Here is a 72,089-nt window from a genome sequence, read left to right as displayed (position 1 = left end):
TGCCTCCTCTCCTCTCTCCCCATGCCTCTTCTCCTCTCTCCCCATGCCTCCTCTCCTCTCTCTCCATGCCTCCTCTCCTCTCTCCCCATGCCTCCTCTCCTCTCTCTCCATGCCTCCTCTCCTCTCTCTCCACGCCTCCTCTCCTCTCTCTCCACGCCTCCTCTCCTCTCTCCCCACGCCTCCTCTCCTCTCTCTCCCCATGCCTCCTCTCCTCTCTCCCCATGCCTCCTCTCCTCTCTCTCCATGCCTCCTCTCCTCTCTCCCCATGCCTCCTCTCCTCTCTCTCCATGCCTCCTCTCCTCTCTCTCCATGCCTCCTCTCCTCTCTCTCCATGCCTCTTCTCTCAGTTCCTGGCACAGCTGAAGCTGATGGACTACAGTCTGCTGGTGGGTATCCATGACGTGGAACGGGCTGAGCAGGAGGAGGTGGAGAGCGAGGACAACGAGGGCGAGGAGGAGGGCGAGAGCGACGGAGGGGGCATCGGGACGCCCCCCGACAGTCCCAGCAACACCCTGGACAGCACCAAACCTCTGTCGCCCGGAGAGTTTGATCCCACCATCGACGTCTATGCTATCAAAAGCAACGACAGTGAGTGGCAAACAGCATGTCTCTTTCCCGATTTCTATGGCGGCAGAATGTAGGAACCCAGTCTCCATGAAAAGCAGCTGTATCACACACTTAATGAGCAAAGCTGACTAGTTTCAATTGAAGTTAAGTTTAAAATCTTTTTCATTTTTCATGAAAGTAAAAATGTTTTGGCAATGGCGTAATTCCAACAAATTTGTTGTTTGTGAAAAATACATTGTTTTGCACCAAAGTTTTAACTTGCATTATGAAAAGTAAAAAAAAAAAGACTTAGAGCTCCCCCTACTGGGGATCATACTCTCATCCAAGATGGCAGCCTTGAATGCTGATGTGAAATTCCTCTCACGTCACACACACACACACACACACACACACACACACACCCCAGATGGTGCTGGTGAAATACACTTTGTTAATGTTCATACCGTATGTTCATTGTTACTGTTCAGTTGTACTGTACTTGTGTCTACTCTTGTGTCACACACATAACCAATGTTGACTGCAGGTATTGTGCAGATAGAGATTTTCATGCACCATGCATTGGTTTAAACCTCCAGGCGCTCCCAGGAAGGAGGTTTACTTCATGGCCGTCATAGACATCCTGCAGCATTATGATGCCAAGAAGAAGGCTGCCCACGCTGCCAAGACGGTCAAACATGGGGTATGGCGCTGTGTGCAGGAGCTTTACAATGTGTTGGACTTCCTAAAGAACTCTGTGCAGTGTTGTAGTACTTGATTCCTGGACTCAGACTCTAGTCCCAATGGATTACTCGGGCTTGGACTCCAATTTGATGGTTGAGGATTTGAGACTCAAATTGGACTTGAGGTTTTGTGACTTGACTACAACACTGATCATGTTCCTAACATTAATAATAATTAACAAAATATAGATGTGATATAAGAAATTTGATGTGGTTCTATTAGAACCATATCAAACTGCTTATATTACAGTATATCCCTTAAAATGCCAAAATGTTACTCTGTGCAGTGAATAATTTGGCTCACCAAATTCACTACCACTCAAAGGTTTGGACACATGGATTGTTCTTTGCTTGTACTATTTTTCACATTTTAGAATAATAGTAAAGAGATCAAAACTATGGAATTATGCAGTGACCAAATCAAAATAATCCTATATTTTAGCTTCTTTGCCTTGATGGAAAAGCAAAGGCTTTGAAAAGAAATGTATACATAAGCGTCAACTTCACTATTTATATGTCTAAAAAATCTTGCATGTGTGTGCGTGCACGCGCACGTGTGCATGTGTTTCACCAGCTTTGATCCGTGGGTACCTCCTGTCTCCACTCTCCAGTCTTACTTCCTTGTATGTTAAAACCAGGGGGAGGGGCCTAGGCTAAATCGCGTCCACATCTCAGTGCACACATCCTGTGCTCAAACACACAGTCACTTATACAAGCGGCTGCACCACTTAAAAATAAATGTCAAGCATTTAAGCATAGGGCTTTAGATCAAAATGCCTTTAAGATCATGAAAAACATGGTACCGTACATTCAATCAGGTGTGTCCAAACGTAAGAAGTACATTACACACAAAAACATGCCATTGAAAAACCATGGTGACTGACATCCACGTGTGTGTGTGTGTGTGTGTGTGTGTGTGTGTGTTTGTGTGTTTGTGTGTGTGTGTGTCTCCCCCCCTGCAGGCCGGAGCGGAGATCTCCACGGTGAACCCGGAGCAGTACTCCAAGAGGTTTTACGATTTCATTACCACTATCCTGTCATAGCCCCCAGGAGTGACAGGGGCACACAGGGGAAGGGAGGGCAAGTTTGGGGAGTAGGGCGGAGACGAGAAGTGACAGAGAGCAATGGAGAAGCTGAGGCGATAAGGTGCTGTGATAGCTTTCTATCACTCTCTCCCTCACCCGTTCTCCTCATCTCTCCCCTCCTCTTTCTCTCTCTTTCCTTTCAGTGGGGTGCCACGCTCTGCAGCTATAAAACCATCATTCGTTTACATTTAACCTCTCTGTTGAGTTTTGTTTATTCTGGACCATAAGTATGTTGAAAGCAGGTGTCCAATTCATGAGTTTTTTTTATATATATATATATATATATACACACAGTATATATATATAATTTGTTAATTTTTGTCTGTATGGATGTTCATTTGGGAATATGGCTTTTTTTTATTGCCTCTAACACAACGTCCAGCACCCCGCATTGGTTTTGTAGTTGCTGTTTTGTTGTCGTTAATATCTTTGTTTTTGTCTTTCCCTTCTGATGTGAGGGGGAGGTGGGGGGAGGGTGTGGCGTGAGGTCAAGGGGAGTTCAGAGGTCAGATTAGGGCACAAAGTGAGGCCACTTCTCGCGGTAAGTAGAGACGGGGATTGAGCGGGACGCAAAAAAGGAAGTCTGTGTTGAGCCTCGTCTAATGCAATCGCTTCGTTTCAGGAAGTAGGCAGCAGTCTTCCAATAGGCCAACAGCCAGACCCCACCCAATTGCCATACATGTACTCAGCCAAATTATTCTTACCATTCGGGTTCCTCATGCATCAGTCACCCTTTGGAACCCCCCTTCCTAACAACGGTTGTTCCCCCTTCCCCCATTTAATAATGAGGCTTCTGGGTTATCTTCCTGCCACACACACTTAACTCAAACACACATCTTTCCTCAGCTAAGATAAGGTCATAAGTATCCAGTCAATCATAATGCTTGTCTCTGTAGTTCTAGTCGTGTCTCTGTTTGTGAGTGGGCTGCTTTATCCCCTTTGCTTTGTACAGTAGTAAACAAATGAATGAGGGAAGGACAGGTCACTCAGAAAGAGAAAAAGAGATTCAAGCAGTCAACTCAAAATGTGCTCTTGTAGTTCTTGTAGTCCGTCGGGTAAGTAGTCGTGGTTTCTGTTCCTTCGGCAGGGAACAACCCAGAAGTCTTGAGACCTTGTGGTGGCTCATGATCCTAACTCCTTGTTAATAATCTTCCCATAGGGTGTCACTTTGAAACATCAACAGCAGCCCTTAACTTTCTGTTGCCATCAGCACCTTATAACTAAAATCAAAAACGTTGCACTTTTTTTAAGTTGTTGTTAGAGGATAGGAGCTCTTGTTCTGTTACATGCGCTGCAACGAAGTACTGTTTAGAGCAAAAAGGAACGCAGCTCTCTTCGATATTTAATCTTGGAGGCCCGGTCCCAGATCCCTCCCCCCCCCTTCCTGCCCCATCCTTCACCTGTGGGTACTTCTTACAGATCTGAGGCAATCGGATGGGAAGAATTTTCTGCAATATTCGACAGGGGAAGTGGAAGAGTTCCGCTATAGGGCTTTTTACAAACCAACCTTTCCGGTCCTTCCAGAAGTGCGCCATAGCGTGCCGGCGGCGGGTTTTGGGACCGAGCCTGAGTGTTGCGTTAGCAATATTGTGACGGCGTCGGTGCGTTCAGGGCAGACAGACAGACAGACAGACAGACGACGGTTTACCTCCAGCATCGTACCAGCACACACCCAACGATGGCAAGCGGTGTGTGTGTGTCAGTGTTCCGGGAGGAAAAGACAGGAAGGGAGAGAGGAATAAAGTGGAGGGGGGTCGGGGAAGAGTTGCCGGAGATGTAAAGATACTTTAGTTGTTGTAAGCCATTAAGTCACACCAACAGCATCGGCCTCTTCTCTAACCTTGGCTGGGTCTGTTATTCATCGTTGTTTGTGTGTGGTGTTGTTCTCGATATTGTTGAATGGTGGTTTATCTGTGTTTTTTGAATTTGGCAGATTTATGAATTGACGCGGTAATATTCTCTCTTTTTTCTGTTTTTTTGTATATTTTGCACAAGAGGAAAGGAACCAAATGTTACGCATACGATCCCAATTAGTTGATGTGGTCTTAACAAGGGAAATGCAATATACCTGTATGTAAGTGAGAAGAATTTGTGCGTGTGATGTTGTGTATCAGTTCTGGATAACCAACTAAAACAAGTAACGTCGTCCTCCTTGACTATTCTAACCCATGCAAAAAGCTTCCATCACAATATGTTTGTTTAGATATCATAGATTATATTCACATTTATATTTTTACATTGCATTTTAATCATAAAATATAGTTGTATTTGAAAAATAATAATTTGCGCCACCCTTGGGAGTGAATGATGGTGCTGCTGTGGTAAATGAAGAATGATACTGCTTGAATTTGTACAATGCTTACTATAGATGTACTGTTAAAAATGAAAAAGTTTGAAAAAAAAAAAAAAGCATGTCGCAGGACTAAGTTTCCTTTCCCCTCCCTAGTCTGTGTTGTTGGATGTTCAGGTCCCCTCTCCCTGTATCCCTTCACTTAACCAGATTTGTGTGCTCTTCAGCATAATAGTCAGTCTCCACCATACTTTAAATAACTGTGTTTTCATTGTATACACTGTGCAAGAGGTGTGCCTTTATACTCCAAAATTATTTAATTTTGTATTTTGTAATCTTTTTTTAAAACAAAGGTTATTTTAATAATAGGGTGTTTACTTTGACATGTGTTTTTCCCGACTTTATTTTCAACCTCCCCAACTTCCTCCGCACCAAAACGTCTGTGTGTAGATTTGTTAATGTTATTCAGTCAAATTAATGAAACCATCTTGATGATTGTGCTTTTACACAACAACTAATGTAATTGGCTGTCTCAAATTTGAAAGTGTGGAGGTTTGGGTCACTGGGCAGGGATCAGATAGATGGTGGATCCGTTTAGATTCTGTAGATCCGAAATGAAATTCCTAACTGATCATGGATCAGTTTAGATTCTGTAATTCTGAACTGAAATTCATGAATCGGATCATTTGGTGTCTACAGACATCTCTAACCACCTCCTCAGAGTAGAGACGGCCTCTCTCCCGATGTTAACCCCTTGTTCGCTCCCCACGCTGGTCCTGCCTTGGTAGAGAATGTGTGTGGATGTGTCTCGTGGAGTGAGTGTACATCTGTGGCTGTTGTGATTGTGTTTTGTCGTGCTTGTCCTCACCGACTGACAGCTTCCATCTCGACCATCTTCATCATCACATACCAGCTAACCACAGAAGCGGTGTCAGATTTCAGGGATGTGATTTTTTGTGTGTGTGTTTGTCCGAGATTTCACATGCTTTCAGATATACGACTCACGTTCGAATCTGACACCGATTTCCTGTTCTCTTGCTTCCTCACACCTTTACTTCCACATCTCGCATCCCTGAGATTTACCTATCAGCCTTATCAGGGAACAAACGGATAGCTCACTCAGTGGTTAGATGCTATTTCTGTATGCTTTCACTAAATGGACTATTGTTTTTTTATTTTCATGTAACTCATACTGTACATAGGATATCTCGTTAAGAAAATGAGAGATGAGGGAACATAATCAACTTCTAGTCCGCTTTGCTCTGTTTGGCCCTGGAGGCCTCCTTAGTCAGAAATGAGCAAGCTCACATAGAACACAGAGCAGTGCATGCTGGGAGAGTGAGTTTTTTCTTTGTTTTGTTTTTCGAATTTTAACTCTGGATCCAGTATATCGAAGGCGATGGCGATGATGCCATGTCGTGGACTTTTAACAGATGCAAATTAAAGACAACAGCACACACACCCGCTCTGCTGGTGTACTCTGAAAATGAATGATTTGTCATTGCTGCCGTAACTTCACCCATGAATGAACCATACCCCCACCACACACACACACAACCCCACCCACCACCATTCAGACGCTCCACCCATCCCAGCCGCCACCATTAACTTGCCAAAAGCATCGTTCCAATCTGCATCCCATCGGCAGTCAAAACAACCCCAACACAAGCTTGAAGAATATTGTACGGTGTATAATGTGTATCTGTTTGAATTGAATTTGTTTATTTTTTTAACGTATATATTCTGGGAGGTGTGTGTATCACCCTTATATGTAAACGTGTGGAAAGTTCCAAGCTGTGGGAAACAAACAGCGCTGTGTACATGTGGTTCATCAAGTGTTAAGGAAATAGGAGTTTAGAAATACAAACAACTGGAGGCCGGGCAACATCTGCAGGGCTGAGGTGATTTCTCTGTCCCTCAAATTATTTTTGAAGACAAATCCAAGTTTATATATATATATATATGTATATATATATGTATATATATACATGGTATATATATTTGACAAAAATTTTGCCTATAAAACCCCCAACATGCACCGGGCAGAACCCCCTCTTAGTCCATGCAGTATGTGCCTTGGTCTCCATAAAGGCCCAGAGTACTTTTTAAACATTGTTAAACGCATTAATGTGAGTGTGTGTGTTTGTTGCTGTGTGAGGATGGTCGGTGGGAGGGAATCCCCTCTTGGTGGCAGAGGCCAAACTGATGTTGTATGATGTTTATTGTTCAAGACATGTTAATGACGATGATAATAATACACTCCATTCCATAAGCGTTCACTCATACCGATTAAAGCACTTGGTCTGCTAACTCGAAGTCTGTCTCATGTGTTTTATTCTTTGTTGCTGCTTATCCCATTTTCACCCATTATTTTGGTTATGTAGCCTATGTTGTTGGAGATGACATGTTGCATGAGCAGAGGTTGTTCATGCTAATCATCAGAAATGATTGACATGAATGCATTTTCTTTTTTTACTTGGGAAGAAGGAAGATTTTTTTTTAGTTCAGTTAGAAGTGTTGCTTAGTTTTATTGTCAATGTTTTTCCCATTCACATATGAACTTTTTGTGTGTTTAATACTGTCATATCTTTCGTTGATATTCGTCACTAAACCTCATGTCCAGTCAAGTCTCATCTCCAGTTCAATTAGTCCGCTGTAATTATGTCTGATATCAAAAAGCTACAAAGCCTTAACATGGTTGTTAAAGAAAATTAAAATTAAACTTGTGAATTTTCTAAGCGGTCAAAATTGCAGACACAAAACTCAATTTGATATGCATTTTGTCTTCCTTTTTCATGTTGGTATACTTTAGTTTATAGCCTCGTCATCCCCAGTCTCCATGGTGAGGGTGTAGCCTACCTATAACTGTTGCAGACAGCTGATTAAATAGCACCATATGGAAACTGCAGATTAGGGATGCACGATATATTGGCAATCATATCGGTATCGGCCGATGTTAGTCATTTTTTAACATATCGGTATCGGTCAGATGTTGCAATGTTAATATCGGTTATTATCAGCCAAATTCTTCACATTGATATGAAATAATGCAGTAAATCTATGATTTATGGGCTTTTCCAAAGGCTTTGCAAATAAAGAAATGCATAACTTTCAAATTCAGCGTTAACATGTGTTTTTCAGTAGCCTATGTAGGCCTACAAAATGTGATGATCATAAAAATGTGGTTTTATACAGATCATATCGACATTGGTAAATATCGGTTATCGGCCATAACAGCAATGTTAATAGGCTATCGGTTATCGGCATCGGCCAAAATTTTCATATCGGTGCATCCCTACTGCAGATGTTAAGATATTTCCATTAAATCAAAGAGCATGGATATTAATGTATCGCTAGCGAAATTATGGTAGTCCTAAAATATGCAATAGGCAATAGGATGCCATGCGACTCGAGATATATATATTTTAAACACACTATGGACCACTTAGAAGAATGGTCGCACTGTGGGAATTCGGATGCCTATAGGCTAGAACTACATTTTGTTTCCAAAGAAATGTCCCATCTCGTCACTCGGCTAGGCTATTACAGTAGCTATAGGACGAATCAGCATGACGTCACTTGCCACCCAGAAATGCGGAACCCCGCGGCAGTTAATAGTAGGCTATGAGTTGTGCCAAACAAACGTTAATATCTCAAAAACTATACATCACATCGCTTATATTTTCACATTCTGAGTGAGAGCAGAATTAGCTCAATAGTTTGATGTATAATAGTGTAGCGTTCCTGGTATTTATGGGATCAGAGGCTTCTTGCTGGTACAGGGTTCTTTATTCACAGTTAGTCATGCGTGATTTCTAACCCCACATAGGATAAGCAATAACCACGCCCTGTGGCGCCGGGATTGGCCAGGAGCATTGAAGCTTGGGACTAAAGCACCTGGGGTTTTTCATCTTTTAAAATAAAGATGTTTAAAAACTATTGCTTGTTACATTTTCAGTGCTGTACCTTTTCTCTGGGTAAGAATTGAGCTTGAAATTAACGATACATTATATTATATCATATGAGCTATGAACGTGAACACAACACCGTTTATATTATTGCATGTTTTTGTAGATTGTGTACATTGTGTAGATTACAATTATTATGCTTATTATTATTATTACAATGCTAAGGAAGGTAGGTGACCATAATTCATTTCAATGTCCGCTCTCAATATCGCTGTCTGTTCTCAAGTAGTTCTCAAGAGCTATTCATCGTGCGTTCCTTTATCGCAAAATAACTGGGATGTGGAGGCTAAATGACGTCACGTCCGTTTTGTTAGCGTTCCATTTGCAGAAAACTTGAGCTGGGAAGTTCACTGTTCATTGGTCAGATCCAGTCGCTAGCCAGGCTAGCCATTGTTGGCAATAACAATTGACAACATGGCATTTCGCGGCATTTTGCGCATACAAACACTGCAGCCTCATGTCCACACAGATAGAAGTTAGGCAGTGCTGTGTGTACAGCTGATTTAATTAGACACAAACAAAACAGAAGTGCTAAACAATATTACTACGATTATTACTACTGTTGTTGCGCGGCGCAGCCATCTTGGATTTTTGAGGTCGGGGCTGCTGAGGCTCCTACGAGTTTGGAATGGGAAATACCAGCTCATGACCTTTGAAGTCGTAAGATTACCAGTCCCCAGGTATAAAGGAATGCACGATCAGTTGGTTCATGAAATCGCTGGGCTGCGTGCCTCCAGTGTTGCTCCTGGCCAATCCCGGCGCCACAGGGCGTGGTTATTGCTTATCCTATGTGGGGTTAGAAATCACAACTCTTGCGTTTGCGTGTTGCTACGCCCATAGCTAGCTAGCTGCTTCTCCTTAGGCGGTATCCGGAGACGACCACACGCATGCTCTGTCTCCCCGGAAGTCTCCCACAAGCATAGTGTTCCCCCCCAGTAACACTCCCACACATCAGTTCCTATCTGCAATCGAGACACTTCTATTGCTCACCACATTATGTATAACTCTGGTTCGCTACAATAGCATGTCGTGTTAAAGCTGTGTGAACTGTCACAGTTTTTAAAATGTAAACAGAGTTAACTGGCAGACACTCACGCCTCGTGCCCCTTGGACTCCATAGGGTTCCATTGCCGTTGCCAAGCGGTTTGTTTACCAAAATGCTGCTCGGCTGATCCCCTCGTAGCCTATATGATAATATGGACTATGATCTCCACTCTGAGCTTCAAGGCAAACAACTAATAGCCAAAAACATTGCCAAGCATTTACCCCTTAGAAACACCATACACCCTGTATATGGGCTACACCCGTTTGCGTCTCCTTGTAGACTATGAATTTAGGAATGTAAAGTAGGCTATTCCGCAGATAAAAAGGTAGGCTAAGTAAAGTGGGTGCAGATGGCTTTATCCTACACAGCTGGGTAGAGCATCAAGGAGCTAAACCCGGACTGGACACTGCACTTCAACCACTGGCCCATCACGCTTTGGACACATCCTCAATTTCTACAGGACTCTGAGGACTGTCTGTAGCTAACCTCGCGTCACCAGGCTCTTCTCGGCGAGAAAGAGCCTGGCTCCCGCCCACAATTGATTTTGTCACCCTACTGGTTCCCGCCTAGAGCCCGCCCTAGACCGGATGGCAGCGTTTCTAGCTCGTCAACTTTCACGTTAACTTGACAATTTGACCCAAGTATCAGAATCCTCTTTCACCGTTTTGACCGGTGTGTCAGGCGGTGGTGGCGGAGATGCCATATTGCATAAATGTTTTGTTTTATGTAACGCTAGCTTTGTTTTGATCAGACTCTAGTTTAGGTAACATCACCGCGTCAAGCTAACGGCAACAAAGACGTTGTTAGGCGCATTGCCATCCGGTGTTAATTCTGGGTCCGGGGTTTACGCCCCCATGACAAAAAGCGGGGTGGAAGGTGCCCAGACTAGTCTGTAGCTGTGGCATGCTGCAGACAAGAGACGACCATAGGTTGAGGCCACGTCTCGTCATAGACGCTGGTTTAGCTGGCTCAAGGCTCCTACACACCGCCAACGAGTCTAAACGATAAACTCGCAGGTACTCGCATGTACTTGCAACTCGCCCTGCAGCTTGGTTGGCTGCTTTGCTGTCGGTTCCTACACACCGCCGACAAGCTTAAGCTTGTGGCATACTCTTCGCGCCCAGCCAAGCGCATAGGGCACACGGCAATTATAACGTCATCGCACGGGGCGTGTCGGGGGGCGTCCATGGAGATTTTGCTATCAGCGCGTTGGGTTTTGCTGCCTGTGCCTGTGAGATCTCCGTGGTAGGCTATCAGCGGATATCTGCTGTGATTGAGTCCTCACCGTCGTAAAGTTGCCTTTGAAGCATGGCGTTCGATTATAACGAACTAGTTGTGTGGCTTAGCCTTCCCAAATGTTGAGGGTCGTTTTTTATAATTTAATACATAGAAATGGGAAGTTACATTCAATTTCATTCAGACTGCCTGGAGCCTGGAGCTGCGCACTGAGTATGTTCTGTTTTGGCCCGCGCAGAGTGCGCGCGCCCTCCTCGGAGCCCCGCCTCCAGCGCGTGCGCAAAGAGTATGCCAGAAGCTTAAGCGATAAACTCGCATGTACTCGCACTCGCCCTGCAGCGTGGTTGGCTGCCTTGCTGTATTTCCGTCTTCAATTGGTCGATTTCGAAATGCCCCTCCTTCCCTCATTGCCATCTTGTCGCTCACCAGCTTGCAAAGCATGCTGGGATACCTGGCGTCAAGACATCGCAGGATGGCGATGGCGAGTTTTGGCCCCTCCTCGTCTTGCCGCCTGCAATTTCCTCCGCCAGGTAGGCCTATCCCAGCATGCTTTGCAAGCTGGTGAGCGACAAGATGGCAGCAAGGGAAGGAGGGGCATTTCAAAATCGACCAATTAAAGACGGAAATACAGCAAGGCAGCCAACCAAGCTGCAGGGCGAGTGCGAGTACGTGCGAGTTTATCGCTTAGACTCGTCGGCGGTGTGTAGGAGCCGTCAGCCTGGCTGGGGGCGTGGTCAGGGTGGGGTAAAAACCCCTGTTCTATCCATTCAGCAAAGTTAGAATTTAGCTGATAGCCCAGCCCAGGCAGACATGATTGGGGATTTAACCACCGCAGTAAACGCACATCTGAGCAGACGTCTTGTGTTCTGCTCTAGAACCCCCAAACCTGTAGTTTAGAGCCGCAGCACCGTCTTTTGGTGAGTCAGCCCATGAGATATGGGCGGTTTTACCCCACTCGCGCGCCAGCCGTTTCACATTTTGTGGGCGTTCCCAGACATGCGGACTGTCTCTATAGCAATGTTGCATGTACTTGCAACTCGCCCTGCAGCTTGGTTGGCTGCCTTGCTGTCGGTTCCTACACACCGCCGACAAGCTTAAGCTTGTGGCATACTCTTCGCGCCCAGCCAAGCGCATAGGGCACACGGCAATTATAACGTCATCGCACGGGGCGTGTCGGGGGGCGTCCATGGAGATTTTGCTATCAGCGCGTTGGGTTTTGCTGCCTGTGCCTGTGAGATCTCCGTGGTAGGCTATCAGCGGATATCTGCTGTGATTGAGTCCTCACCGTCGTAAAGTTGCCTTTGAAGCATGGCGTTCGATTATAACGAACTAGTTGTGTGGCTTAGCCTTCCCAAATGTTGAGGGTCGTTTTTTATAATTTAATACATAGAAATGGGAAGTTACATTCAATTTCATTCAGACTGCCTGGAGCCTGGAGCTGCGCACTGAGTATGTTCTGTTTTGGCCCGCGCAGAGTGCGCGCGCCCTCCTCGGAGCCCCGCCTCCAGCGCGTGCGCAAAGAGTATGCCAGAAGCTTAAGCGATAAACTCGCATGTACTCGCACTCGCCCTGCAGCGTGGTTGGCTGCCTTGCTGTATTTCCGTCTTCAATTGGTCGATTTCGAAATGCCCCTCCTTCCCTCATTGCCATCTTGTCGCTCACCAGCTTGCAAAGCATGCTGGGATACCTGGCGTCAAGACATCGCAGGATGGCGATGGCGAGTTTTGGCCCCTCCTCGTCTTGCCGCCTGCAATTTCCTCCGCCAGGTAGGCCTATCCCAGCATGCTTTGCAAGCTGGTGAGCGACAAGATGGCAGCAAGGGAAGGAGGGGCATTTCAAAATCGACCAATTAAAGACGGAAATACAGCAAGGCAGCCAACCAAGCTGCAGGGCGAGTGCGAGTACGTGCGAGTTTATCGCTTAGACTCGTCGGCGGTGTGTAGGAGCCGTCAGCCTGGCTGGGGGCGTGGTCAGGGTGGGGTAAAAACCCCTGTTCTATCCATTCAGCAAAGTTAGAATTTAGCTGATAGCCCAGCCCAGGCAGACATGATTGGGGATTTAACCACCGCAGTAAACGCACATCTGAGCAGACGTCTTGTGTTCTGCTCTAGAACCCCCAAACCTGTAGTTTAGAGCCGCAGCACCGTCTTTTGGTGAGTCAGCCCATGAGATATGGGCGGTTTTACCCCACTCGCGCGCCAGCCGTTTCACATTTTGTGGGCGTTCCCAGACATGCGGACTGTCTCTATAGCAAGTATCATTACACAATACACACTTGATGCTCACTTCTACACAGCTGATAGCCTACTGAGCTACGGGGAAAATGCAAATGCTATTATGCTTTGGGTTCTACTTTGATTGGTTTATAATTTATAGGCTACATCAAATATGCAGAAAGATTTTTTTATGAGTCTATTTTTACTAGGCTATAAAAGAAACAGTGATATTGCTCTTTTGGAACAAGACTGGAATATGTTTATATTTTTTCATTGTGACGACATGCTCCTGCGAAAATGAGAAATCTCAACTTGGACCTAAAGCTGTAAAACACGCATCAGAAAGTCCACATGGTGAAAAAATACCCATCTTAATGAGTCCATAACCTCAGTCTATGAGCCCAGTTTCCCCCCCAATGCACTTTCACGTAGGCTATTTCTTTTTCTTAAATAGCTTGTCAGTATCTTTTAAATTAGGCTTCAGATAACATTCTAATAAAGATTATTGAAAAAAATATTGAAAGGTGTGTGTGTGTATATAGCCTATATATAGGCCTACACACACACACACACACAAACTCGTAAAGAAATACTTGTAAAGATGAATATATTTGTTTTACAGTGAAGTGAGCAGTTCTGAGGCACTATCAGATCTATAGCCTATGTCGAAAAACATAGGCTACTGTGTATGTGAGACTGTATTGCCTAGCTACTGTAATGGGGGAAGTCAGGTGGTCCACATATGGTCAGAATATGTGATATTGTTAGGGGTGTGGGCAGGCACGGCTCCAGGATTTTTTTTCTAAGGGGGGGCTTGGGGGAGGCTAGACCAATATGTGGGGGTGCTAAGAAAATTGTGGATTTTCATGACTGAGCCTACTTTATAATGAGGTCTCCCCCGCCCCCCAAATAAAACCAGATATGGCACATTCAAAATAAATTTAGTTTTCAAATTAATTTGGCCAAAGAATAGGATATATATATATATATACTACGTATTATAAGTGACTATAGGCAATGACAAAAACTTTCACATGCAAAGGTTTAGGCTAGTGTCCTCTAGTAAGAGAGTGGCGTCAGCAGAGGACCAAAATGCGAGACTCAATGAACAGCCAGGAATGGGTCTCACGCTACTTTTGCAAAATTTGCATGCTAAAATAAAGCTGATAATGCACAAAGTACAACACAAACTGTCTATTTTGCTGCAACTCGACAGTGCTGCTTTTTTTACTCAAGAGTTCCACTTTCTACTTCCTGGAAAAAAACTGGTCCATTGGAGTGAATGGAGATGTCGGAACTCTTCTATTATACGGCTCTGGTTTAGGCATGAGGAGTGATTGGTTAGGTTTTGACATGCAGAGTGATGATTGGTTGGGTTTAGGCACGAGGAGTGATTATTGGTTAGGTTAATATCGGGGTAAGAAAAAGTCCATGATGGAAATAAGCGTTTGATTGATTTATTGACTGACTTCATTCATGGATATAGAGAGAAAAGATCCAAGGGATAGCATGAAAAAATGTAAACACTTATCTCCAACATGGTCCCTGATTGTTTATTGTGTTCTCTTGTGTTCTCAACCTCGATGATTTTTTGTATTCCTGCTGGGCAGTTGTATACATATCTTTTCATCAATTCTCAAATAAATTCAATCAGTCAAGAATGGCTGGTTATTAACTTTACACATTTGTTTATTTAAAAATAAAAAAGATACTAAAATGTTTGAGGGGGCTTAACTGGGATTTGGCAGATTTGTGAGGGGCTATAGCCCCCCCTTGCTCCGGTGTAGCGCTGTCCCTGGATGTGGGGGTGAGCATGTGTGTGGGGGGGTGTAAATCCAGCCAAAACACAGTCTGATGTGTGCTGCGGTGCGGGGCACAGCCATATTTTCCCCGTCAGTACAATGTGGAGAACAAGCAGAGAGCAACCCTGCAGACAATAAACAAAGACCCAGGTCGCCATGTGCAACACAGCTGCTGCTGCACCACTATGAACAGACAGCTGAGGCGAGGCGGGTCACCGGCCGCCAGGGGGCAGCCTAACCCCTGAAACCAGAGAGAGAGGGAGAACCAGCACATTATTGTGTTTATGTGTTGTTAATGTTTTATTACACTAATCACCATGGAAACCCACTGACATGCAAATACAGCACAGGATACAAGGTGAACATTGAAATAAACAGTAAATCACATTACTCAACACGTCAACAGTCCAAAAGTCACCAGTTGGCCTGTAACAGAGGATATAGGAGATATATAACTGAAGAGCTAATTAAGAATATTTTAAATTATGAATTTCTCTGGTCGAGTGATTCAGGAACCTACGATTAAAATACATGTACCTATAAAAAATCCATAGATAAAATACAATTTGAGATAAAGCATTTAGTAAATCTGCTACACAAATATAAGACTCAGTGATGATCCGTTTCAAATAGTCTCTCGTGTAACATACAGTTATGACGCTGGTATATTCAACTCACTCATTCCCCATACAAGCTGTAGCCTACTCATTTACCCATAACATGCATCTGACAATAAAACAGGGTGCAAAACCAAAGACAGTAGATACAAATACAATACAAAACAGATTTGTGATGAAACGGTTTAAATTGACTGGCGAGACATTGTTCAATGTTCATAGAGTTGTGGTTATAAGACACGTATGGTGGAGGGAGGATGTTGTCAGGCCGGCTGGTAGTTCTCCACCCGCTCCAGCAAAGCCTCGGAGTAGCCAGGAGAGTAGTACCTACAACAATATACATAATATTATTTTATTTTTCTTATTTATTGTTTTCTTCTTATTTCTTTTCTCTTTGGTTTGTTTATATTGTATGCTTTGTACGGATTATTATTAATATTGGTTGGGTTGGTTGGCTGGGTCCCACCCCTGACGACTTTCAGAGATATGAGAGGAAACCACAGCTAGCTGAACTTTTACTGACATGGGGAGTTGGTCTGAGTTCACACGGACCCAGTAGGAGGCGGCCGCTAGGCGCGAAGTGGGGTCCGGGGGGACACCTTACAAAACACATCTAGACTCTGTATGGTTCCTGTCTATCCAGTGTTTTCCCTAGAAAAAATTTCTGGCCTGGAGGGATTTCAAAATGTACCCCGACCGCAACGGTGGGGGCCCTCGCTGGCGACGCTAAACTTTTAGCTAACCTGTTCACATCTATGTTATGTTGGCAATGGCATCCCAAGTATCATCATACTATTATGGGATGCGATGCGAACAGTTGTATTATGGGATGTGCGTTTCCCAGGCAACGACACACGTTGACACGTTTTGGAACAGCGCTGCACACTGGCACAATGCTTCTCAAAGCAAAATGCTTATTATTTTTAGTGTCCTCTAGTAAGAGAGTGGCGTCAGCGGAGGACCAAAATGCGAGACTCGTTAGCCAATGAACAACCAGGAATGGGTCTCGCGCTACTTTTAAATGCTAAAATAAAGCTGATATTGTACAATTTGATTCAAGGGATGAAAAACCCTTTCAAAGTACAACACAAACTGTCTATTTTGCTGCAACTCGACAGTGCTGCTTTTTTTACTCAAGAGTTCCACTTTCTACTTCCTGGAAAAAAACTGGTCCATTGGAGTGAATGGAGATGTCGAAACTCTTCTATTATATGGCTCTGATTGTTTTGAATGATTTGGCATCTTCCATTACTGTCAACACTGTCAACACCAGTATTGTTGTATTGTAAGTCTATAAAAGGCAGAAAACGTGGAATAGTCTCCCCGTCTCCATAAGGGACAGCCCCACCCTTGCTACTTTTAAAGGTAGACTTAAACAATGGCTGAAGTCCAACCAGTCATGTGTCCACAGGTAATATGTTTTCTTTTCTTTTTTTTGTGTATTGCTACTATGTATTTTTATTTTTTGTAAGTGTAATTGCTGCTATGTATTTTAGAGTGTATTGCTGCTACTTATGTTTTACGTATTTTTGAGTGTACTGCTGCTACTTATGTTTTACGTATTGCTGCTACTTATGTTTTACGTTTTATGTATTCTATGTTTTATGTCTTTCGGGGACAACGGATGGAAATTAGCCTCGTGCTAAATCCGGCAATTTTTACACTCTTATTATGTTCCAGGTGATTGTATCTGCTTCATGGTTTTTGTGTTCATTGATTTTGCACTGTCCCATCCAAATAAATAAATAAATAAATAAATAAATAAATAAATAAATAAATAAATAAATAATATGCCATAAAGGTTTATTGAAAATTTGGGGAGAGCAGTAAAAAAAAAAAAAAAAAAAAAAATCTGGCCTGGCGGGCCCGCCAGGCCTGTAGAATGGTAGGGGAAACACTGCTATCTATTTCTCAGTTTGTGCTTTGGCATATGACAGGGTTCCTACACATTTTCCATTTCAAAATTCCATACTTTCCAGACGCAAATGTCCAGAATTCTCTGTCAGACCACATTTGACATCTGAGTACACAAGGGTGTCATGGCCCGAGTTGCTCCAGACTTCTTCCTTTGTGATTTTGCGTCCCTCCTGTGATGCACCGGACCTGCCTGTCTCTACAGCTGAAGCGCGGTGGGATTCTCTCTTTTTGACACAAGGGTGTCACTTTGTGTTGTAATGTAAATGAAACCTATGGTCCGCTAGATGTTTATTATGTAACTAATTTAAACGGTTTTAAAATCCAACTGTTAACATGTATGTTACATTCTGATGCCATGATAAAACACTTGCTTGTATTATCAATTTATTTTGTCAAAATTCAGAATTTTATGATTTAGACAAATTAATAGTCAGATAGTCACAATAGACAATAGTCTGGAAATAAATATTTTTTCCAGACTCTCTTTTCCTTCTTCTGTACTTTTCCAGACCTGGAAAACACTAAAATCTAATTCCATACTTGCGTAGAAACCCTGATCTGATTTGAATGTGTAAAGAGTGAGACGGTGGGAATTGAACCAGTGAACAACTACACACCACCGGTGTTGGGCAAGTTACTTTCAAAATGTAATATACTACATATTCGTGTTACTTTGATTTGAAAGTCATAATAAGTTACTTTACAATATTACTGTCTGTGTAGAGTAACTTATGCTACTTTTGCATTGCTTACGCCAAAATAACAGCAGTAGCAGAATGACATCGCCGCCCCAGAACCCTCCCGAAAAAGAATTTCAACCATCTTGAAGTCATGTGTAAACCATCCAAAATTCTAAATGGTATCGTTTTCTTTGCTATTGTCATCTATAGTGGTTATTTGCATAAAAACACACAACTTGATTAGGAAATGATTGTATCTTTATTTAAATATGTGCTTTGATAAAAAACAAATGTAACTCAATTTGTAACTAATTGTGTTACTTGACAAAGTAACTGGCATAATATTACTGAAATCCTATTGGTAATACGTTATATTACTGAGTTACTGCTAAAAGTAATATATTACATCTAATATGTTACTTTTATAATGAGTTACCCCCAACACTGCACATCACACAACTACAGAGCGATTTATATCACTGAGCCAGGGAGTCAGGGACTTTGTCTGATAATAAAAGCTTAATTGCAAACTTTTCTGAAACCATAGCCTGATGAACCAACAACCGCATGACATCCACATTTATCTGGGTGACCAACAGTCCACTTCTTCTGGCAGGGGACTGGGCGACATGTACCAAAAATCATATCTCTGTATTTTTAGGCAGAACAGCGATGCACAATAGAGAGCCAAAGTCACCACCTACTTCCTGTTTCAGCACACGCACCAGCGTAGAAAAAAAAGGGTGGTGGTCAATGGCGAAAGACAATAATTTTTTGATCACATTTTAATTGTGCCATGAAGTACACACATGATTTTGACTCAATTTAAAAGATAACTTTGTAAGTCAAGAAAGCCGTAGTTTGTCCTAAAACTGAAATGTAACGCTTAGTTACACAACATCATGGCCTGGCAGCCTGACGTCACTTATGCGACTGGTTGTGTGTAGTCTTTCTTATTTATAACTTATAGTGCAACAGTTTTACGACAAACTATGACTTTCTTGACCTGCAAAATTGTCTTTTAAATTGACAAACCTCATATGTGTACCTCATGCAGGGCCGCTGGAAGTCACTTTAAGCAGGGGGTGCTGGGAGGAAGGGAGATTTGCTCTGAATACACCAGTTAACATGACACAGAGTTAACATGATAGAAATATTATCAGCAAACGACTAATGACTAAACTAATTATTCTGATCTGAATGGCAATGATTATATCAAGAAACATTCACTCCTCTCTTTGCTGTATAGTGGGAGGTGCATTTTTGAGTAGGCTATAAAATAGCATGTCAAGTTCACGTTTCTTTATTGCCAGATTAAACAATTCGTATTGGTTGTTGGTTGGTTCAACACATGTGCGCGCATGCGAGCTTCTTCTTCTTCTCTAGCCTACAAGCATGTAACTTGAGTTGATTGTTATTGTTGATCATTCTATTTAAATAGGCTATATTTTCAGTATATCAATAATGCAATCATTTCCCGAAACATTCCCAAACAAGAAAGGAACATAGTGCACCGCAAAATATTTTTAATTACATTTGTAAAAAAAAAAAAAAAAAAAAAAAAATATCTCGCCACTAGGGGGTGCTGCAGCACCTGCACCACCCGTACTTCCCGCGGCCCTGACCTCATGGCACAATTCAAACGGGATCAAAAAAATGATTGTCTCTCGCCGTTCATATTTTTTCAGACGCTGGTGCGTGTAGGCCCCGTCCGGAAGGGGCGGAACTCTGGCTCTCTATATATAGTATTTTCTACGAAGTGGGCTAAATGTTGTAAGCCAACGCCACATGATGCTGGGTGATGTGGACAAAATCAAATGTCACAATATTTTTGACCAAATACCTCGATATCGATATCAATATTGCAACAATATTGTCAGGATGACATTGGTGCTTTCACAAAATATTTACAGAATGAGATTTTTTGATAAATAATCATCAGTTATGTGGATTTATTGACTAAGTGGGGAAAGGTAAATAATAGAACAGAACAGTGTGGTAAGCTCAGCCTTTAAAACCAGGAAAAAACAACACTTATGCCATATCAGGATATTACAATATCCAAAATCTAAGACCATATCTAGTCTCATATCACCATATCAATCTACAGTAATGTACTTTTTACTTCTCTCCATGTGTCCACCCTGGGACAGATAGGGACATTGAGAAAGAGACGGGTAGGTGAGGAAGACAGGGGTAGAGAGAGGAAGAGGTAGAGAGAGAGAGAGAGAGAGAGATTCTTCATATCTCAGTTGTAGGCTCTCCTTATTTTTGATTCATTAGTCTACTTGCTCTACTATATTAAAACAAAATAAACAAGTGCTGTTGTTGTTTTCTTCTTTTATTGTATTAATCTGCACTGGCCCATAATAGCTAGATGTGTATTATGTAAATGGTTTAAAATCCAACCGTTAACATGTATGCTAGAATCTGACTGTGCTACTACTATTGTTATTATCACAATTAACACCAAACCCAGACAAGTTTAATGCACAGCGTTTTATTATGATAATAATCATTTATTTATTTTAGATACTGCTGCATTATTGCATGATGAGATGTTGCTCACGGATGTCTGATTTGGTGCAGTATAGGGCAGCTGGGGCAGAGCTAGTCTCTTCAAACAGATTTGTTGGCTCCCGCAATTTTCAAATGCTTCCACCTACACATCTGTACTTCAAGTAGGGAAAACTTGGCCAAAGCGGAAAGGGAAACTCAGGGAAAATAATGAGCGATGATAGGGCGATGTGCTAAAAGGCGGGACATCCGCTCGTATTTCTCCAATCACCTGCATCGGTTCGAACTTCCTCCGGTCTGAAGCACCCCGTGCCCCTCCCCCTCCCCCCCCCCCCCAGATACCTGACTATCTCCTCTGGGTAGCAGTTGTTGATGGCATTGATGTACTCCTGCAGGACAGAGCCTGGCTCAGCCTGGATCTCCTGCACCTTCTTCAGCCCCCCGCTGGTCACAAACAGGCGGCGCGCCTTGCTGTCATGAGGCAGCACCTGCACCAGAGGAGGGAGAATCCTGTCAGGACCCTGGAAATATCTCACACTATGAGAGCATACATTTGATATTTATTCCCCTAAAACAGCCATTCCCAACCTGTGAGCCGCAAAGGTATTGCAAGTGGGCAAAAGATTATGATCTCCGCGGGGTGTATTATTATTAGAGAATCATGTATGAGAATGCATTTCTTCATTGTTGACTGATACCGTTATTCAATTTGTAATCAATTGTTCATTAATTAGCTTATTGCAGACAGCCCCTCACTTTTAGTTTCTGATTTCTGTGGTGCTGATGGAATTTTATTAAAATAGAAAGTGCACTAAGAACACATTATTTGGCCTCCGTACTGTTTACGGTCAGATGTGAGCCACAATTGATTTATTTTTGATTTTCAAGTGGACGATGAGTCGAAAAAGGTTGGGAACCACTGCTCTAAAACATCAGAGACTAGAATGGCAGAGTATAGACAAGACCAGTTTAGTTAAATTTCATTAAACATAATGTAAACATCCATTTACAGCCATAGCCTCATAATCACATTGCTCATTTCTGTGATGTTTTGCTACATCAAAGGGCTTTCTACTCTCGCGAACATCTCTCGTTATATTCTAACAGTTTGTTTGAAAGTAATTTAATAATTTTGTAGTTAAGGCCGAAGTGGCTGCGGCAAACCGTTTCATTTCCCTTCCTGATCTGCCCCGGCCCGCAGACAGACTAATCATCAAGACAACACTCGCCGATTCACTCGCCGTTCAAGCGAGACTACTCGGCGTTGGTCTCGTCTACTATTAGAGTTAAGATGTGAGGCATCGATATAAAATTTAGACTGTTTAATAACAATCGAAAATCTTGCTCGTAGCTGCTTTAACCGTGCAATAGTATCAGAAAGGCTAAGTAACAACATACGGCGGCGGCTACGGGTTCAAAATGAACACACACACACACACACACACAGCTGCCAACATTAGGCTCTGAAAAAGAGGACCATTTTGAAAAAAAAAAAATCCCTCGCCAAACTTTAGCCTAACTTTGGAGCGTGATTTAGCTACCTTCTTGACAAGCTAGCTAGCATTACATGGTTGGTACCAATCGAAGCCTTAGGTCTTCTAGTTTCATATGCTACTTAAAACCTCGTCCTGGCTTTAAAACTGAGCCCGCTACAGTCTTTGAAAGTAGATCTTCAAAATCGTTTTCCAAGATATTGTGATATTTCTAAGTCTACTCCTCACTCTCATGTGTATTATGTGAAAACTGTATATGTAAAAAAATATATAAAAAATATATAATAAATTGCATAAATTGCTGTGGCGGACCACCAGGCGGAGCCCCGCGGACAATCACAGTTTGGGAACCAATGTGCTACATCAATCTCTGATAGAGAGCAGTTGTTGGATGAAAATGTAGCTGGTTATGTCTTGATGTTTAATTGTCAGACCTTGCTGAACTGGCAGAGCACGTGTTTGAGGATGTTGCTCGGGGCGTCATACAGGAGCGGCTCCAGAGCAGGGAGGTAGGTGCACTTCTGTAGGATGCTCTTCAGAGCCTTCTTACTCTGGGAGAGCACACACACACACGCACGCACGCACGCACGCACACGCGCGCACACACACACACACACACACACACACACACACACACACACACACACACACACACACACACACAAATTAAACTCATTGGCTCTGCCCCATTCCATTTGTACTGGGAACTAGTTCAAAGGTCACCTGATCTTGGATTCCCCACCCCGATCAAAGACAATGAGATTCAAGCAAGACGACCCAACTTCAACTCACTTCCTGTCATTTTGTTACGTGGGTTTTGCCCATGGTTTCCACAGACACGCATAGACTTTCGGCAGGTCTGAGTCAGTGGTTGACCACGCCCATTTAGGAGACTTGCTGCTACCACTTGTTAGAATTGGCGGAACCCGCGGTGACCCATCTATAGTAATAAAATATCTATGCCCCGATCTCGCGGGAGCCTCACCAGCTCCAACCACAAAATCCAAGATGGTAGGTCTGCACTTCAAGAGTAGTGAAAGTTGTAGTAAATATTGTTTATTACCACTTCTGTCTTATTTGTGTCTTATTAAATCGTACACACAATACTGTGGACATGTTGCTACAGTGTTTGTATGTGCGAAATACAGTGAAATGCTGTTTCACTGTTTCACAGCCATTGTTATTGCTAACAATGGCTAGCCTGGCTAGAGCTATCCTGGCTGGTTTGCCGACTGTTTAAATGGAACGCGATCAACTTGGATCGGGAGTGATCCAAGTTCCTAGTTCCCAATACAAAAGGAATGCCCCAAAACAGCCAGTGGTGTTAGCCGTCCCATCATCTTACTTTGAGCTGCAGGTCCTCTGAGCTGCTGGGGTCCATGTAGAGCTGCAGCAGGCGGGGCAGCAGGTTGGCTGTGGCCACGGCGCGGGCGTGCTCCGGCGTGTGACGCCCGATCTGACCCACCGACCAGGCCGCTGCAGACCTGATGTGGCTCTCCCTCTCCTCAGACAGGCACAGGGCCAGCTGGGGCACCCCCTGCAGGACGGGAGGGCACACGGCACTGATCATATTATGACCTACATACCGGTACTCCTCACTGAAGGAGATTCATCGGTTTCAGTGGAGAGTTTAATTGTCATGTGTAGGGCCGGGCAATATATTGATATATCAATTTTGTGATATGAGACTAGATGTCGTCTTAGATTTTGGATATCATAATATCGTGATATGGCTTAAGTGTTGTCTTTTCCTAGTTTTAAAGGCAGCATTACAGTAAAGTGATGTAATTTTCTGAACTTACCTGTCTGTTGTAGCTGTTCTATTATTTACCAGAAATCTCATTGTCTGAATATTTTGTGAAAGGTATTTGTTCAAAAATATTGTGATCTTTGATTTCGTCCATAGTTAAAGTTGATGCCAGTGATGTCATTGTGCATGAATGCCATCTGACATCAGCTTTAACTCAAATCAACTCTCAATAACTGTCAGACTAAATGAGTGCCTCCAAAACGGTTTACAGTTTTAGGATGTGTGAGATCATGTAGGCTAACCTACAAAATAAATCAGCATTGTTTTTCTGTGAAGTTCTCCTTTAAAACGGAACATTTAACCCATAGAAAATACAGAGATAATATATTGTCTTTTCTTCTATCATCATTCATACTTAAAAATACAGAGATATGATTTTTGAGAATGAACACACACGCAGGAGTGCACGCAGGCACGCGCTCGCGCGCACACACACACACACACACACCTTGGAGACGATGACCGCCATGGCGAGGTTCTCGGTGTGAGCCGCCACGTACCCCAGCATCATGATGCCCGGCAACCGCAGGTTTCCATGGCAATCGCCCAGGTAATCCACCACTGCTGCCATGCCACCAGAGTTCACTATCAACTGGGCCAGCTGCACACACGCACACGCGCACGCACGCACGCACACACACACGCACACACACACACACACACACACACACACACACACACACACACAGGCTGATTACTGGCTCTCTGTGTGTGTCTAACTGTGTGAGTGTATGCTAGGCATGTGTATCTGACTGTGTGTGTGTGAGTGTGTGTGCGTGTTAGGCGTGTGTGTGTGTGTGTGTGTGTGTGTGTGTGTGTGTGTTAGGCATATGTGTGTGCCATGATGAGTCTATGTGTAGTTGTGTACCTCGGGTGTGTGTTTGACCACCTCCCTCAACAGCGTGGTGAGGTTCTTGCGGACATACTCGTCAGGCTCACGGAGGCAGGCCAACGCGGCCGGGAAGATCTCCGCCTCCACCACCATCTCTGCCAGCCCCACCGAGTGCTTACTGATCTGGGCCAGCGCCGACAGAACCTGCCTCTGGAGGGGGGAAGGGGGGGGGGGGGGGTCAAGATTTGCCAGTAGCTGTGTAAATGTTACTGTTTTTTCATTCAATAGCATTTAATAGAATTTGATGAGACTTTTGTCTCGGGATTGGCTGTAGACTGATTTGGTTGAGATACCTGCCTGTTGTTTTTACACTGATTAGCAAATTTAGCTTTTGCTAGACAAAAAGTCTCTATGAATGAGGACATGTCTAAGTTAAGCAGAATAAAGTATTATGGTGCAGAAAACTGCAAATATGTAAAGTCCCAATACGAGGATGAAGCCAGGCTTGTAGGATTAAAACAAAATCTGATTTGGACAGAAAATGGCCAAATAAGGGTCCCACCTTGAGCTTGGCATCTGGGTTGAGGATCATCTGAGCCAGGTGTGCGATGGCCCCGGTGTCCACAGCGGTCTGGGCCAGCTCCGGAGTGTGTTTGCAGATGTCGCTGAGGGCCGAGGCTGCAATGCGTTTGAGTGCCACCTCTGGCTCCTGTAGGCACAGCACCAACAGAGGAACCGCACCCGCATCCACCACGGCCTGGGACAGCTCTACAGAGGAGACATGCAATGGTAACTATGGTGATGGTAATGGTAATGCACGAGTGCACCCCACACAGCCCAGGCGCATAGGTCGTCCGCTTTAGCTCTTTCAAAATAAAACCCTTGTTCTAACGTTAACATTTTGAGTAATGCTTTACAGCCACAGTTTAACCATTATGTAATCTTTGCATGACCCCTCCCACCCTGGCCACAAACTCTTTAAGACACTCCCCCACGGCAAGAGACTGAGGTCTGCCAAGACCAGAACCACCCACCACAAGACCAGCTTCTTCCCAACCACCATCAGCCTCAACAACAAGGCCCGGAAACCCATTCCGCGAAGGACCTCACCAACAACCCCCCCCCCCCACACACAAACGCACTACCTCCTCCTAAACTCAACTGAACTCCCCTCATATCTAATTTAATGCCTGTCTAACTGGGACTGTAATTCATGTAAATTCCCTGCACATGTAATGCCTATTTAACTTAGCCTGTAAATTTCATGTACATTCAATGTAAACTCTTATTTAACTCCGACTGTAAATTCATGTAAATCCACTGCCTATTTAACATCTATTTAACTCAGTCTGTAAATCTCATGTAAATCCAACGTAAATTCATATTTATCATCCACAGAACACTTCACCACTCATGTACATATTGTATATATTTACTTGATTTGATTGCACTTGCAACTTTGTGATTGTCTTTAGTTATCTTCCTACTTCTTATCTCTGTATATTGATGTGAGACAAATTCCTCCTATGTAACTTGCATACTGGGGCAATAAAAGTGATTCTGATTCTGATTCTGATCTTAACATCAAAACGAGTATTTTGATACGTTTGCTGCTTCGTTTGTTGAAACACCTTTTTCTCCTCCAACGTGCATCAGTGAGGCTATTTACTTGTTTAAAAATTACATTAGTTTGACATTTTTAACCGGAAGTTTCCATTTTGTTTTGGCTGGCTTGACACTGCGGCTGGGCAGTGAGAGAAGAAGGGAGAAGGGAGGGGGAAGAGAGAGCCTGCAGCCGTGGAGAAAAATGCAGGTTGAGAGTGCGATCTAAAAGTTTAAAAGGCGATGCTGCTGCTGCTACCCCCTGCTGCTTTCCTGGGTAACAAAAACATGTGTAGTAGTGGGACTTTTGATGTAAAAAATATATTATAGTGTGTAGACAATGCTCTCAAACTGTGGTTCCATTGTGACTCACTTCTCTCTCACCCAAACGCACACACACACACACACACACACACACACACAGACCCACACCCACACAAACACACCCACCCACCCACCCACCCACACACACACCCACACAGAGTTGATCTTACGGGCGTTGTGCCGTGCGATGTTGCCCAGGGCCCAGGCAGCAGCCTCCTTCACCCCGGGGTCAAACTCCTCCAGGGACAGGACCAGAGCATCCACCCCCCCACAGGACACCACAGCCTGGGCCAGCTCAGGAGAGTGTTTAGCCACCGCCCGCAGCACCAATGCTGCTGCCTTCTTATAGAACCTCTGCACGCAGGCACACATGCGCACACAAACATACACACACACACACACACGCACACGTACGCACACACGTACGCACACACACACACACACATAGGTCACTTTTGGGGTATTTACATATAAAATGTATATTGTATATTATGTATATATGGACTTACATGCATTCCCTGGAGATTTACCCTAACCCTAACCATAACCCCTACTTGCCTGAACCTAACCCTAACCTTGTATTTCTGACAACCACTGATGCAAAAATCTGCTTTTTACCAACTGGGGACACAGCTTTTGTCCCCAATTGCATCCACCGTCTCTAATCGGGTGTCTGTCCCCAATTTTAACTTAAAGGAGAATTCCGAAGCAGAAGCATTATAGAGCTAGAACAGCCCGCGAAACGGCCTGGAACAGTGGCCGTAGGGGCACCTGATAATAAGCGTGTATGTACGTCAGGGCCAGGGGTGAAAGTGGTTTGAATTTCTTACAGGAACTATACTACCCCAACCTTCATCGTTTCATATTGTCCTCCTCCCGCCCCCAGCTTCATGCATCCCTGAACACACACATCCATTTTTTGAATGCCTGTATGGTGTAGAAATTAGAAACACTTGACAATATGTATAGTGAATTATTTAGGCCTGTTTAAACATTACAACAACAGACTCTCCTATGTGGACTATCATGTGTGATTTCAACTCTCCTTTTTGACCAAAATATTTACCACACACTGAACAATTAAATTGTTTCTCTCCTGTGTGAACTATTATGAATAACCGCGGTAGGCTACATTGTATGCTTTGGTGCGATGTAGGATTTTGTCTTTCAATAATAATATCCTCATTGCAGCCTTGCTGTAGTTGTTGGTGTTGCTGCGGTTATTTGACTTTCTGACCACCGCCTCAGTGTCAAGTCAAGTCAAGTCAAGTTTATTTATATAGCCCTAATTCACAAGCATGTCTCAGAGGGCTTCACAGAAAGTATGTCTAGCTAATTCTAGCTGACACAACAGTAACAAGAATATACAGAATAAAGATAACATTTGAACAATTGATAATATAGAAAAATAGAAATGAAGGAGGAGGAGGAGAGGAGAGAGAAGGAGAGATGAGAGGGTGCAGGGGAGGGAGAGCCAGGGTAGAGGTAGGGTCTAGCGTTGGGAGAGGGGGGAGGTGGGGAGGTGGGGAGAAAATAGAAAATGTGGAGGAGGCGAGAACAGAGAAGGAGAGATGAGAGGGTGCAGGGGAGGGAGAGCCAGGGTAGAGGTAGGGTCTAGGGTTGGGGGAGGGGAGGGAGTAGGATACGGGCCCGGATTAGGGCGAGGGTGGGGAGAAAATGGGAAATGTGGAGGAGGAGAGAACAGAGAAGGAGAGGTGGGAGGGTGCAGGGGAGGGAGAGCAGGGGGAATGTGAGAGGGAGGAGGTGGGGAGAAAATGGGAAATGTGGAGGAGAGAACAGAGAAGGAGAGGTGGGAGGGTGCAGGGGAGGGAGAGCCAGGGTAGAGGTAGGGTCTAGGGTTGGGGGAGGGGAGGGAGTAGGATACGGGCCCGGATTAGGGCGAGGGTGGAGAGAAAATGGGAAATGTGGAGGAGAAGAGAACAGAGAAGGAGAGGTGGGAGGGTGCAGGGGAGGGAGAGCAGGGGGAATGTGAGAGAGGGGAGAGTAGGAAGTGGCAGGGATTCGGGAAAATAGGGGAGAAGAGGAGAAGGAGCAGAGGAGGGGAGAAGGAGGAGAGAGCAGGAGAAGGGAGGGGGGGGCGGTGGGATGTGGGGGAGGAAAGAGCATGGAAAGAGAGGAGGTGGGGGGGGAGTGGGAAATGTGGGAGAGGGGAGAACAGGAAGGGGGAAGAAGGGAAGGAGCGGGGGAAGGGGGAAAGAGAAAGAGAGGGGGGGGAGAAGATCAGACAACCGACTACTCTAAACATTAACCAGAGCTAACTGGGACATGCACACAGACACACACATGCACACAGACACACATGCACACATGCACACAGACACACATGCACACAGACACACGCAAGCACACAGTCATGCACACAGACACACACAGACACACACATGCACACAGACACACACATGCACACAGACAGACATGCACACAGACACACATGCACAGACACACGCAAGCACACAGACATGCACACAGACACACACATGCACACAGACACACATGCACACAGACACACACATGCACACAGACACACATGCACACAGACACACATGCACACAGACACACATGCACACAGACACACGCAAGCACACAGTCATGCACACAGACACACACATGCACACAGACACACACATGCACAGACACACACATGCACACAGACACACATGCACACAGACACACGCAAGCACACAGACATGCACACAGACACACACATGCACACAGACACACACATGCACACAGACACACACATGCACACAGACACACACATGCACACACAGCCTAATCTGGCCTATCCTACTCTGCTCTAGTCTAATCTTTGCCTGAACACTCTAACAGGTCAGCCTTAGGCTGTAGCTAATCTATCGCCTACCTAAGCTGTTCTAAACCAACCGGCAGCCCTCGACCAGTGATGAAGAGCACCGATGCCCCCCGCCCCGGCCCCCGCCCACATAAGGCGTGGGAGGGAAGGCCAGGCCGGGACACAGCGGCGCCCCCTCACCCCCAGTGAACGCAAGAAAACCTTTCCACCATATGGTGGCAATCCACACATGGATCGCCACATGGATTGCCCCAGTGACTTGGCTGAGGAGGAACCTTGTGAGGTCGTTGTGCTATAGGGGCCCATTGCTGCGGCCCGGGCGGACCCAGCCCCCACGCGACCCGCTCCCCCAGCCCCCAGCCACCAGCATAGTGACTGAGAACAGGTCTGAGAGCAGGCCACGCAGGGGACGGGCCCACCCAGGCCACAGCAACGGACCCCCATCCGGGGACTCCCCTCCGAGACAGGCCGAGAGATGCCGGGCTAAACCATGCACAGAGTTTCCGATAATGAAACTCTGTGAATGGTTTATTATGGAAATAAAATTTACAAGAGAACAGAAAATTGAAAATGTAAAAAAGAGTCCAACAGAAGGGATATAAAAATGTAGTTTTTAAATTATCCTAAGATCAGGGAAGGGAGTTGAAAATCTAAAAAGTAGAGTCCAAAAAGAAATGCTTGTGCTTATGTGATGCTTATGAGGCCAGAATAACAGATGCTGCCCTTGGCCATTGGGAAGGCTAACCATTTACTTTTGGCTTTATTGATTGTGTATGATCAACTTTGTATCTATGATTTTATATTATTGCATGTTTTTGTAGATTGTTGGGACTTCACTGGCCTGGAACAAACTGCTGGACTGGGGCGAATGAATAGCTGTGCCAAAAAAAGAAGAAGCTAGGCCTATGTGCTGTAGCCTATTTTTTATATTTTTCATTTGCAAGTTCAACTGTCAGCTGAGCTCTGTTATTGAAGCTTTGGCTAAAGCCCTGAATTTTACAATGATGTTTTGAAATAAATATGTTTAAAAATCATTTGTGTGTTAAAAGCTTGTGCTACGTTTTCATTAGTGTTAATATATTACAGTAATTTATTTTCAATGTCCGCGCAAGAGCAATTTGGTTAGGCCTAGTAAAATCGCTGGGCTGGGCGCAGTGTTTGTGGTGTGGGAAATGTGTTAAAAGCTTGTATTACGTTTTCAATAGCGTTAATACACTAAGGAAGGTATGTGACCATCATTCATTTCAATGTCCGCTCTCAAGAGCAATTCAGTTGGTTCATGAAATCGCTGGGCTGTGTGCTGTGCAGTGTTTGTGGTGTGGGAGATTCCAGCTGTCAAAAGAGGACAAAAGACTTGCTCCTGGCCAATCCCGGCGCTTGACTGCTGCGTAGGCGGGCACAGGGCGTGGTTTTAGACAGCCGAGCAGCAGCCCAATCGGATTTTGATTGACAGCAGCTGCGTGTCTTCCAGGAACGCCGTTCAGGCACAGAATTTCTTAACGGAACTGAGTTCCGGACGGTTCCGGCCCACTTTCACCAGTGGTCAGGGCCCTTAGGTTTTGAAGTAGCCCCCCAGGCTGACTGCCAAGTTAGCCCAACATCCAGAAGCCTGGCCCTGGTGCCCCGCAGGGCGAGCGTCTCTCATTCCCTCTCTCTCTGTCTGTCTGTCTGCCTGCCTGCCTGTCTGTCTGACTGCCTGTCTGTCTGTCTGTCTGCCTGTCTGCCTGTCTGTCTGTCTGACTGTCTGTCTGTCTGTCTCTCTGTCTCTCTCTCTGTCTGTCTGTCTGGCTGTCTGTCTGTCTCTCTGCCTGTCTGTCTGTCTGCCTGCCTGTCTGTCTGTCTCTCTGTCTGTCTGTCTGTCTGTCTGTGCAGTGACTGACATTCTGTGAGGCCAGAGAGTAGACGAGCTGCGGCAGGATGTCTCCCTTCACCACAGCCTCGGCCAGGTCATCACTGTGGTCAGCCAGCCGGCCCAGAGCCAGAGCCGCTGTCTGCTGCACCGTGGGTACCACGTCCAACAGCAGGGGGCGCAGCAAGGACAACACACCTGAGATGAGAGCAGAGGAGAGCAGGAGGAAGAGGAGAGGAGGAGAGGAGGAGGGGAGAGGAGGGGAGGGGAGAGGAGAGGAGATGAGGAGGAGAGGAGGGGAGAGGAGGAGGAGAGATGAGAGGAGGGGAGGGGAAAGGAGACGAGGAGGGGAGAGGAGAAGGAGAGATGAGAGGAGGGGGGGGGAGGAGAGGAGATGATGAGATGAGATGAGATGAGATGAGATGAGATATACTTTATTGTCCCCGGAGGGAAATTTGTCTTGGGCATAAAAGTGCACATAGCCGCAACCCGGCGTTACAAACAACGTCAAAAACAGAGACAGACAGGGACGTTAACATTGCACAACTCCACAGTAGAGAGAACCTGTTCGGCATGATTCCACAAGCTCTCAAAACACTGAAATAGTGAAAGCCACAAAATCGTTCCCAGGGGCTGGCATAGTTCCAGTTTCTGCTGTAGTGTACATAACATATACACTATAAGGAGGATTCAATCAAAGTTACCCAAGGGAGCTGGAAGGTGGGTGCTGCAGCACCCCCTGGTGGCAAGAGATGGGATTTTCGAAATTGTTGGATTTGGCTGTCTTGTGTTGCAAACAGCAACAAAATGCATTAAAAAACGTTAGGGTTGTACTACAACCCGGGTTTTACGAGTGAGAAGGAGAGCTCTCACTCGAGTGCCATGTCCACTGCGTGCGCAGCCCACTGGAAGACTGTTATTTTTGCTCCAAAAATGACCTTTAATCTAAAACCGACCACCCACCAGTAGGTGGCGTGGTGCCCCCTGGGGCTGAGGCGGCCACCCGCGTGACTACGTCAAGCCCGCTCAGTCCAGGGATAGCCACTCATTCTTCCAGCCCGCTGAGAATCGACGCAACCAACGACGCATCGACGCAGCAAGGCTGGGTAAAGAGAGCTATCCTTCTCACTCGTAAAACCCGGGTTGTAGTACAACCCTAATGTTTTACTTCATTTCGAACTCGAGCTCTCACTCTAGTGCCAAATTCAACCGCCCTTGCTGCCAGGAGCACCCCACAGAGTGACTCGAGAGGCATCTGTGAACCACGGCCGCATGGCAAACGTTCATGCCCGACCGTATGACATTTAGAGCGGCAACGATACTACTTTCTTGCCACTGACAGTACCGCATGCGCAAACGCGAACCGGACATGTCAAGGCTGTAGTACCTAACAAACGTGTGATGAGAGGACCATGAGGCCGCAGCGCACATGTCCTCCACCGAAACACCACACAACAACGCGGAGGATGTCGCAACGCCTCGCGTAGAATGCGCCTTGATACCCTCCAGGGGTGCCTTACCCATGGCAGAGTATGCCAAAGCAATCGCCTCCACTATCCAGTGTGATAAGCGATCCTTGGAAAGGGGCCCACCCTGGGCCTTCTGCCCAAAGCAGACCAACAACTGGTTTGTAGTGGGTAACGAACGCGTCCTGGCCACATAGGCCGAGAGCGCCCTTACGGGGCACAGCATGTGCAAGCGCCTCTCCTCGCCCGAACTGAACGGCGGGGGACAGAATGCTGACAAGTCTATGACCATAGACCTAAAGCTGGCATTAATATTCTTAGGTTGATAAGCCGGGTTAGGTCACAACGTAACCCTGCGCCCATCATCCCCAAAAACCATACAGGCCTGCTGCACCGAGAGGGCAATCAGGTCACCAACTCTCTTTCCTGACGACAAGGCCAGCAGCAGCGCGGTCTTCAAAGACAGAAATCTCAGATCGGCGGAGTCCAAGGGCTCAAACAGATGACCCGTGAGCCCGTCCAGCACCGTAACCAAGTCCCATTTGGGAAAGACGCACCGCGACGGCGGGCGCAGCCTACGCGCTCCTTTCATAAAGCGCGAGACCAAAGGGCACGCCCCCACGGGGCTCCCTTCAATTCCCATGTGGCAAGCAGAAATCGCGGCTACGTACACCTTAAGCGACTGCGGGGACTGGCCCGCGTCAAGCAGGCTCTCAAGGAAACAGAGAACTGGTCGCACACTGCAGTTCACTGGATCCACGCCCTTATTCGTGCACCAACGCGAAAAGACCCACCACTTGTACGTGTACTGAGAGCAGGTCGAAGCAGCCCTAGCACTCTGAATAGTGCACACCACATTATTGGGCAAGCCCTGGGCTAGCAAATGGTCCCGTTCAGGAGCCAGACTGCTAGCTTCCACCTGCTTGAGGCGATGACACCTCCCCCTCCACCTGGGCCCAGGGCGGACCTTGCGCCAAGGAGACCAGGTCCGCAAACCATGTCTGCCTGGGCCAAAATGGGGCCACTAGAACGAGCCGGAGGCACTGTTCCCTCACCCTGTCCAACACCTGATGGACCAGGGGGACCGGGGGAAATGCATAGAGCCCCTCCCGTGGCCATGCGTGCGCTAGCGCGTCATGACCTAACGGGGGGCTGTCCTCCTGGATCGAGAACCACAGTGGACAGTGCATCGCGCCGCGATGCGAAGAGATCAACGCGGGCGCCGCCAAACCTGGCCTAAATCTGTTCCACCACCTGAGGGTGGAGGCACCACTCCGTATGACGGGGATTGTCTCGAGACAGCAGGTCGGCCCCGTAATTCAGCCGTCCCGGCAGATAAACCGCTGACACTGAAAGGAGACGGGGATACGCCCACAGGTGAATCTCCGCTGCTAACTGGTTCAGCGCCTCCGACCACACACCGCCCTGTTTGTTCAGGTGGCCGATCGCCGCCATATTGTCTGAGCGAATCAGAACATGGTGTCCATGTATGAGCCGCTGGAAGTGAAGTAGAGCCAGGCGAATCGCCTCCAGCACTAGCACGTTTATGTGGCGAAGCTCCTGAGCCTCCCACCGGCCGTTCGCCGAAAAATGCCCGCAAACCGCACCCAATCCCCAGAGGGAGGCGTCGATGCGAATCACCAACTTGAGCGGGACAGGGCCCAACCGAGTGCCTCTCGAGAGGTAATGGGGGTCCGCCCATATGGCCAGCACCTGTCGGGCCTGACCTGTCAGAGGAACCCCTGCGATGACGGTCCCTGGCCGGGTCCAGGCGAAGCCTGAGAAACCAGATTTGAAACGGGCGCATGTGTAGTCTCCCCAGTGGGAGCACATGCAGTGCTGGGGCCATCAGGCCCAACATGACTGTGCACTGATGCCCTGACACCGAGGGGCACAGACCTAGCGTCTTTGCTGTCCGCACCGTGCGAGCCTGTCGCTCTGGCGAAAGGCGGGCCCGCAAGGCCCGGGAGTCTAGCTCGAGCCCCAGGAAGGTCGCCGCCTGCGCTGGGACGAGGCAACTCTTCTGCCAGTTCACCAAAAACCCTAAGGTTTGCAGGTGATCAGTCACCACCTTGGTATGTTCCGTGGCATGGACCCTCGAGTCGGCCACTATGAGAGCGTCGTCGAGATAGAGGAAGATGCGGATCCCCCTCACGCGGAGGGGAGCCAAGGCTGTCTCCATGCACACCGTGAAGGTTCGCGGGCTCAAAGACATGCCGAATGGCAAGACACAGAACTCGTAAGCCTTCCCCAGGAAGGAGAACCTCAGGTATTTCCTGTGTCTCTGGACCACGTGGACATGGGAGAACGCATCTTTCAGATCCACCGAAGTAAAGAATCCCCTGGTCTCAACGCGTTGAACAGGCGGGGAAAAGAGAGCATTCGGAACGGGAACTTCCTCAGCGTCTTGTTGAGACGCCGAAGATCCAAATTTGGACGCATGGAGCCATCCTTCTTGGGCACGACAAAGTACCTGTGGTAGAAACCCAAGCGCACCTCTGCCTTGGGAACCGAGCGAATCGCCCCTTTGGCGAGGAGCGAAATAACCTCCTTGTGGAGTATGTCCATGGACTCCCGCTCCACGGCCGAATCGGGGATCCCGTCGAACGTGGGTGGGGGCCTGGCAAACTGTAGAGCGTATCCCTTCTGGGCCTGTTGGACAAAGATGGTCTCTTGTGGCCAAAAGGAGCGGAACCCGCCCCTCTGGTCAGGGGGGGGGGGGCAGGACGTGAGAGGCTATTCCCCCCCGCCGCATGGTCAGCTCCGTAGAAACTGTGCATGCTGGGGGAGAATTTCTTACGCAAGGCAAGCTCCGCCTACTGACGCGCCCCATGGGTGCGTTGTATCGAAATAACCCCCCCGCCGTGCGACTTTCGCAGGCTGGGGGGACTGCAACGGCAGTGCGGTCCCCAGGAGAGCTCCCGACCAGCAATGGGCCCACGGCGCCATTGATGGTGGGCTTGTCCTGGGAGCCTCTAGCCGAGGCCAGGCCATAGCCATGGACCAAGGCGAGCCTTGATGACGGGTATGAGACCCTGGGAGAGCTCCCGACCGAACTCGGGCCTTGGGCCAGAGTCCTGCGCGGGTCTGATTTTCAAGACCCGGTTCCGCCCGGCCCCGCGACGTGCAGTACCGACCCCGCTCCGCGAACCCGCACATATGATCAATCAGTACCGCAACCCACCCCGCCCCGCAGACATGAGACCCGCCCCCCGACCCGGAACCGCATATATATAATAACCGTTAATCTGCAGTGCAAACATTTTGTAGTGAACCAAACGAAACTGCCACCGTTTCACACGAGAGGCGAACAGCAGTCTTTCTGGCCGAGACTCGTCAGCTGATGTACGTTAATTAGCTTTTAGCAGCTGCTAGCTCACTAACCAGCTGGATAGCTCTGCTATCAGACACACAGACAGTTACAGCAAGCAAAGTGACTTACCAGCTATTTCCAATATGTCCGGTATAATCCATACTGCCTTTATGATTGCTGTTGGAGGAACGTAAATCCACGTTGGGATGAGACCTCTCCACTTTCACGCTATCCATCCATGACCTGTTGTTGCCTGTTGCTATGAAAACAGCCAGTGTGTATGTTTGACTGGAAGCTAACGTTAGCCTACTATATTATCTGTCCGACTCGTATTGTCTCCAATCAATCACCTTGACCGCAGCTGAGTTTTGAATGTTTTGTGCAGTCCATATAGCATCACACATTGCACAGTATGCGCATACTTGAAACGATGCCGGTTATGTAAACAAATTAGCGAAAACGTGCGTCAGAAACTTTTCTCCTGTTGGAGTCAGACCAGCTGCCAGACACCCCCCCTGCCAGACACACCTTCCCCCTGCCAGACACACCCCCTGCCTCCATCTGAGTGCAACAGAAAAACATACAAGGCTCATACGTTGTCGTTGTTCCACCCGCCGCCCGTCCGCATTTATTAATTTTTACCCGCCGCCCGACCCACCAATTTACAGAAGTGTATTTTTTACCCGCCCCCCGCGTTTTTTTGCGGGTACCCGGCGGGGCCCCGCGGAACCCCGACCCGGTGCAGGACTCTGCCTTGGGCACCGAGGACGGTGGGCTTGTCCCTAAAGCTACAAGCCGCAGGCTGGCACTGAGCCCAGCCTTGGTGAGCCAACCGGTGGGCTTGACCTGAGCGCTGCCAACTGAGGCCAGGCCGTGGCCATGGACCAAGGTGCGCTGGGCCCCCTGTCAGGCTCCTTGCGCTTGCAGGGGGCGCCCCAACAAAGGGGATGCGACCCACGGAGAGCCCCCACCCCCCCGGGCCCTGGGCACCAAGGGCGGTGGGCTTGTCCTTAGAGCTACAAGCCAAAGGCTGGCACTGAGCCCAGACCTTGGCGAGCTGAAACCCCTGCTGGACGTGTAGCGCCAGCAAGGGGCGGTACGTCTATTGTAGACCAAGGAGCCATGTTAGCGGCATGCGACGCGGCGGGCGAGATGCCTGCCACGCCTGAAGAGCACCCCTGTAGCACTGATGCAGGGGCTGGGGTGGCTCAGCCCAGGCAGTGCCCAGCTTAGCTGCGGCCCTGGGCATCACCCCACGAACTGCTCCCTTGAAGGGCTCGCTCGAGCCTCCGCAGTGACGGCGCTAGCATCGTCCCAAGCCTCCTCCCTATCGGGAACCTCCTCCTGGGCGGTCTCGACTAGGGGGTCGTACCCAGGGAATTTGCCCCGCTCTAACTCCAGACTGCTCTTCTAATTCGGACCGGGGCCCCTGGCCCTGTTCGCCCTGAGCAGCAGGGGCTTCACCCACGACAGGTCAGAGAGATTCAACGGACACATTTCTCTCGAGAGGCGTACCGCTGGGAGGAATGTCCTCCTCAAGGAGAGACGCAGGACGGCCATCTTGAAGATAGCCCAGCAGCTGCAAGACCGAGGGTTCAAAACGCCTGTGCAGCGTGCTCATGCCCAAGGCAGGACACGCACCTATCGTGCCGGTTCATACTCGGCCAATGTAGTTTTACACAAGGCCCATCCCCTCGCTGACTTTCCCTGCTCAGCAGCACAAGAGAAGCAGGAAGCTAATCACTAAAATAGCAAGCTCCCGCAGGCCGCACCCTGTTAGCGGGAGTACCGTTTTAAGCAAGCTAGCAAACTAGCCTGAAGCACAGCCTAGACAGTAAGCAACCCGGAGGCTAGCGAACGTGCGCGTGCAACGGTAACGTAAGCGGCAATAGCCCAGCCCAAAGGGAAGGCAACAATACCCACAACCTGTTAACCCGAGAGAACAAGCGTGAACAAGCCACTAGCTAAGCTAGCATAAGCACTGAGAGACAAGCGTGCGCTAACACAAGCCTGCGCACAAGCCAGTGCAGCGAGCCTCTACCCTGAGTAACACGGGGAAGCGAGCGTGACCGCAAGCTGAAAGCCAGCGGCCCGCGAAGCTAGTCAATCTCAGAAGAAACTCCTCAGAGGAAGTTACAATCTAGTAGATGCTATTTGCACGGCGGCAAAGCAACACTTAGCAGACAAGCAAGCTGGCTAAGATGGCGTAAGTACTGAGAGAAGCGGCTAACACACTCGTGTGGAGCGAGCTTACCTAGCTAGCGTATTCGCTCAGCTAATATCTCAGAGCACCCCCTCCGGGGACGACGCCAGTAATAGCTACACTACAAGCAGTATGTAGGTTCCAGCAACGCCTGTGCAGCGTGCTCATGCCCTAGGCAGTACACACATTCATTGTGCCGGTCGTAACCGGCCAGCGTAGCATCACAGCTAACACAGCACCTGGCTGTCCCCCCCTTTCTCTTGGCAGCCGCCTGGTTCATTGCGCGAGTTAAGCGAAGCTAACTCGCAGCAAGCACCCGCAGACTGTACCAGGAATTAGCGGGGGTTGTACCGTGTAAGCTAACTAGCAGTAAGCCTGCAACGGTAAAGGTAGCCGAAGTGCTACGCAACGTTAGATGCTAGCCGCACAGGTGCGAGCTAGCTATCTAGCTAATCTGGAGAGCACGGCTCTTTAGCTACTACTCTCACTTAACGTTACTCTGGCCGGAGTGAACGTGCGCGCTCTACACGGAGGTAGCCTGCACCTACTGTGCTAGCACACAAGATACTAACTGCACGGGTGCAAGCTAGCTATCTACAACAACACTGGGTGCGTTGCCCCGTCCGGGGACGCAGCCTGCTAATTAGCCTACTGTTCTGTGCTAAACAGTAATAATGCTATTCGCACGTATCCAAGCTAGCTTTCACACTTTGAGAGCGGACCTTGGTTAGCTCTCAAGCCTATCTACTATCGCTACCCCAGCCGGGGAAGACGAAGCACGCTACACAGCGGTAGCTTTTTATACAGGTGTTAACTGTAATCAAGACACTCTTAGCTTTTAGATGACTTGTTCCGACGCCGCTGGTGAAGAGAACAGGATCGGGTCCCCGAAGCCTGAAGAATCTCGTCCACGCAAGCCTCTCGAGGTGGGCAATATAAGACGGAACAAGCCTTTTTTCTTTAGCTTCTAAGAGCGCCAAGTTGAGCTAACACGGAGCTTCAGAATAACACGTCCTCAGTCGCGGCTGGAAGAACGGTGAGTGGCTATCCCTGGACTGAGCGGGAACGCGGGTGGCCGCCTCAGCCCCAGGGGGCACCACGCCACCTACTGGTGGGTGGTCGGTTTTAGATTAAAGGTCATTTTTGGAGCAAAAATAGCAGTCTTCCAGTGGGCTGCGTACGCAGCGGACATGGCACTAGAGTGAGAGCTCGAGTTCGAAACGAAGTAAAACAGTTTGTGCTTCCCAGCTATAATCTTATTTCATACGCTCTCTTCAAAAGTGTTTGATTTTCATCATAATCTGGTTTTCCACAATAATAATAATAAGTTCAGTGTTTATGCCTGTGTTGCTGTCTGTTGTAGTGTAACAACGTTTCGGTCGATCAGACCTTCATCAGGTGATGAAGGTCTGATCGACCGAAACGTTGTTACATTAAAGTTTGCCAATTACTGGATGGTGTGCGGGAATTCTTTATCTTCTGCTTATGGACCCTATCCTCCGACGCACCTATCCTTAAGACTGTGAGGGTGTGCATTGGCTCTTCTTTCAAGTCTGTTGTAGTGTAAAACGACTAAAGGGAGAGCAGGTGGTTACATGAAAGTGAGTGAGAAAAGGAGAAGATACTGAATAATGACATATAACAGTATAATCCTAATGTTAATTTAAAATTAAAGGAGGACTTACCCCCTAGATATGTATTAGAACAGTGATTTGAAAATACCTATGGAAAAAACCAAGAAATGACATATGCTCTTGTCTATACTATACTCTTTGGCTGTCCTCAGCTCAAGAATTTTTTCCGGAAATCGACGCCATTACAGTTTGCCCACCGCCTCGAAAATAATTTATTTGAGAGCTGCAATATCTTTATAAATATCAACAACTAGCCAACGCTGGTGGCCTGTATGGAACCAGCGTTGCTCAAAATGGTTGAAAGTTATATCAATTTGGTAATTCAGTGGCGAACTAGAAATTTAATTAGTTTTCTGCATGTGTGTGTATGTGGCGTCTATATCTATCGCTAAGAGCAAAGTGACGCGAGGCTCGTTACCGCAGCACACCGCACAATAGGACAAACCCCCCGCACTGGGGTAACACAATGCGAGATTTCTCCACGTCATTCCCTCGTCCAACTTGCCATGAAGTCCCTTTTTAATTTTAGTTTGGGGGCTTTTTGTGATTCTTGTTAAAAGTTGTGCAAAAGTTTTCCTCTCAGCGCAGTTGCAGGCTGCACCTCCTCCCTCCTCCCAGACCCTGGCTGGCGAAACAGGCTCCTGCATGGGACCAGGAGGATTCAGTCTGTCCAAACTCAATACCGATCTAATCTCTCAGTATGAGATGCAGGGAAATATATTTTAGTAGCCGATGTGTTTAGAGCAGCGTTGTCACGTCGTAGTATAGCGTTATATTTTACATGTGCGCTAAACTGCGATGAGATTTGTTTGCGGAAATATCAGACTGAACTTCTCATCCCATGCAAAAGCCCCCGCTTCAGCCATGAGGCAGAGCACTGCTGCTGCTGCGCGCGCCCCCGCTTGGGGCTCGTGCATGTGCATGAGAGCAGACTCTCTCCCGCCTGACTGGCCGCGAGAGAGTGCTTCCAACTCGGACTGATAATATAAACATCATCATTCGAGCTTATCCAGGTAAGATATTAATAAAGTAATGACACATTCAGCGGGAAACTAACTATAATTAAGACATGTGCCAACTTTGACGACGTTTGGTTCAGTATTTTAAGAGCAAACAAGATTTTTTTTTTTACTTCAGTTAAAGCCCTCTGGAGCCTGATACTAAGTGAGGTTTTTCCATCTTGCCTAGTTGTATAGGCTTTGGAGATTCACCAGATGCACGCGCTAAACCCACCCTGACGTCAGGATGTACCAAATATCCCATTCATTTGAGGGCACAAAAAAAAGCAGTGTTCCACCCTTAGAGGGCGCTTATGCCAGGTATGCTGCTGAAAAATGATACCAATGGTAAAATGGCAACAGTTTGGTGTCAAATGTGGAAATTTTGACCAGAATTCTTCACACATCACCCCCAAAGTCATATATATTGGTTAAAAGCTGAAAAAAAGTGTTTTGGAGGTAAGTTCTCCTTTAAATATTCCTCTAAATATGGCACCTGAGTCCCTTCCTTACAGCACCCCCTACCTAAAAGTACTTCCAGCGTCACCCCATTAAGGTAAAATAATAACCAAACGGGAAAAGCACTGCAGTAGCCTACAGCAAACACAATAAAATAGTAAAAACGAATGAGAATAGAAATATAAGAAAATAAAATCAATAAAATGAAAAAGAAAGAAAGAAAGAAAGAAAGAAAGAAAGAAAGAAAGAAAGAAAGAAAGAAAGAAAGTAGTTGAATGCTAGTAGTCCAAGTAATGTTAGCAGGTGTAGCCAGCCTAGCGAGTTAGTAGGCTGTTTCTTACCTGCACTTTGTAAGGTTTCGATGTTTTGTGGTCTGGTTGCCAGTTCAGCAACAGTTTGTACAAACTGCACCCTTGATTGCTGATACTGCTCGAAAGCTGAAGAACACAACAGACATGGATGGCAGCAGTTTAAATTAGGGCTAGGCTACTCTCTCAAATGTGGATAAAAACAGGCGTGGTCTGCCCAATTCTGCGGTGGGTTCCATGGTTCCACCGCCAATTGTCCAGGAATTCTGAATATATTACCTTGTAAAATCTGTCGTTGAGTCATGATCACAGACTGATCCAGAAGGTCTCGTTTTAAATAACTATTTTACAGCAGTGGAGTTGGTTTATCTAGCCCAGAAAAAGCATGTAGGCTACAGCCGCGATGCATGCAGCTAGGTCAGATAGTGGTGTTGCTGTTTGCTGCCCTGGCAACACACAGGAAGTGTCGCTCCTGTCTTGCCTGCCAAAGATCGTGTAGTGGAGAGATGACTCTCCGCTGCTTTCTCTTCCCGGTTGACTTATCCCGTGTCCTTTCGGCTGCTGACGCTTGTGTTTACCGGTGATAGGTTGAGAGTGAGATGCTCCTCCGCATCCTCTGCCTACTGGTTGAAAACATTAGCGTCGTAAAAACATTGATTTTCAGTTGAATTATGGTGCCGCACTGAAACAGTCACTATTACTTCTCGATTTGAGTTAGGCCTAGGCTATTCAACAACAATTTAAACCTGAAAGTAGCCACGTTGAAATAATTTATTGTTACCCAGGTTGAGTCCAATAGAGAATGTGTCCAAGAGAGAGAGAGAGAGAGAGAGAGAGAGAGAGAGAGAGAAGTTAGTGAGAGAGAGAGAGAGAGAGAGAGAGAGAGAGAGAGAGAGTGTGTGTGTGTGTGTGTGTGTGTGTGTGTGTGTGTGTGTGTGTGTGTGTGTGTGTGTGTGTGTGTGTGTGTGTGTGTGTGTGTGTGTGCGTGTGTGTGTGTGTGTGTGTGTGTGTGTGTTTTGGCCGTTTGAAGACCGATTTAGAGGAATATCTCATTTTAAATTAGCATTAGGATTAGACTCTGATGTCATTATTCAGTTTTAACCATCAAAAATTGTTCCTTTTCTCATTCGAGTAAATATTGTACATTTATTTTGAGATTTGTGTTAATTATTTGTGCTGTTATGGTTATTATTAGCTTAGTCACTCACTTCTACACTAGCTTCTACACTGCTCTCACATTTCTTGAAAAATAGCTCAATCTTGCTTCACTCAAAATGTTTTTCACATAAAAAGACTATCAATGCTAATTATTTTAGAGAACTGCATCTTGACCTGGAGACATCAAATGGAATGCATGCAGTGTTTTGCTAACTACAGTATAACCTGTGATAGTGGTGGTAAAAACTTACTCAGCTTACTGCCATAACAGGCCTACATGACATGTAAACATGATTGAGGGATGGCTAACATTACAATGCTATCTTTGGCTGCCTGGCACAAGTAGCCAACTAACTTGCGATGCAAACTATGCCTATTTTATTTTTATTTTTTATTTAACCTTTATTTATACAAGGGACGCTCTCATTTTCAAGGGAGCCCTGTTACAATAAGAACAATTACAGTAGTTACATGTTAACAAACAACAGGTAAATCAAAACAGGATGGTAAAAAGTAGCCTACATCAACCAAAACAAGAGCATGCATTTTGCAGGGTATAAGGAGTACTCTAAAAGATATATAGCCTAGAATAGATCTATATAACATCATTAGATTTTCACATGTTTGAAAGGGGGATTGATGCTCTACTACTAATGACTGCCATGCCATGCATTTATATATATATATATATATATATATATATATATATATATATATATATATATATATATATATATATATATATATTCTTTCCCAAAAATTTGAATATCATGGAAAAGTTTTATTTTTCCATAATTCCTTTCAAAAAGTGAACCTTTCATAGATTATAGATTCATTACACACAAAGTGAAATATTTCTAGCCTTTATTTGTTTCATTTTTCATAATTTTGGCCTGCAGCTCCAGAAAACTCCCAATACAGTATTTCAAGAAATTAGAATAGTGTGAAGAAAATCAGCAGTTATGACTGACTTCAGCCTTGTCTACACTAGGCCATCATCAGTCAGTCCACTCCCTCTGAATCTCCGCCAAATTTTTGAATCGTCTTTGCTTGACAATCCGCTGAAGCCCACGGTTATCCATGTTATTTCCATGATATTCTAAATTTTTGGAAAGGATTCATGTGTGTGTGTGTGTGTGTGTGTGTGTGTGTGTGTGTGTGTGTGTGTGTGTGTGTGTGTGTGTGTGTGTGTGTGTGTGTGTGTGTGTGTGTGTGTGTTTCAAAGGGCATGACGCCTCTGTGCGTGTTGAATTAGCCGTATCTGACATGTGAAAAATGATAGTATGACCAAACAACCTATTTCAGATTTAACAAATTTTAATTTTATTTTACAACCCAGAACATGTGCTATTTTAGTGGTTGGTGGATTCAAAATGTATTCTGATTGATAGATATTCTTAATGATAGCCTATAGTTGGTTCCTGCTAAAGCAGCTGACAGAGAAACAGCTATAGGCCTAATTTCCCCACAATTAGCAAGCTGATGACGGTCGGTCTATGAATAGTCTGTCATTAGAACTGGCGTCTTTAAAATCTATTTTATTATAGGCCATCATTATGTTATAACTTATTCTGTGCATCAGTTTCTGTCTGTAACACTGCTGTGTACACGAATATATTACTTCGGGATTAAATACTACTTTTGTAAAATTCAAGGAGCTCCCTTCTCAATTTTGTGCATCAGTAAAAAAAATGATTGGGGGGATTGAATGTAGCCTATATCACTAATTTTGTTGCGTTTTTGTTGCATTTCTTTGTTTCATTTTAATAAGATATAAATAAAGTTAGATATTAACCTAGTTAATTACGTACTTCTATTGGTTTCTGCTTTGACCTTTTTAGGCTAGCCTATAAATCAACTAAAACTTGGAACAGCTCAGGTCCTACCATATTAATCATTATTAAAATATCCTGCACAATGTTTCAATTAAAATACCACCTTAACTTGATAATCATAAAATCACTAATCAGGTAGATTATTTTTTAATTATCTTATTCGAAATTTTATTTAATTAGACAACTAGCCTTTATCAAACAAAAAATATATCTATCTAAATTTAGCATAATGAGCTCATCTAAATGAGTGGTGTAAGCACGATATCGACTATTTTTTATACGTTTTTATTTTCATATTAGACTGAATATTTAAAGAAAAAATATTGGCAATTATACATTAAGTGATAAGTTTGTCGAAATATACTTATTTGTGACCCCCCCCGCCTTTATTTTAATGTATATTGTTTTATTTTACACTATTTCTTCTATTTATATGTGTAACGTGCCCCCCCCCCCTTTTTGTGTGTGTTTTACTGTCTATTTGTGTCTTAAATGTGTCTGACACCATACTGCACATAAGATAGTGCAAGATATGGCTGTCATACATTATAGTCACGTGTATGTATACTTTTTTACTCTTATTGAGTGACTATCTATAGCCTTCCCCTCTGACACTGGGTCTATTGTCTTATGTTTACTTGTTTGTACATACAAAAATTCAATAAAATACATTTGAAAAACATATACTTATATTTAGGCATTGTATTCTATAGGCCTATGGGCTAACCTGCTTATTTATTCATTTTAATAAGCATTGATTTAACCAAATTACATTTATGTTCCCAGGATGGAAACAATAGCCAATTTGGTTAACTTAGGCTAAATATAGGCTACTCTAAGAAGTTAAAGGCCTACAATGAGAAAAAGAAACTGGAGGAAAAGCAGGCTCAAAGCCAAATTCAACTAAAATAAGCAGGTGCTAATGGATGAAATATTTACCCTACATTTTGGGAATAAAAAAAATAAAATGCCACAATGCATTATATAGGCTAGACAGACTCTTATATGGCTAGACATTTCATAAATTAATTTTCCATTTAATATTTTGCAGTTCGTTGCAATAAGTGATAGGCTAAATGTAAAAAAAAAAAACGATTTTTTTTTTTATATAACTGACATTTCTGATAAAATGTCGCCTATTCATCTCAGTATTAGCATGACCGGAGTTACATCTACTGATCCAACAGACATATGGTTGTTTCTGCCTCTCTGCATTCATTATCTGGTCATTCAAATTCCCTTTTCGCTCATTTAATAATCAATTCATGCAAAACACCAGACGGGCTGCGAGCTCTTTCAACAAACACTAACAAAAACAAACAAATTCATGTCTTTTAGTAAGTGTAAAATGTTTTATTTAGATGTTTTTATACTGTGCAACAGTAACAATACAATAAGTTGTCCATACAATCGAGCGATACAAATACGGAAAACACGGGAGACATCGAAACATCTGTCATTGAGCATGAAATGGAGCTGAGAGCCCATGTCATTCCCTCGGAGTAAAGGGGCAGAGAATAACATCGCTGATTAAATATGCATTTTGTTGCTATTTACATGCGGAGCTTCTAAAACTGCTTATGTATGTGGAGTTGGGAGGCTAAGCAATCAGACTCCACTGCAGCTATAAGAGATTGTTTTTTCGTTAAACGCAAAGTAAAGTGGATTTCTTCTCCACAGACTAGCACGAGTCTAGTCTATCTATATGAAGCCCACAGCCCCGCAAACACTTCCTTACCCCCAGATATAGGCTTCTCATTTAATTTCTCTGGAACATTTAAAAAAAACTGTTCAACTGACATTTAGGCTGGAACACAGCACCCAATCATTTTTCCCCTTAAAAGAAAAAAACAGTGTTTTCATGAACATGCATGTTTTAACTGACATGTTTTAAAGAGGCTAGTCCAACACACTTAAAATAGTCATGAGAAACACATTGATTTGGAAGAGACAAAAAAATCAGTAAAACGAAAGAAAAATATAAAAAGACTATCTTCAGTCACATCTGTAAAATAAAACTGTAGCTCTGCGGGATAAATGTCTGCCCTTCTCCTTTTTATTAAACACACTCGCCTCTCCAAATAGCAATCCCCTGCCACCCAACTTCCTTCTTTTCCTCTTTTTTGAAATGTTTCATCCGACTCCACTATACATTAAAACTTACATATCCCATAATATTTATAACAACAAAGGAAAAGAGAGAAAGAGAGAGAGGGATAGATAGAGAGAGAGAGAAGAGAGAGAGAACATTGTCTACAACAATGGAACTACGTTGGCATGGAAACGGTATTAGCTGAGCGGGGCTGGCGTTGGTGTGTGCGGCGCAGCGCATCATCCGGAGGAGGTGGCTGAGCCGTTCAGAGAGAGCTTCCGGGGCTTGGCGCCGCCACTGGCCAGGGGGAAGGTCCGGCTCTGGGCCGGGGCCGGGGCAGGGGCAGGGGCAGGGGCGCTGGCCAGGGGCCCGCTCAGGCTGCTGGGGCCGTGCTGGGGGTTAGGGTGGGGGCTCTGCGCCGGGGTGCCCGGGCTGGGCAGCGAGGAGGATGTGGCTTTGTCGCTGGCCGAGTCGCTCTCCGGGCCGGACTTGCCAGTGCTTTGTCCCCCCTGCTGCTGCCCCAGGCCAATCTTCATCTTCTTACAGCTGTTGGGGCGCACCCGGTACTTCAGAGGCAGAGGGCCATTCTGTGGAGAGTTATAGAACATGTTTTTTGTTTGTTTGTTTGTTTGTTTGTTGCATGTTTTTAGCTGGGGGAAACCCCAGGGGAGCACGGGGAGAACATGCAAACTCCAGAAAGGCTCTTTGATGAGATAGCCCACCTGGGCAGTAGGCACTGAGGACATGGGAAGGGGGACACTACCTCAGCGCCGGCGACAGCGCTACCACTGTGCCACCATGCCATGTTTTTAAACATAATTTTGGTAACACTTTCTATGAAGGTCATGTCTATACTATAATGCATTATGAGCACATTCATAAGACATTATAAAAAGGCTCTCCCAAATCAAACAATCTGATTGCTTCACAGCTGTGGTATATTTAGCATATAACACAGTAAATATACCACAGTTAGAGCCACTCACTGCCCTGGACACTGTGTGAAGCAAATTGGTGCAAAAATTTGGTGAGTTGGCCATTGGGGTCATTTATGGGAGAGTTTAGCTGTTTGGACCTGAGCCAGAGGGGCTCAGGTTCAAACAGTGATTTAAATATAGTAATAATAATAGTAGTAGTAATAATAATAATAATAATAATAATTTTCATATTTCCATACTTGGTAACCATTGTATAAAAGCAATAGCTCACTTCAGACCATGATATATGCTTATTATACCACACCTAAGGGTGTTTTCGCCCGATGCCATAGGTGTGGTAATAAGCATATACCACGGCCTCATGATCTATTGCTTAATTATAATGCATTATAAGGCTTTATAAGACTCTATAAACTTATAGAACTTGTAGAATATGTATAATCATGCAGGGCAACTTATAACAAGGTTTATAAAGTATTATAAGTGGTTGACTTAATGTATTATATTGTTTCCCAAAGACTGGGTTGGGACCAACAGGTGGGTTGCAGGAGATTTTATTTGGGTCATCAAATAAATTAGCTGAATTTCTTCCACAGTCTTTTATTTAAAATGTGTATATTGTTTTACTGGGAGGAAGTAAAAACAATGAGACAGCCTGTTAACTCTGCCTAAATGCATTTATTTAGTCTCTTAAAAGTATTTGACATGTATGTTTTCAATTACATGTGCATAAAACAAAGTTATGATTTCACAAATGTATATATCTCTGAAATGGCTGGTTTACCAGTTCAAGGTAATAAGGTGATGCGAAAATTGCAGTAAAAATGATCAGGAATGTTCATTTATTCACAAATTTGCTCTTATTGTGATTTAGAGATAAGGTCCATCGTGAATTGGGTCACAATGGTTTGTCATTTTTAAAAAGTGGGTCACCGGAAAAAGTTTGGGAACCATTAAGTTAAGTTAAGTTAAAGGTCCTTACACATCAAGAGCGATGCGAATATACGGCACGAAATTGCGATGCGAGTTTTGACCCACCTGTCAATCACAGCCACAGATGTGTACACGTCGGAAGCGAATTTCTGAAAAATCGACCGTGGTTCGAAAAAATAAACACCGCAATAACGCTCCGCGAAACTTCGCCGTTGGTATGCACGGTTGCATTGACTGATATAGGTTCGGAAAATATTGTTGACGTGCGAATTAATCGCACACAAAAAACGTGCTCGGTGTGTAAGGACCTTAAGTTATCCTTTATTTATCCCCATGGGGAAATTCATCCTCTGCATTTGACCCATCCTCTACTAGGAACCTTCCTAGAACTAGGAGCAGTGGGCAGCCGCAGTGGGCAGCCGCAGTGCAGCGCCCGGGGACCAACTCCAGTTCTTTTGCCAGTACCATGGTCAGGGGTAATGACAGGAGTATTAACCCTAACATACATGTCTTTTGGTGGTGGGAGGAAACCGGAGCACCCGGAGAAAACCCACATGAACACGGGGAGAACATGCAAACTACACACAGAAAGGACCTGGGACGGACCGGGGTTCGAACCCGGGACCTTCTTGCTGTGAGGCAACAGCACTAACCACTGTGCCACCGTGTCATCCGCATTAAACATCAATAATATGCTTGCATGACTTTGTGAGCTTTAAATAAAGTGACTGCACTATAAGGTCATTAGGAATTGTATAGTGTAACAGTATGAGGGCTTATGAGCAGTATTTGCTCGCTACAAGAAAAAAAGATTCTTCATTGAAACACTGTTGTCACTTTGGCATGGAGGTATAAAGCACTATGAATGGTCGCCCACTGCGCGGCCTTGCCTGCAGGTCGGCTGCCGCGTGGCCTCGCCTGCTCTATTGGCATGTGCAGCGCACAATTCATCATCACTGATGATGTCATAGACATTGTGACATCACTGAGGTCATAGACGATGAGGTCACTGATGTCATAGATCGTCATCATCGATGATGTCACAATGTCTCATCAGTGAAGAGAAAGGTAGAGTGCACACATCTACTCACAGAAGGCAGGTGCTGGACAAATTAAACAAACTAAGTAAAAAGAAATAGAGTCCGCACACTGGAATAAATGGCTCCCGCGGTCAGTTTAATAATAACGTTTCGATCAAGGGATCCCTTGATCTTTTTACTTATGACATCATCAGTGACATTACAATTGCCGAGTGTAACCAAAAACGTGACCAAAATCGCAGAACCCACTGACTCCCTTTTATATAAGGATTATGCCCACCACTTACAATACTTTATCAACCTTGTTATAAGATTAGAAACATTTATAGAGTTGTATAAAACCTTATGAATGCATTATAATGAATGTCCTCATAATGCATTATAAATGTGAAATTTTGTATGCACTCACATATTTCATTATATAGTATGTATGTATGATGTATGTATGTATGTATGTATGTATATATGTACTGTATATATATGTATATGTATATATATATATATACTGTATATACACACACACACACACATATACACATACACACACATCACTGTGATATACTGGTTTCTAAACTGTTCCCTATAGCAACACGATTCCGTGAAAATGGTCTATATATTAACTATGCATGTAGCTATACCCAAAATAGATTTTGTCACTATTTTGAATAAAAATAATGTAAATGTAGTGTAGGCAAGAAATGCATTTTTGTATATTTTGAAAATAAAGTAGCCTATATATTTTCCACCCATTTCTCCACACAACATAAATCAGATAGATTTATTAGGTCTGATTCTCCCCCAAGTCTTGGGAAAGAACCCATGTAGGCTATAGCATAATAAGAAGCCATGAAATGTATCCTACATAAAATATATATATAAAAAAAATCGAACCCCCTCCCTCCATTATCTGCAGCCTTTAAGTCTGTAGGCACCATGAAATTAATAACAACAATCCATAACTGATTGCATGTATTAGTCCTAAAGATAACCAAAACAAGTTGGTTATGATATAATGGGAACATTATACTGTAAAATGTAAAATAAATAAATAATACATTATTTTGTAGCCTATACTTTAAATGTATTTATCTTTTGTAATTGGTCTTTATCAATATTGCTGTAGAGTCAAGTTTGTCATTAAAGGGCAAAAATGCAATATTTAACAAAGCTATAATCACTATGCACCAAAAACTTCAGTAAGTGTCAAACATGTTGATTTTCATTAATATTTACTTTGGATTTGAAAGAGTGATAGTGGAAGACCACTATAGTGAAATCACAATGTGTGTTAAAATAAACACTGATTTCACAGTATAAAATATGGAAGAATGCTATATTAATAGAGGATATTTAGTAGGCTATAAATAAACCAGCAGACATCCATAAAATAAGCATCCAGAGAAAGCTCTCTTACCCTTCTCCAAGTGTAGATATATGCTATATCCATTAATGTGTAGTAATCTTTCAGCGGTTCGTCCTCATACATCACTTCAATCTGCAGTGAAAAAATAAATAAATATATCAATAGGGCAAAAAATATGATGAAACTGAGAACCTAAATAACACAATACCAGTATTCTCTAGGACAACCATATTCACATCAGGGTTCCTACACTTTTTCATAGACAAAATTCCAAAAAATTTCCATGACTTTTCAAGGACCCAGAATATAATTTCCATGACCATTCGCAACCTTTAAGTACATACGTTTTACATTGTAGCACCATGCCCTTCACCCCAAATCTCTTTTCACACATGCAGTGAAGTCCCGAACATGGGAATACTATATATCCTGTGATACTAGTGAAGCGTAAACCTGTGCAGCGCAGGTCTAGACTTTAAATTAGTAATACAAAAAAAAACATTTGGGGGATTTTTATAGACCTTTTTAACAATAGCCAAAAACAGTACACAGTAAAAACGGAACACACTGTTAATTCCAAACCTTTTCCAGGCCTGGAAAACTTTTTTCAAATTCCATAACTTTTCCAGGAATTTCATAATCGTGGGAACCCTGTCACATTATCCAAATAATTTAATAATTTAATGTTTTCGTTTTATAGCCTTAGCCTACTTGTGTATCGGTCAGACACAAAAACAAAGAGGAAAAGTCAAAAGCCTGAGACCTGGTAGGTGTTGGGGATGTCCATTTTGCTGCGCAGGAACTTCCTCAGATGCATGACTGTCATGGCTGCTGGACACTGCAGGTACCTCTTGTTGGCCATCTGTTGAAAACAATGTAGTCCAAGAATTTAACAGCAACACATATACACAATGACTATTATATACAGTATATATATATATATATATATAAATAAATGTAGGTTATGTAGACCATGGCCGCCCAATTTGGCCACACGCTCCCTTTGTTTTGGGCTGCCATGGATTTGAAAGGAAAGAAGAAAAAAGAAAAAAGAAATCACGGCCGACATTACTGTCTTTCAGAGGTTGTATCGGGCTCATCTTTAAAGCTATTGTGATGATACTTATATCATATGAAACTAGAAGACCTAAGGCATCCATTGGTATCATTTCAACTTACCTTGTCAGCTAAACAATGCTCCAAGTTTAGGGTAAATATTGGCAAGGAAAAACTGCCATGGCCATTTTCAAAGGGGTCCCTGAGCTCTCACTTCAAGATCCGAATGAGAATGGGTTCTATGGTAGGGTAAGGGCTACGCACCTTGAGTTGCATGCACTTTCTGTCAGAAAGGTGTCTTTCCCTTTAAATATGTTTATGCTCCCAAAAATAAGCATTATGGATGTGTTTTCTTTTTACAATCAACTCTGAAAATTAATACAATTACAGTTTTTTTTACATTTTTGTACATTTTATTTTAGCTTTAGAATGTCTATAAAATATAATATATTTTTAATAATTTAAAATAACATCCACATTTATTTTTGGCCCTCTGCCCTCCATCCAGATACATTTTTGGCCCTCATAGGACAAAATTTGGGCACCTCTGATGTAGGCTGAGCATCAAAAATGCTACAGGTTGATCCACCTTAAAAGCAGATTAAAAATAATTTCCATTACAGAAGAGCTGCAACTGTCACCATGAGGCAACAATCTGCCTGTCAAACTGAGATGAGAGAAAAAAAAATATATATTTCAACAGGAGCAATAATATGTAATATTTGTTCAAAGGAGCCTGCAGAACTGGGCTTCTTATTCTTATGTGGTCCCAAGGGAAGATGATAGGAGATAAACAATGTTGGCAAAGTAGAGAAAATGCAATCTGGGAACCCAGAGTCTATTTTTAATTGAAAAATAGACTCTGGGACCAGAGTCTATTTTTATTTGAAAAATAGACTCTGGGACAGCCCTCCCTTTTTTCCTGGCTTCATGTACAGCGCGCCTCTCCTGCCACCGTCATTTCCTTTGCTTCCATGCTCCACCGTTGACATTCTGAATAGCAACTTGCGCCGCGACTTTGGCGATACTACTAGTCACAACAACTACACCTCCAGTAACTTTCCAGTGTTGTTGTGAGACGAGTTGACGTATTGTATATATTATATTATATTGTACTACATTATGTTATATTATATTATATAACATTATATTATCGTTAATTAATACACTTTCTGTAATATATGATATGAAATAGAGTGAGCTGATTCACTCTGTCTTTTTGTCTTTGTTTGTTATAATTCTCAACTTGTCGACAATGTTATTGTATTATTATGTTTTTATGTTATGTGTTTGGACCCCAGGAAGAGTAGTCTCACCTTGGTGCAGACTAATGGGGATCCACAATAAAGAATAAACAATAAAGTCTTCTATGCAGTGTGTTTTTGCGTTAACGTTATTAGCGAATAGCCGAAACGGACGCGGAAAAGGAAGTGACGTGGCAGGAGAGGCGCGTTGTACAGGAAGCCGGGGGAAAAGGTAGGGCTGTCCCAGAGTCTATTTTTTAAATAAAAATAGACTCTGGGTTCCCAGATTGGAGAAAATGTGACAAAATCAGCTTCTGATACCTGGTCTTTAGACTGTCTGTCCTCTGCTCCAACTCCCAGTTTCATCCTAGAGAGAAAAACAGGAAAAAAACATTAACAATGGGCACCAAACAATTTACACTTTGATTACACAAGTGGACTTAATATTCACTTTTCAACTTTGTAATCATATGATTTTTTTTTATGTGCCAATGCCATTGATTCATGCAGTAATGACCGATCTAGATTATTTTCAATTACTTAAAAAAAAACACCAATTACGTTTGAAAATCAAAAACAGAATTTGTGGACAACATCAACAGATCCACAGAAAACAACCACTTGAATGAAAAGCATGTTTACATATGTTTTATATTACAGGGCTGACTGCAGGCAGCAGGGCAGCATGTGTGTTGCTGCTCTGGAGCTATTTGACACATCCTTGTGGCAACAAAACAAGGTCAGATGTCAGCAGTTGATAAAACCGTTTGTGGCGCTGCAGCCAAACCAAGAGGGTCGTCCGTATGCTAAACAAGTCTGGCTATCTGTGTAAAACAAAGAAACTCTGTGGCTTGAGTGTTGATTATTTGTGACATTTCAAAAAGGCTGAGAGAGAATTAACCAAAATGACTGCAGGAAAAGGCCTGACTTAACCTGGAGAGAATGCATGTTCACAACCGCAGTTAGTGACGTTTTATTGATTTTTTTCTCTCTCTCTCTCTCTTCATCAGACAGTAGGAAATCTGGGCTGAGAGACTCAGGAGAGAAGAATCTGGTGGATTTTAATCCCAGGACAGCAGAGGGAATTTGGGTCTACTGGGCATGGATTATGATCTATAGAACATTCTAGAAAATCTTTAGAAATCCTTAAGGAAGCTGCTGAAATGTAAATGTAAACTCATTCATCTCTACATAATCCATTATCAAGTATGTCAACATATAATATTGTTATAATATTATAACATTAAACTATGAGGGACAAAGATGTATTATTGCTTATATACTGTAAAAACACATAATTGAGAGCAGCTCACCTGCTCTGGTCAAAGAACTCGATGGAGAGGCTGATGATCTCGTCGTCTGTGATGATCCTCTTGTCTTCGTCCGCCACCTCTCCTCGCTCCTCATTCGACCCATTCGAGGCTGCAGAAGAGCAGAAACACACCGACAGGCTCGTCAGGAGGGATGCACGATATATCTCCAATCATATCGCTCTCGGATGATGTTAGTCATTTTTTTATATTTTGGTATCGGTCCGATGAGCAAAATAACAGCAATGTGTATCAGTTATTGGTATCGGCCAAACTTTTGTTGATTATGGTGATATTTATATATACATGCAAGTGTATGGTGATATTTTATATATGCATGCAAGTGCATGGTGTTATTTTATATATATGCATGCAAATTCATCTTCCTTGAAAATGTTAGATTCAGTGTACCATGCTGCATTGCGATTTGTCTGCGATTGTATGAGAAAGTTGGTCTGTCTTCCTTATACAACCGCAGAATGGAGCACTGGTAAAATGTTTCTTTATAAGGCCATGTTACATGAGTTGCCTTCTTATTTATGTTCTCTACTGACTAGCTATTAGTAGCTGTAACCTTCGGTCAAATGATGTCCGTCGTTGCTTGAACCCGCACTGTCTTTGGTGAAAGTGCTTTTAAAGTTTCTGCACCTCATCTTGGTGTGAGCTACAGAGACACCTTCAACCAGATTATTTTATAAGCATGGAAGATTATAAAAACAGGATTAAGGACTATTTGAGGATGCTTTAACTGAACACTGCAAATTGTTTGATGTAATTTGCCATCCTGTGTCTTGTTCTTTTATGTGAAACTTGTTATGCTACCTTGTAAAAGAGATTCTGAATCTCAATGGCAATATTCCTGGTTAAATAAAGGTTAATGAAAATTGTGATATTGAGAGGATGCGGTTTACGGGGTTTTGCAAAAATGTTTCAAAAAACAAAACAAAACATGTAAACGCAGTGTTTCACCGTGACCATGTTACTTTTTATTTATTTATCATGAAACTTGTTTTTATACTGATATCGGCCATAACAGCAATGTTATCAGTTATCGGTATCTGCCAAAATTGTCACGTCTGTGCATCCCTGTAAGGCGTGGGGGAAAGAAAGCATTTTCTTTCTTTCTTTCTTTCTTAATCAAAACAGGCTGGAACATGTAATGACAATAAGTGAAAAGGATTGATGTCTATGATTTGATGCAGAACTTGGATGAAATCTGTTTTTCCCTCCTCAGTGTGTGTTCAGTTGGTGTCACTCACCATCGACAGGATGATCCGCGTAGAAGTCTCTCCTCCTCTTCATTTCATCTACAAAGGACAGAGACAAGCCATTACAAGTCTGTTAACTGAGGCTAAAACACTGCAACCTTTGGTGTTTGGGAATTCTTTGTTTTAGTCTTATTTTTGATCTAGAGCAGGTTGCACCACTGAAACTGAAATGTGTGCTAATGCTGGGTGATATGGAATGATATGAAAATCAAAACATCACAATATATATATATTTTTTTTAATATAAATAAATATATATTATATATACATTATCGCGACAATATTGTATAGGGATGACTATTGGTGCTTTCATAAAATACTTACACAATGAGATTTTTGATAAATAATTATCAGTAATGTGTATATAATGACCAAGTGGGTAAAGGCAAATAATACAACAGCTAGAACAGTCTGGTAAGTTCAGAAAATGACATCACTTTACGTTAATGCAGCCATATATGCTCAGTTCGCACTGAATGTGGAAAAAAGGCATTCTCTTACTCTGCCCCCTTAAGGCTAAATAAAATAAAAATAAAAACCAGGAAAAGGAAACACTTATGCCATATCACCATATCGTCATCCAAAATCTGATGAAATCTTGTCTCATATCATGATATCAATACAATATTGATATATTGCGATACTAATATATACTGTATATATATATATATATATATATATATATATATATATATATATATATATATACACACACACACACACATATTGTATCGGCAATATATTTATTTATTTACATTTCCTCCTTTCATGTAGTGGTAATATTGATGGTGCAGTGCATGGCCCAACACAGTTGAAAATTAATGCCCTGCTAAATGTCCACAGGCAGCATCAGAGCAATGACAGCAGAGTCAGACTGAAAGCAAACAGCATCAATAAGACAGCCACATGCTGCTGGCTTACTTTTGAAGAGGCCAGGGACGAGCTTGTAGACGATGTCCTGGAGAGTTTTGTCAGACCTTGAGAGAGGAAGAGTCATGTGATTCAGAGGATTTTACACACACACACACACACACACACACACACACACACACACACACACACACACACACACACACACACACACACACACACACACACACACACACACACACACACACACACACACACACACACACGAGAGCAGTGTGTGCAATCTCAACATGTGTAGTCAAAACTGGCAGCAATGTATAGAGAAAAGCTCTGTCCCTTCTGTCCAATCAAAGCTTCTGTTTTTGTGTGCATCCTTATAAATGGTCCACTTAAGGTTTATGTGTTCTTTACATACATACTCACTGCTTGTAAGCATTGCAGCAAGAAAGAATACAAGCTATCTACATCTAAGGATGAACACACAGTTGGTTGTGGCTTTGAAGACTGTGGCAAGTCACACATTATAAAAAATAAAGTGGCAGAAGTACAGACAACTAAAATGTGTCTCAGGATTGTATATGAAACCAATCACTATCTGTTCACAGTGGGGAAAAATGTGTTTGAAAATCTGTGTTTTTAGTGGTTAAACAATTTCAATCTACGGTATCTACATTAGAATAAAGACAAAACATACTAAGGTCAATCATTTCAACCCAAGATCAAGAGTCACTCTTATGCCAAGAAGACAGTCGTTTGTTTAGACTACAAGGCTCTTCCAGCCAAAATACTTGAATCTTAAGGCTGGATTCCCTTACTTCAGCTAACACAAGAGGGGCAGGGACATGTGAAAAGCAATATAAGCAGAGGACGTAACATTATGGAAAACATATTTTAACAAGATTGCATTCTGTAATGCAATGGAATAAAATATAAGAAAATAAAAAATAAAAATTCTCACCGAATGTTGAGCAGAGGCTTGGTTTTGTGCACTTGTACATCACAGATGGGACAGTATTTGCTGGTTTCCAGGTAGCGCACAATGCACATCTTGCAAACTGCAACCCATACACACAAAAATGTCAATATAAAAACTTGTTCCGGGAGGATATCCTGAATCCGAACCACAGTCTGAAAGAGCCAAATATGGTTCACTGAATTGTTGCCCGGGAGAAGTGGTATTTGCAGTATAAACACTGCAGCACTGAATCCCATAAATACAAGTCTATTAATATGGCAACAGGTAAACTGTCCCAGGCAAAAGACTGCAGTTACATTCTGCTGTATCACAACTGTAGCCTAAATCATTTCACATCATTAGCTTACAACAATGACCTCGCACAGCTCCACTTCAACACTTTCCCAACTTGTAAAAGAAAGATGGCTATTTTGCTCACATGAATGAAGACACTCGATGATGGTGGTTGCGTCTATGAAATATCCTCCGCACAGAACGCACATGAGGTGAGGGTTCAGCTCGGTGATCTTGATCCTGGTGGTCCGATGCATGGTCAATGAGAAGGGAACAACGCTCCTGTGAAGGTCAAAGCAGGAAAGTTGGTCAAGATAGTCCTCGCTGCCGGAAAGAAAAGGCTATAATATCACTAAGAACTGGCTCAAGACTGATGCCCCAAATCACAAACAATGGCTGACCATCATAGATGATATCCTAGTGATGGAGAAATTATCTCACATGTATAGTTGAGAATGAAGGAATGTTTGGAAAAGGTTGGGAAAATGGCAAATAGCCTATATAAATGTGGGGAGGGAGGTGGGATAAATTGTAATGTTTAAATATAACTTCTTCCTCACTGTTCAGCCTTTATTGTGTGTATTGTTGTGTATAGTGAGTTTGTTTGTGTCTTTCTGAAGGAAACAATAAAAAACTACAATGGGGGGCAGAAAATACTGAAGCCATGCCCCCCAATGGGGGTAGCATGCATGAGGGCACTGAGGTCTGTTAGATCAGCTCTGCCATTTGGATGCAATTATGCTGTTTGTTTGACTGGTGTTAGAGCAACATCATATTTTATGCTAATCCTATAATAACCAAAGGGGAGGTGCTCAGTGGCAGATTGATAGGCAACAATTGGGCGTTAGTGAGCGGCTATAGCCTACCGAGTGACCGAGGCCATGTGACTGGTCATAAATCAATCACTGCATGGACTGATGACGCTGCTCTGCATGCGCTTTTTCCTTCCCTCGATTTTAAGTCTGAATGCCGCACAAACCAGATGGCGTCTTCAAATAAGATCAGTTCGAATAGAAGCAAGCCGAAAAACGGGACCGAGGAACTGTCCGGTTCTGTATAGGCCTATTATAGCTATAGCCTATATAGGCTTTATAACACGGATGGATCCGTGAACTGGATCGATGTTGCATCCCATGTTGAATCCTGCAGCTTCAAATATGCGGCACATGCATAACTTCATAAGCTTTGAGTGAGCGTGTTTTAATCATTAGGCTAATGGAGAGCAAAGGTCGAGACCAAATTGCCAGAAATCTATTTGGGAGGCATAGGCTATTGTATTAAAAATAATTAATAAAAAAAAATCTGGCGTATGGAGCATTGAGGGTCAGTGTTCATCTGAGCTGATAAGCTAATTAAATATTTTTAATAATAACAATTTAATTAATTATTAATAGTTAGAGGCTAATAATTTCAGATATAGCCGAGATCAGTGGGGTTGGAAGTTTTGGTGTAGCCTAAATTATATTAGGCTAGCCGGGACTCTGACGCCCCTGTGAATGCGGGTGAAAGGGGATGACAGGAGGCACCCCTTCACTGCGTCAGGTGTGCCACATAATGGTAAAACCTGAGCGTTTCTATGGCAACTTCCTTTGCTTTTAGCCCACCTGGCTTGTCGCCAGCCAGCAGAACGAGGCACGATCCATCCAAAACACCCCGGTGCTGCTGCTGCTGCTGCTGCTGCATGTGAGCGAGGCGGGCTGCCCGTACCGTGCCTCAGCTCCGCCAGGCTGCCGACGACAGACAGCACGGCTGCAGCCATTTTGTGAAGGGAAAAGCCCGTACCGTTTGAACGGGCTGCGGGGTTGCGCTTTCCTTTCAAAGCGGGCGACGCCAATATCCAACGCGTTTACAACCACTTTCCAAATCCTCTCCGGGCTGTGTCTGTGTGAAGGCTGCGTTTGTGTGCAGGCTGTGCGCGCTCACATCGCGGACATTCTGCCTTTTTCCATTCGCTTTGCGCCGTTTTTTCCCCACGGAGTGTGCACGAATCAGCACAGTGCGTGCACTATTAACAACATGGCTCGACACCAGCGACTATGCTGAAGTTGGAGCGCACATAGATCATTCAGCCTCTATATTTTGCGCCATTATCGACTTTCATATTAATTCAGCGTCTGACTAGGACATGCACTTTCATGGCAGACATTTCACATGGCAAACGAGACTCTGGCCAATACCAAATAAGTTTCCTATAGCCTACCCCATCTGGGAACCCAACGGGAAAAAAAAGTCCAAAGTCTGTCTCGAGAGATTATATAGGCCTACCTAAAATGCAGCCCCTTGTTTCTATAGCCTACCAATACGCTATAGGCGCGGGCTACAGCCTACCAGAAACGCCCTTTGCCGTCATAAGGAGAAATAAAACGTCAGAGTCATCATGATCATGTAAATCAGATCAGCTGCATTAGAGGTTGATCCTCGTGACATAGTGACAGCCAGCTTGTCCTATATGGTCCCTGAACACCATCACACTACAGCCTGCACCATGGCAGTCAGACTGATATGGTCGTTTATGAACAGACCAGGCAGGGATGAGCGTTCAAAGGATGGATCACACATGGATAATGATGGATGGTGTCTCTATAGGATATGCAGGGAGCCTGTTACGCCATTAATCGATTGACTGGTGTTTGGACAACTGTTCTCCCTCTGTCCTAGCCGAGCTGGTCAGACTGCAGCCCGACTGCCGTGCTTCAAGTCACTCACCCAACGAGCTTTACGCAAATAACTCAATTTATTATGGGAACGGATAGGCGACTGTCACTATCTGTAGCACCAGTCAACGAGATGCTATAGGCTGGGGTTGAGAATATAGCCTATCGCACATCTAGTCATCAAATGGACCATTTGCGCTTTGGAGTCGGTTTCATTGCGTCAATTAATCCAACAGCCCATACCGTGCAAAAGTGAATCCTTAATTTTCCAATAGAAAGAATCAAACGAAGAGACTCTCTCGGTCCTTTCAGTGACCTCTACACTTGTGTTGCATGGTGAATGTCCAACCCTCCTCAGTCCCATGGCTACCAGTTCCTCTTTTAAAGGTTCCCGCAAGCAGATCAACAACAGCTGGAAATACCCCAATTAAAAACGGCAATGGGAAACCTCATATATAAACAGCTGTCACTCAATTAAAAATCTCGAATTCAATTAGAGGGGATGGCTAATTGACTAGCCATACTGTTGCTTATAACAGCCAAAGCTGCCGTCCATGGAAACTCGGATGGAAATCTATATAGCCTAACTTCTAATCCATAGCCCAATCGCATGGTAATGTTTTGGCAACACACAATCCCGTCTGTTGCTTTATCACGTCTTTTCACAGGCATGTGAGGCTGTCGAGCAGAAATCCTGAGGGGGGGAAAAACATTTGAAGGGCAAGAAAACGCATGCGTAAAACATAAATTTTAGCCGATGAACCACACACAAAATCCCTGACTATCTTGACCAAAATAATTATTTCACTCCCGAAGAGGAAAACCAAAGCCATCATGGCACATTTGTCATCAGCTAGAGAGAGACAGTGCGCCAACAGCCAAGACATGAATATGATATCAAAATCCATAATAACCTTAATATCCAAAAACAAGTGGTCTGCACTGTCGCAGCCTGTGTGACTGAGACAGAGAATTTGATGCTTTGGCTGCTTGTCTAACACAGCCATTCCTTTGTAGCCTGACAGACGTCTCGCCTCCGTTTTTTCCTTAATTTTATTAAAACCCATGGGAGCTTTTTGAACCAAGATCACCATGCACTAAGACACATGCAGTCACTGTGCATGTTTAACGGCGACCCCGTGTTTATAGTGGCCGTAATGAAACATTTAGCACAAGTGAAATGGATTGCCTCCCTGTCACGTTTATGGGAGCAATCCAACTTAAGTTAATAAAACCAACGTTTAGCGAGGTAGGTGCAAAACCAACACAATGTCCAATCCAGAACATCCCAAACATCCTAACTCTATAAAATGAAGACATTCTATGGAAATATGGGCATAAAACGAGCGTTTGTAGGACTTTGAGCCGTTAACATCTCACCCATTCTAGTCTGGTTCACTTGAATCTCCCACTTTAGACAAATCCAAACGAGTCAACGCAAACCCCAACCAACACCAAACATAAACAGACAGATCGCCGAACGGCGGAGAATGCGACGTAGGGTGAGTGTGGATCTTAATTCGTGTGTATGCGCAAGAGGCGAACCGTTTTTAGAAAAAAGTGGTGCGGGGAGACACAGGAGCTCCACGTCGGTGATCTGCAGCCACCGTTGAAAGCCCCACATCCACCGCTGGCTCGATGCGTAGAAAAACGCCAAAGCACCCACCCCGAAACCCCCCGAAACACGCCCGTTAGTTAGAGACGATATCGAATATGACTTACCCGGAGGCTGGGCTGGTAATCGATGGGTCTTGAGGCGAATAGACAATGAAAGTTGGGAGGCGATCAGCAGAAAATGAATAGGAGCCGAGCCGCCATCTTGAAGCAGGCTGCAGACGCTGTCAGTGGCGGAGAGCGCACGGCGGAGCGGAGCGCATTTCAGATGGCCGAACAAAACTGGTCTTTTCCTCCCCGTTAGCGCGCTCTGTGCCGGTTCAATCCACGGTTTCCAAACAGTCCGATCCACTGGCTTCGCCTCGGGGAGGCTCCCGCTTCTGCACCGATAACTTTACCTCCAAAAAAATCCGCTTCCCCCCAGTAAAATGCAGCAGTGTGTGCTCCGTGGAAACTGACACCGTCCCCAAAATGGCTTGTAGTTCGACCGCCCCGCTTTGGTCACGTGGTCTCGTTGCTTAAGGGTGCATTGGAATTACTGTCGGTGTATTCTGGGTGCCTCTAATCTACGACAAAATAACAGACATGGCATCCACGTTCAGTTTGAGAGCGGTTTGAATGTCAAAATGTCATAACCATTCACTAGGCTAATCTACTTGAGCTCAGATGGCAATGTCAACTGCTTTAGGGCGCCTATAATGTAGGCTATTCTGGTCTATGACGCATGATAATAAATAAAAAAAAACGCAATAGGTAGGCTATTAACAGTTTGCTGTAGTTTTAACCCGCAAATCCCGTAATTCACTAACATATAGCCTAATTATTCTACTTTAGCTCAGATAGCACTATGCGAAAGCTGAATGCTAACTGCCTATTAAGTCCCGCGCCTCTGATCTTAAAAATATCAACACTCACACACGTTGATGTCATTTGGACCCTCAAAATGACCACCGTCCACCCACTGACGGGTGGCTAGCGCTGGCACCAGGCAGCTGCATTATTAATGTTTGTTTGTCTGTGGTTCCTGCCCGCTCCAAGATGTGGCTTCTGCCCTCCGCTGCCTGCTTTAAAAAGCAGCACTTGCACAAGCTAGACGTCGTGACAAATGGCTTTGAACCGCTGGTGTCAAACCTTTGTCACAGGCTGTCCTGACATCTGCAAAAATGCGGCGCAGCTTCCCACTGGAGCCTCTCCCTCAGCCAGCCCAACCCGGATGAAATGAAGGCATCTCGGATGTTTATGGAATATGAGCCACCGTGGTGCTTTGAGTTCAGCAGCTTTGAACTTTCAGCAGGAGTGATACAGCGCGACTCCAAACGAAATAGAAGAATATTGCACCCAGATAGGCTACTTTCAAATACAATTTTATATCAATAAACTCGCAGATTAGTATATCTGACATCGTGTGCAAGTAGGCTACACTTTTCTCTCGGATGGTTACATTTTAAAAATCCCTGCAGAAACGGCTTGGCATGTTGGAGGAAACAAAACACACATGCTGTCATGCAACTATGGCAAAAATCCTATTCACTCTCGCCGGGTTGACAAAACATATCCAACAGCTATTTCGTTGGCTCAACGTTTAAACAACATATATCACCTCTAGCCTCAGCCTGGCACCAATCTGCGTCATCTTCTTTAAGCACCAAGTTGTGTTTATTGAGAGAGAGGAGGGAGGGAGGGGAGAGAGAGAGTCCTGCAAAAACAGGCAGTAGCTATATCCAGGTGCATGATGCTGGAGTTTATCATGCTGTGACAAAACTGGATGCACAAAATGTATTGATATATCAAGCCATACTCCTTTTAATTGCAATAAAAATCGGAATGATAATTGATTCACGTGTTTCAGTCAACCTCAAGTAAAAAAAAACTATAAAGAGAAGATGAATGCCGCTAACGGGTGCAGTTCAGTGCTTTGTGGTGGAAACTGGACACCATGGCCTCCTCACATCTGAGTGGCTTTCTCCAGACTCTTGGCAGCGTCTTTCAGCTTTCCCACCAAATCCTGAAAACAAACACATCCCCTCATGGATAAAACACACCATAGCGTCACACTGCGTGGATAGAGACAAGCTGAAAATATAAACGGAACAATAATATTAATTTAAAGTGAACACCGACTTCAGTTGAGAATAGACTGAATTATTTAACATTAATCATTTTTGATAAACCCACACTTAAATGATAACGGAGCTAAAATCGCCATAGCCTATATTTTGGATCATGAAACGGATCGTCAAGTTGCGCAAAACCAACATATTCAAATATAGGTCAAACTAGACAATGGCTTGTCGAAATGAAGACAGAACCAGCCGAGGTCGTAATGGAACTGCAGTCAGTAAAGCCATCAGTCATGGTTCATGTAGTCTCGCTTGCCAGACTATCTCCGTTTCATGGTTCATGTAGAACATTTTACTATAAAAAATATATAGAGGCTATACCGACCTTCAATCCGTTCTCAAGAACGCAAGGCAACACTTTTGTGTGGATCAGAAATGCGAGTAGGCTATACCTTACATTTATTTTAATAGACATATAATTCTGGATGTATAAATAATTTTAAACTGAGGTTTTGACAACAATGGAGCAGAGGTGCAATGACATGAAAATCCGATTGTCGTGCAGACGCTCAAAAGCCCTTCACTTCAGTTGATTAGTTTAATATGCAGCTGTAAGGACGTTATATAATATAATTTAATAAATTGTATTTATTTGAAAATTCTCCAGTTTGAATAACAACAGTAGCTGCAGCAATCAGCCCACTGAGGCGAGGTTCCTATGTGCCAATGATGCAAATAGACTACAATAATACATGAACAAGCTGCTAGTTCAATTCTATTCTGTTCTATTCTATTCTATTCCTAACTTTATTGTGGACTCCACTGTCTAGAACAAACTCCTCACCTGTAACTGCTCCATGGAGCAACTGAAGTCGATGTCCTCCGAGGACCCTGCACCATTCTGCCAAAAGAGCAGGAACAGCTTACAGCAACACACCAGTCAGAAAAATACATTAAAATGAACGGATAACAATGGACACTGGTCAGATTCATACCTCAGTGCTAAATGAAAGCATGTAGAAAGGCTCGTTGACCTTCTGGACTTGTCCATTCTGCCAAGGAAAAACACAGGCTGGCTGACATGGACAAATTATACAACAACAACAAAAGTGTCGTGAAGTTTGGTCTATATACCTTCATGTGGTACTGCAGACGCCATGACACGTCGTTAATGTGAGGTGGGCACCTCCCTATGCTGAGAAGAGAAGAGAATAAGGGAAGAGAAGAGAAGAGAAGAGAAGAGAAGAGAAGAGAAGAGGTGAATCTAACATAATTAAACTAATGTATGAAGATAGGGGGAAAGCAAAATAACTGAACATAACTGATTTTGTTCATATGGTGGCCATGCCTTGTGATGAACTGAAGTCATAATTGAAGACATAATTTATAAATGTTTTAATCCACACTAATCCCTGCTAATTGTATGGTGTTTGAAGTGAAATGTGCACTGCACACAGTCGATATAAAAGTGCATTTAATTTTGACACAAGTTTCAACAGTGGGCTGACTATGGTTTGCCACATGCAGCGGCTCACATCACAGCTCCAACTCAGTAATAAAACAGTGAAGTTTGCATGTCAGGACAAAAGGGACAACGAGCATGATTAATTACAATGTAAATGCTGCTTTATAAGGCACCATAAACTAAAGCTAATTGTAAAAGAGCTACCTGCAAATACAAACTGATTAAAAAAACAGCTGCAACTGTCAACTCAAACCATCATTTAACAACTGAGCAAGCAAGGGGGGTTAACCAAAGCAATTGGGATAAAAAAACAAAACATCAGTGACTTCAAATGGGCAATTTAGTGAACACTAAAAGGCTTTCAAATTATTTCACTTAGACTACTATTCAAATAATAGCCTATACTTAAGTCAATTATTGTGCAATGTTACAACTTTGCCCAATAATTTACCTCTCATTGATCTCACACTTTCATACATCTTGCTGCATGCTTGCCGAGGCGGGATCGATCTGACTGGGTGTGAAACTTTTCAGCTCAAAAACAACACCACCATAAATATCTTTGGCATTTACAGCTCCAATAATATATTTAACTCACCTTGCTAACAGACGTTCCAGCTCTTTTTTATGTTTCTGTGAAGCAAAACAGATTTAATCAGTTTGTGGAGGGCTGAGCCAGTAACTAACAGACAAATCGTCATCATTTGAACGGTCACCTGGTATGAGGTGTAGAATATTTCTATTCTCTCTGCACTGAATGTGACTTCTTCAAGGCATGAGCTGTAACAACAAAACAACAAAAGGCGGCAATTACACAACAAGTCGCATTTACATAACAAACTCCTATAGCTACCGGTCGTTTAATATGCCTCCGATTACAGGCAGTAGCCTACAATTCTGACACAAAAAAATATTTAATTTAATTTATTAATTTCTATATATAAATATTTTTTTAAATCAGAGTTTGGGGGGGGGGATAAACCAGTCTTTGTACTTCAGTCCCATAGACCAAATTTTCATACAACTTCTGTCTGCCTTTTAGTAAAAATGAGCTCATGGTCCCTGCAGCTTGAAGGCAATTTTAGAATGTGCAGAAATACATGGAAACCTAAGCAGGGTCCTTCGAAGCGGAAAACGTACATGATTTTAGCAAAGTGGTTGTTTGCCCCAAGATGATTACTACCTGGAGGTCATAGTTCATCCACTTTTTAACCACTACATCACCGACTATACAGATGGTCTCAGACCTGGTTTACATGCACCATAACTTTGTTTTTTTGCACATGCACCCTGAACATCCTGGCTGCATTTATGATCTGGTTAACTCTGATGAATGGATAATCACATCAGTTCTCTGATCATAGACAGCACTGTGAAGCATGTGTGAAGCACTGAAGCACTGGGAAGCATGTGTGAAGCATGTGTGAAGCACTGAAGCACCTAAAGATGATGAAGCAGCACTGTGAAGCACCTAAAGATGACGAAGCAACATTTTGCAGAAATGCAGGCGTGCTATTTCCCAACAATTATGTCAAACAGCATTATATTTTTGATCATGCACATTGCATTAGCTGTTTTTTTTCTCCATTTGCTATCCCATAGCTGACAATATTTGTGCAGAGGAAATGCCATTGCACCACTATTTAATTCCCACTGACTCCCAGCTGTTCTCTAGTGCACATGCAAGACATCCCATAATAGATGTTTGTAGGCAATAGATTCATATCATTAGGCTATTGCAATAACATAGTTTATAACTGATTTCAATGAAACACTGAAGTGACCTCTTTCATTACTTTGATATATTTTGACTGGAATTTTTTTTGCAAGCTTTTGTTGTTTATAGCATTTTGCTAGAAATCAGATGAGATGTAATAATATACATTACATTTCAAATCTATGTTTTAATCCATTGGTGACATTTTGGATATGAAAAATGTCTCTATAGCTTGCGTGATACAATCAGAAGATTTACAAACTTTGGTTGACAAAGACACATGCAAACAGCAGAATCTATAAGACATGATATATTTAGTGCATTGTGCATATTTTCCGCCAGGATATGCGATGTTTGATGTATGTTTTGATGTAAAGCACAAAGATGTTCTACATAAGGCACTTTCTGATTTAGCCTACCTTAGTGTTGACTTATCTGCATTTTGTTTGACCGCCTCCAGTATGAAGGTGGTCGCTGCTGTGTGACTCTGTTTCAGCACGATCTGGTCGATCTGCTTCAACTCGGGCTGATCTGCATCAGAGGAGAAACCATGTCATGAAAGAAGCCACTGATCAGCAGGCTACTCATACAGTGTGTGGACTGCTGTCAGGTTGGAAGTTGTTGAAGCCTCCACAGATTGTCATAAATGATGTATGCTGGTTTGCGATCCATATTGTGTCCTCCATATAGAAACAGCCATAGCCTACAATGGAAATCAATGATCATTTGCATGTGAATGGGCCATTCAGCTGCATGAGCCCACAGCTCCTTTGTTAAATCCAGAATGAACAACTCACTTTCTGCACCACGATCGCCATATTTCTAAATGAAGGCTGTCTGTGAACAGCTCTGATGACGCAGAATGTGGACAAACAGCACATGATCCACGAAAACAGCTGGAACAGCCATTGGCCACTGAGTAGGCTAAAGATCTCTAGTCTAACAACAACTAGCGGGACTCGGTTATCATATTGCACGGGCTAATTTCTCTTAATGAAGCTCAACGCCAATTAAGAGCAGCACTAAAGTGCCCGCTGCGGTGTCCGTAACAGCGCACTTTGCTTAAGAACATGCGTCCATCGTCGGTTTTGCATAATGCGGTGATTGGCGTGGTGTTTGTGACATGCAGATGGAAATTTGATGGCATTTTAACTAATAACAAAGGGCGAGCCGAGTCGTCGCCGATGCTGGCAGCGGGTAGCAGATCGCTCCACTGCGGCTGATCTGCCACAAACCCCTCCGCGCTTTACCGCTCCAAGTGAACAAGCACCCGCCATTATAGCGCTGCATTCAGTCCACACATCTATTAGCCGTGGAAAGCTCCAGACGTCGAGGCAGCTCCGACAGATAGACACACCACCCGACATGAACACGGAGAGAAAGCGGAAGCAGCGGCGGATGGAAACGAAACAAAAGGCGGTGCTGCGGCGAGGAGACGCCGTGCTCACCGAGGACCCCGGGGTCCGCTGCGGAGGACAGCAGGCTGCGGAAACACACGTCCAACAGCACCGCGAAGCTACCCGGGGAGAAGACGCCAGGGTCGGCCAGGCTCTGGAGCCCTCTCTGCACTGACTCACTCAACTCCATTTTGACCAGCCACACCACACCACGTGACGCGTCAGCTGATGCAGCGTGTGGAGGCAGAGAGAGAGGGAGGGAGGGAGAGAGAGAGAAAGAAAGAGGGAGAGAGAAACGAAAGAAATAGGGAGAGTGCACTATAGAGAGGAGAGGAGAGAGAGAGAGGGGACATACCGAGCTGGACTGGCAATTTGGCAAAGGTCAGAAATCACCGTGGAGGAAAACGCAGTCTGGTGGAAAGTTCCCCCTGTGTTCCTGCAATGCAATGCCCTCACTGTCTGCAACCAAGCAGAGCACATACTCGTGTTGCTGCGCATGAGGGTCCCTCATGCTGCAGCATTGAGGGAAGAGAGAGGAGGAAAAACGCTATTAAATTAGGCCGGTGGTTTCCAAAATTACAGGGTCCGGGACCCAAAAGAGGTCCCTGGAAGGATGCTATGTGTGCTCTCAGCAAAATGTTAGTTTTACGTCACCATTAGGCTGTAATGGCATTCATGTTATTTAATTCTCCAAAACTTAGTGCAGTGTAGCTACAGATAATTGTAGCTGCAATAAGCTTTTCAGATGGGGGGCAGGGCCAAATTTGATCAAACATCCCGTGTATGGGGCGATAGCCCCACTTCAAGGACCCCCCCCCCCCCCCATATATATAGGCTACTGGCAGATTGGGGGGTCCTTGACATGAGAAAGATTGGGATTGTTATTATTTATTTATTTATTTATTTATTTATTTATTTATTTATTTATTTATTTATTTATTTATTTATTTATTTATTTATGTATTTATTTATTTATTTATTTAAGTGATATACACTGGATTTACTCAATATTTATGACACATAGACTGTTTTCATTTACACTGATGACATTACTCCAGGTAAAAGCCATTATCTCTGATTGATTTCCCTTATTAGAGCTGTTCCAATCACAAAGGAGAAGGTGGGAAAGAGAAGCAGACGAGTTAGATTTAGAAGGTTTGAGACAATTCAATTATTATTTACAGTGAAGGAAGCTAAGCAAAATCTGTGCCAAATCTCTTAAAGGTCCTTTTTGTTGCAATCATTTTGGTTATACGTGGCTATTGGAAGCTGCCTATTGCATTTTAACATGACATTGGTTTGGTTGTTGCACACTTGTATTAGGCTTTTTTTTAGTAGACCTACATAGGGGGGACTTCCCTGCCGGAGTCTTGAGACAGTCGAGGCTGACAGTGTGATGATAGGCCTATACATCACTTCTAACTTTCCATTGAAACCAGCATTTGTAAACCATGGTCACTGCATGCTTTCTTAGCATGTGAGGAGGACTATAATGGAAGATAGGAGCATGTATGGCTTGATGCTTTGGATATAAAACTCTTTCAATCTGCTGAAGTCCTTGAACAGTTTGAAGAACATCTGCTGACCTAAAAAGAAAATGTCTCCTCTGCAGATACTATAGCTCTCCACACATTTGGGCATATACTGTATGAACAATGTGCCCATAGGCTAGCCACATGACCTGAGGGATCTACTTTTCCTCTGACCATGAGAAGAGCGGTCTGCACCTCTGAAGCACAGTTGCAGCACAATCCTGCAATAAATCAGCTATGGTTTTCATGTAAAAATGCAATTTCTTCATTCTTCGTATCAGGGTATTTCTCATGGGGTTACATTTCTCTGTTCCAGACTGCATTACATAGCCTACTGAATATAACATGCTACTTCAGCCTGACTACCCAAGTCAGTAACACTTTACAATAAGGTACACAAATAATGTAGCCTAGTAGTTACTAGTAAACTAATGAGAAACTAACTTTTAGTTAATTAATAGTTAATGATTAGCTAATGGCCATTAATCATTAGGTAATCATTAATTAATGATTAGTTAAAGTCAGTTCTGAGTAGTTAATCATTAGTTAAAGTCACTTTGTGAGTAGTTAATTGTTAGTTAATCATTACTTAATTATTACCTGTCCATCAGTTACTCTTTTTGTGTATACCCTATTGTAAAGTGATGCATCATACTAAGTAGTTCATGACTACTGAACCATTACTTAATTATTACCTGTACATTAGTTACTATTTTTGTGTAGCCTATTGTAAAGTGATGCATCATACTCAATAGTTTATGAGTACTGAATCATTACTTAACTATTACCTGTACATTAGTTACTCTTTTTGTGTACCCTAATATAAAGTGAAACATCATATACTTATACCTAACAAATAAATTCAAGACTTGATGGGTGAGGTTCAAACCCTCAGCCCCATGATTGTTAGATTGGTTTTATACCAACTGAGCTAACCAGCCTGCATGTTAAGTGACATTAGTCATTAGAGCGATACTATGGATCTGTAGAGCCGGAGACTATACGTATTATAGTTTTGAAGGTATATTCCACCCAAATATTACTTTCTGTCCAAGTACTTATAGTTTTGAAGGTATATTCTGTCCTTTAAAACACAAGTACTTAGACAGAAGTAGTATTTGGCTCAAACATACCAAAGTACTTGGACATGAAGTAGTATTTGGATGGAATATACCTTTAAAACTACAAGTATTTGGGGAGAAGGTAGTATTTGTGTGGAATATATCTTCAAAACTGTAAGTACTTGAACAGAAAGTACTAGTAGTATATAACATAATACTTGGTCTCCGGCTCTACAGATCCATAGTATAGCTCTACCAACTAACCAGACTTAACGTTAGCTCAGTTGGTAGAGAACCAGGCTTACAATCTAACATTACCCGGAACAAGTCTTGAATTTATTTGTTAGGTAGTATATGATGTTTCACTTTATATTAGGGGACACAAAATGAGTAACTTATGGAAAGGTAATAGTTAAGTAATGATTCAGTACTCATGAACTACTGAGTATG

At 43.9% G+C, this 72,089-nt stretch overlaps 3 protein-coding genes across 3 annotated transcripts in view; 1 reads left to right on the top strand and 2 right to left on the bottom strand.

Moving 5' to 3' along the window:
- Positions 1–6,977, top strand: part of pip4k2aa (phosphatidylinositol-5-phosphate 4-kinase, type II, alpha a) — a 70,284-nt gene extending 63,307 nt beyond the window's left edge. The window contains exons 8-10 of the mRNA XM_083631975.1: positions 348–588; positions 1,143–1,246; positions 2,249–6,977. Of these exons, the coding sequence (XP_083488101.1) occupies positions 348–588; positions 1,143–1,246; positions 2,249–2,329 (426 nt within the window). The 3' untranslated portion in view covers positions 2,330–6,977. The remainder of the gene's footprint in view (positions 1–347; positions 589–1,142; positions 1,247–2,248) is intronic.
- Positions 6,978–15,808: 8,831 nt separating this feature from the next.
- On the bottom strand, positions 15,809–42,087 carry spag6 (sperm associated antigen 6; the record flags this gene model as incomplete). The annotated part of the gene is made up of 11 exons (XM_083632277.1): positions 15,809–15,872; positions 21,002–21,147; positions 22,587–22,703; positions 23,498–23,689; positions 24,411–24,563; positions 24,831–25,004; positions 25,357–25,562; positions 26,891–27,074; positions 31,434–31,600; positions 41,817–41,912; positions 42,063–42,087. The coding sequence occupies 11 exons, from the start codon at positions 42,085–42,087 to the stop codon at positions 15,809–15,811; spliced, it is 1,524 nt and encodes a 507-aa protein (XP_083488403.1).
- Positions 42,088–46,124: 4,037 nt separating this feature from the next.
- Positions 46,125–69,236, bottom strand: bmi1a (bmi1 polycomb ring finger oncogene 1a; the record flags this gene model as incomplete). The annotated part of the gene is made up of 17 exons (XM_083663049.1): positions 46,125–47,455; positions 51,194–51,274; positions 51,906–52,004; positions 53,764–53,809; positions 54,756–54,864; positions 56,012–56,059; positions 56,942–56,997; positions 57,849–57,945; positions 58,285–58,421; positions 64,357–64,412; positions 65,312–65,368; positions 65,463–65,519; positions 65,602–65,662; positions 66,531–66,565; positions 66,649–66,712; positions 68,069–68,180; positions 69,098–69,236. 17 exons carry the CDS (start codon positions 69,234–69,236, stop codon positions 47,108–47,110), a joined length of 1,602 nt encoding a protein of 533 aa, XP_083519175.1. The 3' UTR covers positions 46,125–47,107.
- Positions 69,237–72,089: the final 2,853 nt, after the last annotated feature.

The sequence above is a fragment of the Poromitra crassiceps genome (genome assembly GCF_964638095.1).
Source record: "Poromitra crassiceps genome assembly, chromosome: 2".
In the NCBI taxonomy this organism is placed as follows: Eukaryota; Metazoa; Chordata; class Actinopteri; order Beryciformes; family Melamphaidae; genus Poromitra; species Poromitra crassiceps.
The sequence above is the reverse complement of the archived record's forward strand: the minus strand, read 5'-3'. Positions and strand labels throughout refer to the sequence as shown.